General features: G+C 36.8%; 1 long non-coding RNA gene across 3 annotated transcripts; it reads left to right on the forward strand.

Annotated features, from left to right (window-relative positions):
* The first annotated feature begins 24780 nt into the window (after window positions 1-24780).
* On the forward strand, window positions 24781-47460 carry LOC143686458 (uncharacterized). 3 transcript variants are annotated; one of them, XR_013177169.1, is made up of 4 exons: window positions 24781-24860; window positions 25211-25388; window positions 45400-45498; window positions 46006-47460. It is a non-coding gene; the product is annotated as an uncharacterized LOC143686458 (long non-coding RNA). The 3 variants fall into 3 exon arrangements; XR_013177168.1 differs by having other exon boundaries at window positions 24793-25005; XR_013177167.1 differs by lacking the exon at window positions 24781-24860 and having other exon boundaries at window positions 25018-25388.
* Window positions 47461-72089: the final 24629 nt, after the last annotated feature.

Raw genomic sequence — 72089 nt, forward strand, 5'->3', positions numbered from 1 at the left:
CAAGGTCAACTGATTTATTTTGTACTTTGGCAGTTGAGCAGAAGTTGGCTTTTTTTCAACCAATAATTTCCATCTTACTTGAAACTTATTTCTTTTCTGAAACCAAAGAGGATCACCACGGTTTACAGCTAAGCATTTTTGAAAATTGCTTTTTTAAAAAAGGTAAATATAAGAGCCTATATATGAAAATATCTATTTACTATTTATATATACTACTTAATAGTATGGTAATTTATATATAAGTGGCAATGTCATTCATGAGAAAGTCATAATGAGCTTTCCCTGAGTTCCTGTGTTACTGAATTTACTGAATCTACTTTTCACGGATATCAAAATGCAGAAGGCCCCATTATTTCTTAGGGCTCTGTGTAACCTCATGGCATAGAGCGATTGGGTTTCAGATATATATTGTTTTTTCCTAGAAATGCCAAGCTGATAAACATCTGAAATTTCAACACAGCTCTTCTGAGAGAGTTCCTTGTTGCTATCATCACATTAAGAAATAAAAATTGAAGTAAAATATTTGAAACACATGTTCTCTCCTACTTAATAGCCTTTTATAAGTGTCCATGGTGAGGTGACGGGTTGAAGGAAAAGGAAGGAGGAGTGTTCACTTTATTCTTGTTACTGTGAGTTTGTGTAGTTTAATGGAGGGTTTTCCTGATATTTGTCTTTAATTTTACATGTAGTCTGATGATTGGCATCCTTTCATGTATATCTCAGAAAGGATTTTATTTAGAAACTCAAGCTAGCATTGCCTACTTAGGAAAGCAAACAGTTCAAGCAATTACACAGGTTAGGTAGGACCCAAATCACTTTCATCTCCATTTAAAAAATGATTCCATTTCAACTATATTTCTATTAATAAAATAATTTAAAGACTGAAAAAAGACAAGCATGTCCATAGCTACTTTGAGATCTTACACTAGGCTGTTATCACACACTGATTCTTTAATCTCCACTCCTCCAGTATATCGCTAGGTCCTACAATCACCTCTTACTTCTCCTACACAAGAATGAGAATTCTCCTACTGGGGAGCAGACAACAGCTTTGTCCTTACAATGTCAGCTACTATTTACAAGACAGAGGATTTAATAACTTTCTGGACTTTTCCCTTACTTTTCAACAGCAATAAAAGGTATGTCTGCTTCATAGGATATTAATAGACTCTAAGGCCAATGTCTAAAAATGACTGATATACATTCAATATGAAGTTGTTAATTGACGGCTACTGCTAGTAGCATTCAAAAAGGTACAATAAGTGATAAATTATTTTCCCACTCAGTGATTCATTCAAATGATACCATAAGAAAGACTAATAAGTGGAACTTGATTAGGGCGGAAGCTAGGATTTGAATGATGAGCAAGAGTTAACCTGCTGAAGAGATGGGAAAGAACAGGTATAAATATTCTGAGCCTTCACCAGAATATTCATTCTGATGAGAAATGTTCATTAGAAGACATGGCTGTTAATTTTTATTTTGACATAGTAATGCTTTCTAGCTTATCTTTACTTAAAAGTAGAATTTAAGTACTGAATGTCTGTGAACACTAACAAGTGGGACAACCTGAAAGTACTTTACTCGCCATTAGTCGTAATTTTTACTTTATTTTCTTAAACAAATTAAAGACACAAAGAAAAACACTCTATAGACATCAGACAGACTTAAAACTTAAGTTTTCACTATTGAAAATAATTACAAGAACACTTTGGATGTCAGTGGAATATACTAATTAAAATATATGCCATGCCATCTAACTTGACTCAATACAAAGTTGTATTCCAATGGTGGCAGAAATTTGACTTGCAAACATTTTGAAAAGGTCTGTATCCAGCACTAAATACTTAATTTTTATAACTCTGGGACTTTTCTTGACTTTTCTAATAAAAATTCACCAGATAGATATTTCTACACATTTAAATTCAATGGAAACAATTTGCTTCTTCATGACACTGTGACTTTGGGAGGGAAATTCATAATAAAATGAAAAGACCATCAAACTAAGAATCTAAAATTTCATGTTCTTTTCCTTTTTCTGCTACTGGTATGCTCAAGGATTCTGGACAAAAATTACTTTGCTTCTTTATAATCCTTTAAGTTTTTGCCTTCCTAAGAGCATTTTATTAGAAAGAAAAAAAGTAAAACTCATGAGGCTAGGTGATTTCCAGAATTTTTACTAGATCTCAAATGACGCCCAGCTGTAGTAACAAGCAAAGTCCTCAATAATGTAAGAAGTGCTGTTATCCAGAGCACTTATGAAAGTAGTATAAATATTGCTAGTTTAAAAATATAGATAGTGCTAATTTACAATGAATAGTGAAAACCTCCTATTACACTGAAGAATTATTTCCTCCGGTGTAACAGAAGATAAATAGAAGATGGGTGCAAACATGTATAGATTTATACATTTGGTAGTAGGAAAAAATGTTGGTAATCCCTGGATAATGACTTGTCTTTCCTCCTCTAGTTTCTAGATAAGTGACTTTGGGCAAGATACTCAACCTCCCTGCACTTCACTTTCCTCTTTTGTTGGCAAGATAAAATGAGAAAATAACATTTGAAAGGGGATAACACCCATTGCAGGTATTCAATAATGGAGTATTTTCCCTGGAAACATGGGGAAGAATTGCTTAGTTCAGACTCATGCTGAGACAAAAGCAGAATAAGAAAGGTTATCACAGGAGTGTTTATAGGAGAATCAAGTATTGGACTATAACAGGATTACAAAACTATGAGGCCAGATCCATGAAAAAATCATGGTATATATGGGGTGAGTGTTCGCTGTGGCTAGACGGCATGTTGGAGGGGTTGGAAGTAACGGACATAACACTAATCAATAGGCCTTTTCTGTAATGCATAGTACAGAGTTCACTTTCATCCTGTCATCCTGAGTTATCCCACAGAGTCACCACCAGCCACAGGTGGCCACTGAGCACATGAAATATGGATAATACAACAGAGGAACCAAATTTTTCATTTCAACTAATCTAGCACAACTTTATTTCTGGCAGAGCTATATTTCACTTTAAATGCTAAAAATTTAGCATCCTACTTGGGATGTGCTGTGAGTGTAAACACGTATCAGATTTTGAAGACTCGGTATAAAATAAGAATAAAAAATAGCTTAATCATTTTTAGTGATTACATGTTGAAATGATAATATCTTAGATATATTTGTTAAACAAAATATATTATTAAAATTAATTTTACCTGATTCTTTTTTATTTTTAATGTAGCTACAAGACACTTTAAAATCACATATGTAGCCCTCATCAAATTTCAATTAGGCAGCACAGGTATGGACAACGGCAAGACAACTTATTCGAGGGAGAAACATCTTCATATTTTTATTTTACCAGGAAAACCTCACTTTAACATGAAGGGTAAATTTAGTATTGGTGATATTGGAGGCCTTTATGATGCTGTAGTAATATTCAGATGAGAACAAATAAAGATTTGTATAAAACAGGAAGGGATGAATTTTCAAAAATATGTATTTAAAAAACTAACAGCGGAGCTGGGTGATTAAATGAGAAAAAATAGAGATTGTCATATATAATAACAGAATAGAGCCTCATTTAAGGTAGGAGTGATTGAATCTATGGAATGCTGCAGAAAGCTTTACCAAAAAGATCAACATTTTGTTCTACCTATCCTCTCTGGTAGCTTTATCATTACTTATTCCCTAAACTATTGCAGTAACTGCTGTATTGGTTTCTCTCTCCTCAGGAAGTCCACGGATGAATTTCAGTCAAGGAACCCCTAAAATTATAAGATTTTGTGCATAGGTGCCATAGCTTTTACATTTTTATAAATTTAAATATTATAAAAGAAGATAAGGAATCCAAAAAAAGACCAAAACTCACTCTTCTGAGATCCATGAAAGTTAAGAAATCCTGGTTAGAGAGAAAATGATTTAATACATAACTTTGGAGAACATCCACTTTTATATGAGAAGAGAGTAATAAAGTAGAAGCAGACTAACACCCCAAAATGTCATTGAAAAATAGACGGCAGTTTTTTAAGAGGTTTTTAAAAAGTATTTGAAAAACTTGAAAATGAATGTTTGCTGGCTGGAATACTTCACTGTTTAGGAGAATGGTTCCCATGAAAATGCTTTTTAGATCATGATCTTTTACAAATATCTAAGATACAGTATCTGCTAGGGTCTGTATCTGGAAATAAGATCTCAATTGTTACATACCATTTCCTGCCCTGAAGCTGGGAAGTGTCTGGCTGCAACATCTGTGAGATAATCAGCTACTACTCACCAGCTATCTCCCTGGCCTGGTGTCCTGAGACTTGAAGCTGGCCATTTCAAAACAATGTGGAGACTGAGCTGTACCCCCACGGGCAGCTGAGAATGTAAATGGATTTCAGGTGCAGAGGTAGTATCACTTACATTGAAGATTTATAACAGGAACAAGCTTCAGACCTGGGAAAATTCAAAGTAAACAAAACAGATCTATCTAATCATGACAAGCCAAGTCACAGTCCCAACTTATAACTAACCACAGTTCCAGCAAACTGTATGAATCAGTGTGGGCTGACATCATGTACTCAGTGAATAACGAGTCTAGACCCAAAAGTGGATGATGGGGTTTTATTCAGCATGACTTTTCCCAATAAGCTTGCTCAAGTTTAAGAATTCAGAGGGGACCCTTTGCCATTGTATAGGTGATGAGGGGTTTTTGCTGCGGCATAAATTCTCTGCAGTTAATAGAAGGAAGGCAGTTTTGTGAAAGGGAAGAAGAGATGGAAATCAGCAAACTTTGGGAACACGTTCTATGAGCATCAGACATATCCTCTCAGAGCAGTACATCCTCATCTTTCCATGTGGGAGATAAGACTAAAGGACAGTGAATTTCCTTCGCTGACTTTCAGTGATTTGATACTAAATCACCCTTAATGACGGCAAAATTGGCATTGTGCATTGTTTAGGTCTCTGCTTAGCTGTCTTAAAGGCAAACACTGCATTCTTAATATTTGTTTCATTTAAGAGAATACAGAAAGTTAAATGTTTCATATTTAGCCATAAGCCCAAACCAGTTATTTTATCCTCAATTGGTGCCCACAATGGAATTTCTCATCATTTATGCAAATAATAGCCAAGAAAAGAATAAATATGCTGTTTTTGTGAATGTTTCAATATCAGGTAACCATAAAAATTAGTAAAATTGTTTATTGTTTCCACATGTTCACATTTCATTTTCGACCAAGAAAGTATGTGGTGGGGTGGTGGGGTGGTGGGGGTGGGTGCATATGTGGGTATTTCACCTCCTACATATTTAGATATGCTGTTTTCCCAAAATGCTGATATTTTAAACATTATTTTCTTTTGTGTAATCTAAACCATAAAATGCAATTGCTCGTGGTAGTAACCACATAATTATTAGGTCCCATGTATATGAAAGGCACTATGCTAAGCATATCACATCTATTATATTTCATCCTCACAACTCCTGAATATCATTTTCCTCATTTAACATTTAAGAAAATTTAGAGTTAAATAAGTAGCCTGAGGTTAAATATCAGATAAACTGCATAACCAATACTGGAACAAAAATCTGTCCCATGCTTACCTCCCATGACCTTTGCATTTTTTCAGCCCCTCTTCCCCTACTTCCTGACTCTGACCTTTTTATGCATTAAAATATTTTATCTATTAAATACTGCATATGATTTGAGCCTTTTATCTAAATTTGGGTATGAGCTCCCTTCATGGTCTCAGGTAAAGCATTTCCAACTCTACTGAACTATGTAAGTTCTGATTTTTGTAGTAAAAAATTCATATCTAACAGCATTTGAAAAAAAAGTAATAAAAATCTTTATCTAAATGTAGATAAAAATTTTATATATATACTCTATCTACCTTTCTTTCTTTCTTCCTTCCTTCCTTCCTAGCTTCCTTCCTCCCTCCTTCCCTTTCTTTCTTTCTTTCTTTTTTTCTATCATCTCCCAATGAGCCTTTTGCTGTAATGGTGACCAAAAGTCATTCAATTTCTGCTTGAATCCAAAAGGTGAATTTTTCATTATTAGAAATTATCTTTATGGAGTGAATAAAATATATACATTTATGACTCCAAAGCCTTAATTTTAGTCCTCTCTCACCTGAACTTCAATAGTGTATAGCCAATTGCCAAATAGACACCACTCTATTAGACAATAGATGTTGTACGATAAATTTTTCACAAGCAATTAAAACTCAATATATTTAAAAGTAAATTTATCCTCTCCTTTCCCATACCTGCTCTTCTTTTAGTGCTTCTTATCTCAGGAAATATTTTCTATTGCAGTAAATGATAATAACATCCATGCAGTTAAGACAGAAATTTTGAAATCATCTTTAACTTCTTATCCAACACTCCCAAGAAAATGCCACATCTTGGTGAGTCTATTTTCTTCTCTCTGCTCCCACTCATAGCCTCCTTTATTGCTAGTTTTCTTCAACTTTCTCTTAACTGATTTCCTTTCAGCCTTTGGAAAAATTGTTGGGCATATGAATGTGAACCAATAAATGGAAAGTTGGAGCCAGAGGTCACCTTGGCTGGTCCAGGTTCTAGATCACTGTGAGGCTCATTACATAAGTAGGTAAGCATCTTTCACGTAATCACACAAAATCAGTCTCCAACTGGGAGACCATGTGACTACTTAGACCTATCAAACTGAGCAGAACTCCCAGAAGCAGTACTGATCCTTTCCCAGAGACCTAGCATAATTTAAGAAAGGAGAATAAAGCTTTAAGGAGAAAATATTGAATTTCCTTTTAAAAAAGGAAATGAAACCTTAATTATGTAATGCTAATAATGATTGTTGGATCACTTTTAGTGAATCAGGGCAAATCAAATCATTTAAATTATTATTTTCAATATGTCCAGATGGTTAAAGTTCCTAAATGTACCACAATAGCCTACCTTCAGGCTGCTAATATAATATCATAAAAAGAAACTGCTGTGTTTCTAAACATGATAATGTTTTCTGTTCTTTTCAGCCAAATCAATTACTAACCAATGTACCTGCAAAAGTCCCTTTACTGTTCTCCTATATGCATTTATTTATTATCTAAAATTTATTCATTGACTAAATATAAACTCACAAAGGTCAAATTTCCAATACTCTACTCTAAATTAGCCCACCATAATTTAAATGTGATATCACAGCAATTGTCTATTATTTCTCCTCTGGAGTTTTTTCAACAAAAATTTAAAATGTATTCTAAAACAAACTATGCTACATTGTGTACGGTTATTAAACAAAACAAATGAACAGTTCTCCAAGTCTATACATGGTTGAAATTTTCAATACTGTTTGACAAAATATCAGTTGAACCCAATCTAGCAAACGAGTATTTTGAAGTTACTGTTGGCTAAATATATGCCTAAGCCAATTATTATGGGAAAGACTTCTGTTTGATTTGCAAAGATCAAAACATAAACAATAATCTCAGACAAATTATACCAGATAAAATTCTATTTGCATTGCATTTTTTTAATAAAGGAGACACATGCTTCCATAATCTTCTTTTAAGGGACTCCTACAGCATTCTGCAGCTGTGTTTTTTAGAAGTGCATTCATTTTAACTAAAATCAATATAGCTAAAATCAATCCATTTTCATCTGTGCCATTATCCCTCATCCCCATTGTTGCCAGTGACTTTCCTATTAGAGTAAATCTTTAGAAATAAAGGAGGAAATGGTAGACAGAATTCTGCTTCAATATCTAGAAATGAGTCTCAAAGCAAGTGTTGAAAATCTACTACCTCCAAAGGCCACTGCATTGTACAACTCCAGAGGGCGCCATTCATAAAGAATAGCCCTACTGGGGTTCCAAATACACCACTTTTCCCTCTCATATCTTTTCTGCAAATCTGCTAAGGAGAATTACCATGATTGACTTTTCTGTCTCCCCCACAGATGAATGTCTTTCAATGGTAGAGGTAATTTCTTCATCTTTGTATCATCATTGTCTGGTACATTGGCAGGCACAGAGTCTATACACTATGATTGTTCTTGGACCTGAACCAAACTACTCTCTGTGTATCAAAGCATCAAAAAGGGATCTGGTTTGGAGATTCTAACTATCACCAGCACTTTTTAGCTAAAAAATTGTCTTTGACCCAATGTACAACCTCAGAAGGTAAATATATGAAGTTTGATGAAGAAAGTTTGCTGAAACTGGCCCTAGGAATTCTCCTGTTTATGGAGATACAAATGACCCCTCTTCCCTACAAAGCAGTTTCCTCATGGTCACAGGTACTGCCCTGTATGACCTACAGTCAAGCATCCATTGCTTCAGGCAGCAAGACTTGAGGCTTTTCCCACAACATTCTGTAAACTAATTCATTGAACCACCTTTCTACATGCAGGGCAATTTCTGGGACAGTGAGTTTCTGAGGCCACTCCCAGACAGATTGGGCCAGACACATAAGATTCAAAAAAGTGCACAAGAGCTACTCTGCTCCCAGTGCAGGGATCCCTGGCCCTTGTGTTGTTTCCATGCCCAACCAGTGAGGGGTGGGAGAGAAGCCAGTCAGAATGTCAGGAGAGCCTACCCCTTTAAAGTTCCAGTTTTGATTCAATATGCTTTCTATGACTGCAGCCTTTTAACTGTCTTCTGGAGCTATGAGAAAGATGTTTCTGACAGTGCCTGCTGTTTGTTCAAAGCTTTCATCCTGGAAAGAGCTCTGGAGCCTCTCATTCCACCATCTTGATTGGGGTGGGGCTTGGCTTTGAGTTTTATGTGGGTTTGGATACTTACTGAAATGATATTATGTGTTTATTTTTTTTCAGAATTTACTGGCATTTTAGTGTCAGGGAACTACCAAGAAAAGTCATTGGGTGTGCCTTAAACTTCACTCAAGAAAAAGAAAAATATTTACCCCTTCTGAGCAAGTTTGAATAGGTCCTGACAAGAAAGAATAAAGCTTCCTTTTTTTTAATGACTGCACTCTTCTGGCAACTTCTTTCCTGTCAACTTAATGATTACAATAATAGTACTTTTCAAACGGATAGAAGTATTCAAGAATGAGGCCTTCTTGAGGAATTACAAGTGGCTCAATATATTTAAGATATTTATGTGATTGTCATAGTCTGGAACTCACAGGTTTCTTGGTGGGCTCAGATATGTCTGGTAATATCTGGAAATCCAGACAGTCTCACAAAGTTATAGTATCTATGTATATCATGAACTGTTTGCTCATTTATCATACACATCGCCTTCCTCCAAACAGGACGCCATTTTTTTTCCAGGTATCCACTCTTCTGCACATAAATCTTTCTCATAGGAAATTGAAGATCTTGCAAATTTCAGGTATGTCAATCCAATCAGGAAAATCCAATTCCCCTTTCTGTGACTGGTTTAAAGTTACCTGATTTGCTTTCAGATTGTGAAGAGTACTTTTTAGGAGGAAGAGTTCTAGGAAAGATTTTTCTCTCTATGGACATAGTTGTCTCTGGATGCAAAAAACTGAATATTTTACGTTTCTGCTGGTGGTGACCCATGCAATTTATGATGTTTTGGTTGGGCTCATATGACCTTTTGACTAGCCTGTATGTCTTGACCTGTCTAATTGACCATTTCCTTTTGTATGATTGACAGACTTTTATATGTTTATTGACAGGTCAGTAAACCCAAACCTAAGAATGAAAAGACATGCAAGACTGTGAAATACTGTTTCTTCCATCACTACAAGGAAAGAGGTTCCTTGAACTGGTTCAGATGTTGGCCATGAGATCTGGAAAGGAGCTCTGGAAAGTCTGACTGTGCAAAAGATTTACACTGACTATGCAAAAATGTCCAGAGCCTAAGTCATGGATACTCAGTGGCATTCAAAACCAGGCAACCAAATGTCCTCTTTCCACATAAGAAGAACAGACTGAGAGAGACTTTCTAGTTAAGAAAATATTATTTTAGTTACAGGGAGCAGTGCTACTCTTTGCACAGGTGGTTATGTGTTCTTTGGAATTCTCCAAGGCTAATATCTGAGGTTGCAGCAATAGTCAAGAAAGCCAAACCAGGAGCTTCAGCATTGCTCCCAAGATTATCCCTATGATCAAATGCAGGAGTGTAGAAAAGTAATGTACAGGTTAGTTCAGAGTTGAGATTTGTTAGATACATGGGACTGAAAAATAGAGTGAGGTGAGAGGGCTTAGTAGACAACAGTGAGCCTAACCAATAGCCCATGGACCTGAGGATGGAAAGGAGTCAAAGAAGGGAAAGGGATTTGGGGTTAAGTAGGAAAGCAAAACCTAGAGGTCTTGTGAGAAAGGAAAGCTGGGAAAAATGGAACAAAATAAGTGAGTCAATGTGCTTTAGCCCTTACTGTTTTGTGTAAATTTAAATTTAATATCAGAGCATGAGAAATATTCTTTCACTATATACAGAGTCTTGTATGCTTACGTTGCTAACTATCATCTGAATACAGTGCAGTGGCTTCATTTTTACTTCTGACATTTTCCTTCTTCATTTCTGGAAAATTATGGATTAAGCTGCATGGCAACAAGGTAATATTTGAAAATATGTAATTAAATGCATATGCAGAACAGAAAGAAACACTGACACTTGCCACTTTCTCATGTAGAATGGCAACTGCCACAGTTGTCCACATTTTTGGAAGAAGGGTTACAATATTTCACACTTCTTCTAGGTCTAAACTCACACTGATAGGTGAGTAGTGGCAGAGATTTCATCCAAGTTCAAAGAAGACAGGTTAAAGAGCTGAAAGCCTAACAGTAGTTAATGCTACTATCAGAGAATTATCAAACTCATTCATTTGATTCCCATTTTATATTTATTGTTAAGGAAGTGTTTATTTTACATTAGATTTTTTCGTTAACATTCAATGATGCCTATAGAGACATTATGGAAGATACATTTATTCTATAAACAAGAAACAGACTTTTTTGACAGCAGGTAAAGAGGATAATTCAACCCATATATTCAGTATCAACAGTGTCCGCAACTTAGTGGATGCATAATAAATGCATAGTAAATGCTTGATAAATAAATGAATGTTTATTTAATGAACGGTTTGGGGATGTATAAATACCCTCAGCTGTAGTCAAGGCAAATAATTTTTCTAAATAAAATAATAAGATCTTTTTTTGGTGCTAAAGTTCATTATCTTCAGTTTATATAATAGGGATGTGGATTAAATGGGTTATTTTACAGAAAATTACCTGGTTAATAGGGATCAAATAAATTAGTTTGATAATTCTCTATTTGAAGATGATGCTACAATCAACATTGTTCTTACTTACAATTAAAGAATGTAAGTATTAAAATATTTAATCAGACAAAATTCAACCAAGAATGATTCAAAGGATCTGAACAGAAGTGCAGTAAACTCAGTAAAATATATTTCCCTTCATATTGAAGAGAAGCCAATACCTATCATTTCACTAACTTACAGAAATGTTATTTAGATGTGAAAATAGGTGTGAAGCATTTTGAAAAAGGTGCTATATAACTACAAAGTGTCATTATAATATCCAAGCTGGTATTTTGATTTTGTGTCTCTAGAAATTCGATTTCTCCTGTAATAAATTCTGAAATGATTTTCAGGAGATTACTGCACAAGTCATTCTGCATGTATCAGATCTAATGGCCCATATGCTGCTCAGGAAACATTAGCACCTTCCTACAGAAATACTCAGTAACACATGATGCAAACTTCTGTAGCATTAGTTTGCAGGTGGAAAATATGTTGCAATATAAAGACATATGAGCCCCAATTTTAAAACATTTTAAATTGACATTAAAAAAATTATCACTTTCTCTTTATACGGGGGGGAAAACACATGTGCACACTTTTGGGTTAACATTGCACCGAAATTTATTTTACCTTACCCTTAGAACTTCAAAGAACTTGAAAAACGCATTGCTCTCAAACACAGGATATATCCTCAGTCTTCCCGTAACACACCGTCTGTTTTTAATACAACAGATTGCATTTACAACTATGCTCCCATCCATGGGAGGGAAAGTGGAGAAAAATTAATATCCCTAGAGGAAAGACATTTAACAAGGACACTGAAATCAGCAAAATTAATGCTAACAAAAATAATAGAAAATAATTTTCCTAAGTGCTTTCTATGCACTGCTTCACCTAATCCTCAAGTCAAGCATATGGATGCCCATTATATAAACAAGGAAACTAAAGTAAAAAAATGTTAGAACTAACTCACATTCACACAGCTACCGCTGGCAAGAGTTGAGGTTTGAAGCCATTACACAGCCAGATGCTGGGCTCTTAGCAAATCTAAGCCACCAATTTTTTGGCCACCAATGCTGAATTCTTCAGCCTTTAGGATGAGATGTATAAATCTTGGAGAAGGTGTACCTCAGTGATTAGATTCTTTTTCTCATCACATTAAACAAATGGCAGCAATGGACATTTCACTCCTGGAAAGAAAGTACCATAAGTAAAGGAACTTATCATTCACATATGATGAGCAGACCCGGGCCTGTGACTAAGATCTGTGCAGTTATCATGACTTATAATTCAATTGTCAAGAGGTCAAGCCTGTCTGTTATTTCTAGTTCAGTACTAATATTGCTTTGAATTAGAACCTGCATTGACAGCACCCGCTAACCTTGTCCTTTCCAGTTGAAAACTGTCTACATGGAAATTAAGGCCAAATAGCTAAGAAGCTGATTTACAAAGGAAACACTTGTTGAAAGGTAGAGAGTTTTGCTTTGGCTGGTTATTATTCTAAGAGCGTACATGTTCAGTATAGGAAGCAAGAACACATACTAAACATTTATTCGAGTATCATTGAGAACCTACCATGTACCAAACACTATCGTTAGGCAGAAAGCAGATCCCTGCTTTTATGAACCTTCTATTCCAGTTGTCTAAATAGAAGCATAGAATTTTAATTTAATAGTGTTTAATTATCTGTTAGCAATAGGCAATAGACAAATGAATAAACAGCAAATATTGTGCAAAAGGATGAGTCAGAACAATAAAGTGTGTGTATGGTGATATGGATGTCATTTAGCATAGAGAGGTGATCTCAGATGACATTTTGGCAGACATCTGAAAGAAAGCAGAGTAAGCCAAGCTCACACAGAGAAAAGAGGATATCAGCAGAGGAAATAGCAAATGCCAAAGCCCTGGGGTGCGAGGACACTTGGTATATTCATAAAACATGTCGAGTTTGATGTGGCTAGAATGGAGAAAGATGGGAGTATAGGATGTGGTAAAAGTGGTGGGGACGGATAGGAGATTAGATCCTCATCTAGTGTGGAGGAGGGTGTGTTGCAAATCTTGGAGAGCCCTTAGGAGCACAGTAAGGACTTCGACTTTCAGTGGAGCGATAAGGAATACCATCGGTGAAATGTGAGGAGAGGACAAATATGATCTGGTTTACGATTTAAAAGAATCACCCTGTCAGATACGTTGCAAATAATCTGGAGGGCAGCCAAGGTAGGATGAGGAAGAAGAGTTAGGAAGTGATTGCAATGATCTTGCCAAGAAATGACGGTGACTTAGATGAGAGGAGCAATGGTGGAATGTGAAAAGTAGTTTAATGGTGGATATATCTGAGGGCAAAAATGGCAGGATATGATGATAGATTGGATGTGAGGTGTTGCAAAATTTAAAAATTCAGGGTAATGGAAGTTTTTGACATGAGTAGCTGAAGAAATAGTTTGTCATATTCTGAAACGGGATAGATTAAGAAAGGAACAGGTAGGCAGGCCACAGTGGCTCAGCAGGCAGAGGTTCTCGCCTGCCATGCCAGAGACCTGGGTTCGCTTCCCGGTGCCTGCCCATGCAAAATAAATAAATATAAATTAAAAAAAAGAAAGAAAGAAAGGAGCAGGTGAGAGATAAAGAGAAGTCTAGAGTTTGGTTATAGACCTGTTAATTTGTGGTGATTATTTGATAGTCAAGTGGTGATGATTAGTTGAGTTTTCATTGCAGGTGAGCCATCCATGCCAGGGATGTAGCTTAGAGGCCACAGGTGTGAGCAAGAGCACCTGCCAAGTGAATATAAATGGACTAGAGTAGAGGTCCAAGGACTGAGCTCTAGGACATCCAGTGTTTAAAGAACATAAAGATGAGATGGGCCAAGTAAAGCAAACTGAGAAGGAGTATCTTGTGAGGTACAGGACAACCAAAGCAAGTGGAATCCTGTATGCTGTATGAATAAGCGTTGAAGTGGGAGAAAGTCACAAACTGGGTCAAATGATTCTCATTAGGACCATGATGAAGACTGAGAAATGACCACTGGACATGATGCCATAGGACTAATGATCTGGACAAGCACATTGTTAATTCAGAGGTGGGGAAGAAAGTCTGATTGGAATGTATCAAGAGCAATTTGAAGGAGACAAGCTGGCAGCAGCAAATCTATACACAACATGGTGACTGTATTTTGTAATGAAACATCAGGATATATAGTTTCACATATTATCTGTTAGGAGTCAGAATATTTGAACTTAAAACTGTTTCAGCAAGTCAAGACCTATGGTGGTGGGTTAGAATGTAAATACATTTACATCCACTTTCCTGTTATAGAGTAAAGCCAGCATAACTTTATCTTCACAGATCCTCAGTTCTTAAAGACAGCTTGTCACAGCAGGTATCCTATGAGGAATTGATAAATGTCTATTAAAAGCTTTAGTCCGTATGATTCTGTAGGATGTTTCATGAAGCATAAGGCCAAATACTATTTCTAAATTTAAACTGTCCTACATATGATGTTGATGCAAGTGTGCATACTACCACATTTTCTCTTCATGAATAATGCATGACCTATGCAACTTGAGTCCTAAATAAGAAAAATGCTAACAATTTAAAAATCCACATTAAATATAAGAATAAAGTGGCTGTGCTTGATAGTATAAGTCTTAAAAGAAATTACTGGGTTAATTCTACATAGGGAAAAATAAGTCAAATAGTTCTCTCCATCCCTTCCTTACTATATTATTTTCCTGCCATTTATTCCCATAACTGCTCAAATAAGTGAATCCTACTTTTAAGATGCGAAATGTTTATTCTTTGAGCACCAGATAATAAACAGGTCATTCTAGACCAATGATAAGCAGCAGAATGCAAGGAATATCAAGAGACTCAAATACACTTACTGCACATATCACTGCTTTTTTATCTTGAACAAGTCAGGAATCCCATTACACACCAGACCATAAGAAAACTAGCTTATTACAAATTTAGATGCAAAAGGAAATCATCACTTTAACTAGATCATTTGAGCCTGGTTATTTTAATTATTTGACTAATTTGTCATCTGAAACTCAATGATATAAGCTAGCTATTAATTAAAAGATTATTTTCCCTGCTGTCTCTAGTGGAATGAATTCTGGATTCAGCTGTCAGGAGACCAAGGATTAAGTTTTCCTATAAAATACACCAGTTGAGTGACATTTGTCAGGTCACACAATCTTGAGTCTCAGTTAAATTATCTATACATTCACAACATTAATAGCATTAGAGTTGTTACTAGTGTGTGTGTATACATGTGTGTGTGAGAGAGAGTGAGAAAGAGAGAGGGGGAGAGAGAGAGAGAGAGACTGAAGTAAAATAGTATCCTGTCTAATCAATTTCCTCTTATGTCTTCAGGCAGTTCACTTTCCCAATTCTTTCCTCTCCTATGTCTTTACTTTCTTCCTCTCTTCTGCTCAAATTACTTTAATCTTAATATTTCCCTTGACCACACATCCTCCATCCCTGAAGGCACAAATGACAGGATATGACAGATCGGATGTGATATGTGATAAAAAAAAAACGAAGGGATCTAGGGTGACTGAGGTTTTTGATCTAAGTAACTGAAGAATTTACTCAAGTAAGAATTAACTGAAGTATTTGCTATATTCAGAGATGAGACAATTTCGTTTCTCTCCTACTCTCTCAGTGTGCCTGAGCTGCTGTAACAAACTAACACAGATTTAGTTGTGTTTTCTCTACATTCTGCAGTGTTCTGGGGGTGCCTTGCCAGGAATCGATAACACAGTCTCTGCCTCTGCCCCATGCTGTCTCTGTCTCTCTGCCTCCCTTCTGTTTCTGCGCTGTCCAGATTATGAGGACCTCAGAAACATCGGATTAAGTAAAGCCCACTCTGATTCAGTTCACCCGACTTAAACTAACAACATCCTCAAAGATCCTATTTAAAAATGTGCTCAATCCATAAAATCAGGTGTTAGGACATGGGCATGTCTTTGTTGGGGACTTGACTTAGTCCATAACACCTTCCCTTTACAGTCAATTTTTTTTTTTTGGTATGCTGTATGGCAGGGTCACATTCCATTCTTTTTCCATGTGAGTATCCCCTTTGGGTTGAATTTTTTCTTGGTTGGGTTTCTGTTTGTTTACTTATTTGTTTGTTTGGGAAGTACATGGGCAAGGAATCAAACCTGGGTCTTATGTTAGTTAGATTCAGTTGTCAACTTGGCCAGGTGAGCATACCTAATCTTGTTGCTGTGGACATAAGCCAACGGTACATGAACCTCATCTGTTGCTAATTACATCTGCATCAGCTAGGAGGTGTGTCTGCTGCAATGAGTGTTTGACTTAATTGGCTGGTGCTTAAATGAGAGAGCACAATGTAGCACAGCCTAAGCAGCTCAGCATTCCTCATCTCAGCACTTGCAGCTCAGCCCAGGCCTTTGGAGATACAGAAAGAAGTCACCCCGGGGAAAGTTGTTGGAACCCAGGGGCCTGGAAAGAAGACCAGCAGAAACCATCCCGTGCCTTCCATGTAAGAAAGAACCTCAGTGGAAAGTTAGCTGCCTTTCCTCTGAAGAACCAGCAAAATAAATCCCCTTTTATTAAAAGCCAATCTGTCTCTGGTGTGTTGCATTCTGGCAGATAGCAAACTAGAACAGGTCTCCTGCATGGCAGGCAAGAATTCTACCACTACGCCCTACAGTCAATTTTAAAATCTTTGTCTGCATTTTCTCCTCTTTCTACCTCTTTCTCGCTCTCCCTCTCTCCTCTTCCCTTCCATAAAACTCTTAACTGGAGATCTTACATGTATAGTCAAAAGGTACATACAGATCATTTTCCTGGAACAGAAATTCTTTAGTTATTCCAACATTCACTCTTTCTCTAGTTTTATCCATTCCCAGCCCCTTCTCCTGGTCATACTGTCACATCCTCAATCATTTATTAGCTGGATTCCCTCAATAGCCCCCGAACCAGAGCCCTGCAATCATCTTTGCCCATAGTCCAGTGCATTTTCTGTTATTAAGCCAGGTTAATATCCTAACTATGATCTAATCATGGCTTCCTCCTTCTTGAGACCTGTTAGTGGCTCTCTGATTTCCTTAAGGACAGAGTCAAAATTTTCTTTAAGTAAATTTGCTTTAAAAAGACAATTTTAATATGAATGGCACTAATCTCTCCACTCTTCCTCTGACATTTTCCCCTCTGAGCAGCACACCAATGATTTCTAGTCATTTTCTATTTATTTTTTTCTCCATGCATGTACTATGCACTCCAGTCTCTAGGCTATTGCCTTTGATTAATCTCCCCAGGTAGCCTTTCATGACACCAAAGGTTGGATCAAGGGCACTGATCATGAACTCCTCTTGGCCAGTACTTCCTCCACTGTAGCATTGTATGAGGTGAGACTCACGTGAATATAAATGCTGTGCTTAGATTGGATACCTCATAATTTTCACAATGGTTGACACTTGTGGCCATGCAGTAGAGGTAACTCTGTAAATTGTTAAGTGTTATATAACAGGAAGTAGCAATACCATCTTATTGAAGTTCCTGAAAAAGATAGACATTGAGAATTTAATGTCTTGAAAAAATAGACATTGAGACATTTATATTAGATTTGGGTGGCAGCAACAATTTACTTAATTTGTAAACATCTACAACTCAAAGAAGCTTCTCTTCTGGTTTTATATTCCCATTGAAATTATAATCATGCTACCACTATATATACCATCTATTTATTTACATTTTAAAAGATACATAGAAGTGTGCTTTTTTAAAGATGTCTTTAAAAGACAGATACATTTTGGTTTTTATAATAGATGATGTAATGTAGGGTTTCTGTGAAATTTAATGTAAATCTTTTTCTTTTATCATTTATCACAGTTCATTGAAACAAATTAGCTCACAGTCTTCCAAAATCTTGAGGAACTTTCCTTTTCAAATGGAAGACTCTGTCAACAAATAATGAACCTCAGTTTCACTTTGGTGAAAAAAAAAATTCCTAGATTGTTTTCTCAAGAAATTCCCCACCTATATTGAAAACAAACCATTAGCAAATTGGTTCATCATGGAGCAGAAGCACAGATAAAATAAACTGCTACAAAAGTTTAAAAGTTATGACTAAACAGAGCATTTCATAAATTGTTACAAACTACTCAGAGTTCTCCCAGAAGCCTTTAAATGTTATGGTTTATCATAAAATCCTTTCTTCTTAAGGATCTATTTAGAATGTGCTCCTACAACTTGCCTAAAAACTATCTGGATTTAGATGACACCACATCTCAACAGTGGTTATATAATTTAATCATTGCCTCATCAAATGAATTCTGTTTCTGAAACCAATAAAAAGAAATAACTGAACAAAACTCAAACTATAAATGCATAAACTAAATGGTAATGTCCCAGTTATTTATTATTAAATAACAAATCACCCCAAAGCTTAGTAGGTTCAAATAACAATGATTTATTATGTCTCATGATTTTGCAGGATGAGCTGGATGATTCTTTCGGTCCTCAGAGTATAACTGAAGCACTCAGGTGACTGTGTGCAACTGAGAGCTCAGCTGTGTCTAGGACATCCAGATTGGCCCCATCCTCCATGGTCTCTCTCTGTGCAGCCCTCTCATCATTCAACAGCCTAGCCCAAGCGTCTTTACATCATGACAGCTGGCTTCCAAGAAACAAGCTTCAAGTTCAAGTACTTTATCAAACTTCTGTTTGTATTACATTTGCTAATATCCCATTGGCCGAAGCAAGTCCTATAGCCAAGCTCAAAGCCAAAAGAGAACTAGTCAATGTCTTGGGAATTGGAACACATGTCCTTTGGGGGTCACCAATATAAGTCTATCATAGAGAGTTTCAGTTTATATACTTACATTGTTTGATCATTTGTTAAAGTCAAATCCCAACTCCCTATTGCTTCCATACAAACATAACTTTAATCAAACAATCTTACAATAAAATTCTTCCTATATTCTTATCCTGCAACTGGAAGTGTGAGAAACTTTAAAGTCTATATTTTATAAATTAGGGTTCTTTTTTATATGCTTTGTGTTTACTTTTCCTTGAAGTCATGAAGCTTCATACATAATGTCATCTGTGTCTTTGAACTCAATTCTAAAATTTGAATTTTTACCATAGTCTGAAATGTTTTCATTTTGACATGTCAGTTTACAGGTGATAATATTTCTTGATATTGGCTCAGAGAAAGGGAAGTTTAACATTTGCCTTTATATTTAGAAGTCATAGCTGCATATTCCCCCATTTGGAAGAAACTTGCTCTCTGTACAGCCGTGCTCTTATTATGCAAGCCTTGCCCATCTCATTAAAAAACTAGACAAAAGTTTTGTTAATTAGAACACTTTCCATTCACTCAGCAATGCTGTCTCCTTGAAACTCAGAATAGGAAGACCAGAGGAAATATTGGCTGAGTTGTTTCTCTTCTGTCATTTTAAGAATTTCTAAAATTTTTACAGAAAGTCTTCCCATCTAAAGAAAAAGAGATTAGAGCACTTTGCTTTAAAACAATTATACATCTGCTCTCTTAAGTTTTCTTGCTATTTTTGCCTTAGTCCTTTTTAAAATGAATCATTAAATAGTGATATTTAGAGTAGGAAGGAACTCTAAAGGGCATTGAGTTACCTTACATTTCCTTTGGCCCCTTAAGTACCATAACCTCATGCCATATATTTCATTTTCCAAAATGTATCTGAATATATAAAATAAAGAAACATCTCCTACTTAAAAAGCAGTCTATTCCATACTTGACCAGCTTTGTCCTTTAGAAAGTTCCTTCTTATGATGAGAGAAAAATGTATTTCTGCACAACGGCCACTTCTTAATTGTAATGTTAATCACACAAAACAAGTGCGATCCAACACCCATCGTCTCTCTGTTCAGTGCTATATCTCCGTTACTTAGACCAGTAGTCAAAACATAGTAGGTACTCAATAATTAATTGCCAGAGGAAGAGCTAACAATTATTGAATGTTTACAATGTATTAAACATTATATTATCTTCTTTAAATGTCATACATGTGTGAAGACATTTTTAAAATGTTTTCTTCCTTCTGCTCCAGCTTTTCCTTTTCAAGACACAGATATTTTAAGCATTTCAAATGTGATCTGGTCTCATGATCTTGGTCCACAGTCTTAGAATACAACTAATGGCAACGTAGCATCAACTGTTTTAGAGAGTACAGGCACCTTACAAATATTATTACCCTGTTTACTACTTAAAAGAGCACTCCCAGGCAGTGTAACGGTGGCTCAGTGGCAGAATTCTCACCTGCCATACCAGAGACCCGGGTTCAATTCCCCGAGCCTGCCTATGCCAAAAAAAAAAAAAAAAGAAAAAGACAGCCCTACCAAGAAAATATTATTTATCTCCATTTTACAGATTAAGAAATGTTAAAACTGAGGGACTGAGAGATTTGCTGAAGGTCTGGCAGAGCCAGGATCTATAACCAGGTTCTATCTGATTCCAAAGGCAATGCCCTGAATCTCTACTCTCTTTTGCTCCTGTGTGATTACAATCTTCTAAAATAATGATGGTTAGAAGTAAGCATGGAAGTTCATTTGTGAACATAGCTATTCTGTGAGGACCCCAAAAGGTCTATTCATTATCTTCTCCATGTATTTCCTAGGTAATATAGAGTAATGAATTGGTCCAGATAGTAAGAACAGGAGTAGCCTGCTAGAATTGAAAGTAGATGTCCCCATCTCTAGTAATGGGTTTTCCTGATATAATTCCTTAATAAAATGTGGATATGTTAAATTCTTGATCTTCCCTTTGCTTAGAAATCAAAAACAATATCAGATTTAATTTACCAATACAGAATTCCTTACCCTAACTTTACAATTTCAGGAGGTATCTTAAGCTCTTACCTTTGGTTTAACACAACCTGCTTCTGGTTTCTTGTGACCCAGATAGATTCTACTTTTCTTCAATTACTAATCTCAGTGTTTCTGAATCTCAGCTGGGAATAAGTCCATTTGCGATCTCTTACCCGAATATACTGATTCTCATAAACCCCTTCAGACTGACGTAGCAGGAATGCCCTGGACCTCTTCCTTGGGACAGAAAATCCCTTAAGAGTCACATGTTCACCTGCAATCTTTTGTCAAGTAATTCACTGGAGCATTCTGTTTGGATACTGATAGAGAAACGGAAGTAGAGTGGAGACCTTTTTTTTTGAATCTGTGAAGTGACCATGTAAAATCAGACTGCAGAAAATGTGGCCAACATGAGAGACACAAGGAGGTGTGTTAGAGGCTGGGTCTGCCGGGGCATGTCAGGTGGAATGAAGGTTCTCACTATAATATGTCTCTTCTCCACCACTAGGGGACAATTTGCCCTGGCGCTGCTGCAGAGAAGCAGCCAAAGGAGGCATTTAAAGTTGATATATTAAAATGGGAATTAAAAGGTTTGTATGTTGATATTTTCAGAGAAATTCCAAACTTCAGCAAGTGATAATGTTCCATCAATACACTTCAGTAAAAGTGATGTAGATACTAATGAATAAATAGACAATAGAACGAAGAGTTTCAATGTGTACAAACCATATAAGTAATTTAGGAAAAGCATAGCATCTGAAATAAATTAAAAATTAGATGCTATTTTTTTCAGGCATAAATATAAGCACAGAATCACTTTTTTAAAATTAACTTCCTTGATTCTCAGAGAAATCTGTCTCTTCAGGAAAACTGTTCAGACAGGCTCAGGTAATATGCTGTTTGAAGAAAAAGGAACCAAATAGTAGGCAACTACTGACAGCATTAACACATTCAGGTGAGAGAAGCAGCTTTTACCTTTTTTTGGCAAAAACAAAAATAATTTAAAGATATTTAAATGTGACTATAACACAACTGTTACTTCTAATTTTCTCACACACATTTAAAGTAAGTATAGTTGGAAAGAAAGCTCTCCCACCTTCCATACTCAGCCATTTTCTTTCACTCCCTGACTCATGTCTAAAGAATCATTCCATGTGATCATTTAAAAGCAGAAATATGTGTAGCTAGTAACTATGTATAAAGTTTCCATTTTTTTAACTCCACCATGTTCCACAAGCCTCCCACTTGACTATCTTTTTGTCTTTGAAAAGAAAAAAGACCAGACATTTTTAAATCCATTTTCTACTTAAACTGTCATAAAAACCCAACTCATATTGTATAAATCTCATTTCATGGGAAGATAGCTGTCAAATGAGACAGTGTCTACAAAGTGCTCATTTGCTGAAAACCTTTAAAGAAATTTTCACTGGATCCAATTCATGTCATTAAGCTTTTAACTTATCAAAAGTCTTTGACTTTGTTTTTGACCTTTATGACGAATGTGATGAGTCACTGTTGTCAGCACATTGAAATGGTAGCTCCAACAGTCATGGAGAAAGTGGGTAGGTCTACCTACTTGGAAACAATTGGGGCAATTTCTTCAATAACAAGCTCTTGATTATATGAAGCATTCCTCCTAACAAAAATTGAAATAATGTAACAACCATTAAATTGCCAAGGACAAAATTTCTAACTTGAAATATTTTTTTCCTTTCTTTAATACATCTCTAATCCCTAATCCTTAGACATAAATATAGCGCTCGATTTACAATTCCTTGACTGCTTTACCTTTTGCTTAGAAATGTAAATGATTGAAACGTTTAACCCTACAATGATACTATTAAGAAATTAAGTCACAGAATCAATTGGCAGGACTAGCAGAGTCCCCAGAATGTGGTAGTGTGTTTACAAATCATTCTGAGACACAAAAAATGCTACCGACTGTTAGAATGAAATGGAGGTCAGGCACGAGAAGAATCAAGACTTCATATTACAAGAAATGCAATTTTTAAATGCTTCAAAAAGCACCAAAAAACACAAATTATTAGCATTTCTGTACAGTAAGATCAATGGTTTTAAATATGCTACTTTGGAGGCAGAAAAATGGAGATTTTAAGAAATTTGAATTAAACTCATGCTGATCAGAATTAGGATATTTATTTAATTGTGCAAAATTGTGAGGATGTGTAACTGTTTACATACAAGAAAGCTAATAATTATCAGAAGTATATGTCTTTCTGATAACTGCATAGTTGTTCATATGTGACCTTGAAAAATTACCTTGCCTCTCTGTGCCTCAGTTCCTCATCTGTAAATTAAATGATAATACTATCTATAACATAGGATAGCTGTGAATATCAGTGGAGATAACATATGGAGAACAACTTCTGTCACATTGTAAGTCTTTTATAGGTGTTTATTGATATTAACAATGTTATTATTCATTATATTACTATGCACCATGTATTCAGCACGTTATTGAACAGTTCATTTGTGAGTCTCTGTTTAAATTCTGATAATGCAATGGCAAACAAAATAGCCAAAATTCTCACTCTCGTGGAGCTATTATTCTGTGATGAGGCTAAATTTCCATTTAAAATCTACACCGAAACCATTCCACATATAGGTAGACAGCCACCCTTCTAACGAAGCAACTCCTTAGAAACAAATTTATGTGTTCAGTGATGAATGAGCACAAGCTACCCCTGTAGACCACAAATAAATGTTACAGAACTTCTCAGTAGGGGTACGCCAGTAAAGAGTTAGCATCTGGCTCTTTAAGGAAAAAAAGTGAGAAAAGAAAAACCTCTGGTTTATAGCATTAACCAATTCCCAGGGTATAAATACTCCCACTTTAGCTGATTTCAGTCTGCCAAGGTGAAACCACTGAATGTGGAGATAGGAAACGATGGCCAGTAGCCCACCATTGCATATCATTTACAAAACAGAGATCCAATATATGAAAATATTCCCAAGAAATTATAGTAAACCACAGTAAAATAATTAAAATCTGATGAATTTTCAGTAATTACAACCTTGCTTCTTATTATTAAGATTATTATATAGAACGTGTGGTTATAGCATTGAATTTTTAGTAGTAGCTGTTTTTAACAACCAGTTCACAAAATCTCTGATATTTTAACAATTAGCTCTTATAAAGGTCAGCTCCAGCATCACACAATTCCTCAGCCACAATTCTACTTAAATATAGTTATCTGGCTTCTATTATTTTATTCTATAACATGATTGAGTGAAGTAGATAGCTGAAATTTCAGAGACTTCATCTGAAGTTGAATAATACCATTTAACATTTGAACACTGACCTGAGGAATTAGATAAGGAATATGGTTTTATTGCCTTTAACTACTTAGGTTTGTATATTCCTATACATATTACAAAGCATATTAATAATCACTCTGTCAAGTGAGTCTCAGAACAATTCTACAAGGTGTTATCCACACTTTATAGGTAGGAAAATTATCTCAGACCTTCTTAAGTGACTTCCTTAAGATTTAATAATTAGGAAGACAAGAAAGTGCTCGTAGGGATTTTCTTGAAGAAGCCTAGAGCAGGGGTCAACAAACCTTTGCTGCAAAAGGCCTGCCAGATGTCACTGTATTAGGCATTGCTGACCATAGGCCTCTGGGGCCGAACTCAACTTCGCTATTGTAGCACAGAAGCATTCATTGCCACGGAAGTGTTCCAATAAAACTTTGTTTACAAATGCGGTCGTCTTCCTTACGGGCTTCGTCGTCTTCCTGACGGGCTACCGCTTGGGGGCAACTCTCTAACCACTAAGGGTTTATTCAGAGCTCTGTACTGGGGTTCTAAGGTAACGCCGAGACTCAGCAGCAAGCTGCTGAGGGACCCAAAAGACTTGAGCCGAAGACCAAATGTTGGCACAAAGCTTCTTTATTGTTACATAGTAAGAGCTTAAGTGCTCGGGGGCTCAAGAGCTAAAAGGACCCCGAAGCTTAGTGAGCTTCGGGTTTTATACAGTTAGGGGAGGGGTGGAGTTAGGACATGGGCTCCAGGGGAGGGTAGCCAATCACATACGCATGGGGTGTGGTTTTGTGGTGGGCTACGGAAATGGGCGGTCTACAACAAGAGAGGGGGAGGACAGTAAGTTAGATTGCAGGTGTGGAGAGAATGTTAAGAGAAATATTGTTTAAATTTCTAAAGATGGCTAGGCTCCAGTTCCCATAAATACGCCACAACAAAAACAGGCAGCAGGTCATATTTGACCCCAGGGCTGGGTCACGGTTTGTTGACACTTGTTCTAGAAGGAAGTGCTTGGACTTTTAAGTCCGACAGAGCTGGAATATTTCAGATCCACCATTCAACCTCTGGGTGATTTTAGGTAAGTTCTTTAACCTCCCTCAGCCTCCCCTTTCTCATAAAGACAATTAAACCTACTTCACCAAGATACTGTGAGAATTAAATTAGGTAATACCTGTTAAGCACCTAACACCTTACCTGGCCCATTGTAAGTAACCGCTGAATGTTGATAGCTTCCTCTTCTTTCCAATCCCTGATATCATTGCATTTTTCTTGAAAAAGATCTGATAATAATCCCCCATACTCTACATTTATACATATTTATATATTCACTAAAATTTTGACTCAGTTTCCCTCCTCATCACTTCTTTTCTCTTTTTTTTTCCCTCTCTCCCTCCATAGTTGTTTCAAAAACAAAGTTCATATCATTTACTTTGCCTTTCTGTTATAGAATCTCTTTCTGGGAGCACACAAAATCCAAGATGAATACATGTAATTCACATTGATCATTATAGTAAAACATAAGGGCTTTATGTGATTTTCTAATTAACTAATTTCTCACACACAATATTCAAAATTATAAACAAATGATTATGTTTTGGTACTTAACGCTAAATTGAATGCATGCCAAATAAAACAGCAGTCTGCCACTGTCTGACATGTTATAGACGCTCTCAGATATTACTTCAAGACGATGCCAAAATCAGAAATCCATTTCTTTTTGATCATTCATAAAATGAATTGTTTTCGAGTTGTATGGGCTGGGATATGTTTTACTGTAAGTGACAAAAACCTAACTCAAACTATGTTAGACAATTAACAAAATCTATTGGCTCATTTAACTGAAAAATGCTGAGAGGGTATCAGAATTGGTTAGAAACTACAGCTTTAAAAAATAAAATTTTCTGTTGCTCTCCTCTGTTTTCTGTGCATTCACCCCTTCTTTATGCTGCCTTCCTCTTGACACCCAATGCCTACCTTTTCTTATGGCTCCATTCTCCCATGTTCACATCCAACCTTAGAGAACTTAGAGAGAAAGCTGATTTTTAAAAATTATCTGAGAGTTTTTGGGAATGTTCTTACTGAGTAACATGGAGCAAGTCTTTTATATCGAGGTGGCTGAAATTAGGTCCTGTGGTTGTCCTGGAATCAATAAATATCCTACAGCTGATATACTACATGCCTCAATCTCTAAAGCTGGGAGTATGGTCAGCTTTTCCCAGAGCTCATAGGCAGCTCCAGATAGGGAAGCTAGTTGGAAGAAAATTGAGAGAGTTACTGAAGCACTCAGAAAGAATATTGCAAAACATTACTATCTCTGTCAGAGTTCAAACATAGAAGTAGAAATAGCGATTATATGTGCAGATAGATGATTAATTGATAGAGAGATACAGGAATTATATCTATACATGTAGATAAATGGGGGGGGGAGGCTTACTACAAGGGATTTGCTTGTGTGGTTGTGAGTACTAGCTTAGAAGAATGAATATCCATAGGACAAGTAAGAAAGAAAAAATCATCATGAGTCTAGAACCTTATGAGTACAGGAAGGTTGGAGTCTCTAAACGCAGGGAAGGTCTGAGTCTTCTTTTTCAAAGGACCAGCTGATTAGGTCAAGTTGATCTCTCTTCATAAATTAAAATCAACTCTTTAGGGACTGTAATTATATCTACAAAACTACTTTGTAATCTCACCTAAATCCATGCTTAATCAATCTGTAGTGTAGATTGGACTGTAGTTCTACCTAGCCAGTTGAAATATCAAAAAGCCAGCCATTAGTGTTTCTGAGACTTGTTAGTTTTCTACATCAATAAATATTATTTTAGCTGGACAAATTACCACCTAGGTAAAAGACTGTATTTCCCAACCTCTCTTGCATCAATGTGTGGCTATATAAATAGTTTCTAGCTAATGCAAAATAAGTGGGAGTACTGTATAAGATTTCTGGAATGTCACCTTAAAGAGGAGTAAATTTTTTCATATGACTTTAGACTTTCCTGCTGCTTGGAATTTTGATGTGATGGCCAGAGTTCAAGCAGCCTCTTGGGCAATGAGGGCATATGGTAAAGATGGTGAGAAAAAATGATAGAAAGTACAAAGATTCATGACACCAGTGTACTGCCAGACCAGCTCTTGACAGACACCTTTGATATGAGATAGAACTCAATTTCTATGTGGTGAACTCTCTATTATTTGGAATTTATGCTGTATTCAGTCAACATAAACTCCAAATAATGCCAGGAGAAAATCAAACATTTACTAAACTCTTTTAAAATTGAAACAACCTTTCTAGTATTTTGTTGAAACAATATTCTTTCTCCAATGGAGAGGAATAATTAATGAGCACTTTTGACTTTTACATTTAAAAATAAGACATTTTTCAGTTTTGCAGGTTGGAATAAAGTCTAAAATACAAGGGACAAAATGACATGATATTTATAAGGCTGATATGTTAGGTTGCATCTAAAAGCAGGAAGGGCACTGATATGATTGCTCTAATTGAAAGGGTAGATTTATGTATGATTAGGTTAATCCAATCAAAGTAAGAAGTTCAAATGATTCTGCACAGCAAAGAGCTCTGCTGTACCAGAGTCCATAATATTGTAATCTTACTGAGACAAAATCCAGGCTCTTTAACAAAAATTATTTGGCTAACTATACTTAAAAAAGAAAAAATACAGCTTTTAATACAATATTACCACAGGAAAAGGGATCAAGTCCTTTCTGGTTTTATCTTCAAAGTCTTCTTTAAACTTCCACTGCATATCCAGAAAATGAGAGCACTGAAATCAAATAAAATGCAGCCAAACAAGAGAATATATCGAAGAAATGAAGAAAAAAAAAGAAGAAGAAAGTCTTTTCTTTAGCCCGCTACCCCTCAAGTGTCACCAAATTTCTCAGGTCTCTGAGTTGTGCTTTCATTTCAACAATACAATAAAACATTGTAATTTTCCTTCTTTATTCCCATTTAAATTTATGGAAATCATGAAGATCTGGTTTCATTAAAATTAGTTAATTGCAGTCCAGTACTGGTTAATTTTGTTTAGTTTTTTTTGAAGTTTTGATTTTCTGTGGCTTACATAAAATAAAGGGCTTTATTTACTCATGTTTTGGCAAATTTCTGTGAATCACTCCAACTTCTGGATCATGGTTCAATTGGTCAATGTCATTCTCTATGACAAAGGGAAACAAAATGACTCAATGTGAAACTAATGAAACTTGTAGAAGATTTATCGTATTTTTATGTTAAAATAAAGTATGACTTCAAACCAAAAAGAATCACTGGAAACCAGTAGCCATTCAAAAAAGTCTTTAGAAAGTTTTATGCTTCAATAAGGAACATCTCACAGGAGGTTCCACCAGAATGGAGACTAGGCCAAACTAGTTAATCAATGTCCTCACCCTGGCAATTAAAATCACTAACCAGTTGACAATGTATCCTACTGACGTGCTCAGAATCTCCTGCTGTCTATTAAGTTGTCTTAGTTGTTTTATTTTTTTATTTCTTAGCAAACTCTCTTACTTGAACCTGAAGAAAAAAAAAAACTTTTGTATAAAAATCACTGTACAAACGCTTTCTGAGGTATGCTGTCATAGAAAAATGTGTGCACATCTTGTAATAGGGCTTTTCTTGTCTTCTATTCAGAGAAGAAATTAAGAATACACTCTTCTTTTAAACCACAAGTCACCACAGGCAAGATCTAGAAAATATCATTCCAACTCAAGATGAATCAATCCACAGCCTTCTACTACGACTTGCATTCATCCTATAAAAAATGGTTAATAAACTGTTAGTTCTATATCCCAGATGGTGCTACGATTTTTGGCTCCTAACAAGATAGTGGTTTTTAATTGGCCTTTGAGTGAAGCTGAATTTTTTATTGAATGAGTTGACCTTCTCACTAGCATCTGTGGCTTTGTGTGGCTCGAAGTCTGAAGATAACTTTTTTTGGCTAGACCAGGCTAATTGTTCCTTAATGTGGAAAAGAAAAATTGCAATTTATTTTATTGGAATATACTTAAACTGGCAATAACTCTATTCTTGAAGGATACAGAATGCATATCGCTGTGCATTTCTGGCAATGAAAAAATGGCTAAGTATAAAACAAACAAATATCACACACACACAAGCAAACTAACGAGATAAAAATGTCACAAACATCTAGATTCATCCCCAACATGTAAAGAGCTTAGAAATCATTATCCTGAAGGTACAATAAAAAAGACCTGGACAAACTAAAAAATCAATCACTTTTCTTACCTTCATTGGAGAACTGAGGTTGCAGGAGAAATAGGCGCATCCAGAGAGATGCAGCAAACAAATCTGCTCGTACAATTGTGACAAATTGTGGAAGATTGAATACAGAATAGATTGAGGGTGAGCAGCTCCTGGGAACCACAGTCTCGGGGGGAGGGCGGTGCTATTCATTGGTTTTCCCTCCAGGATCCCCACAAGATTCTCATGGTAAAGATCTGAGGAATCTGCCCTGGTGGCTTTGGGAAGGGCAAGGGTTGAGCATCCTTATGAAATAACACCCAGTGTCTTCTCCATTCTCTAGGCGTAGGCCCCAGGAGAAAAGGCTTAGTCATGAATTTATTGCAGCAGGGGGAAGGGTATTTCTTTCAATCCTCCCCCTAAAGCCTTCAAGTCTCACCTAGGAATTTAATCACATCTGCAAAACCAAAAAAGGGTGGGGGACACAGTCAACAACTTTTAGGACTTCGAGGAAACAGCCTGGGACTCCTGCTGCCAGGGCAGGGAGGAGGGGACAGGAGGGGAAAATCTATCCCACTGGACCAGCTGTTACAAAGGTCATAACTCTTAAAATAAGGCCCACTTAAAAGTTAGAATGTCCCTCCCACACACACACTTGATCACCACATCAACAGCACTGCAGAGCTCTAAGGTACAGTCAAATATAAGGGACCAGCTCCTGGGTCCACGTGAGTTGAAAACTTTATAATTGAGAGTTGGAGATACATACAACTGATTGACATACATTCACACCCACACAAGCGGGCACAACACACAGGGCCAGACTCTAGAGAATGAAAAACTCTATTCACTGCCAAAGTGGATCTAAAAGAAGTTTTGCTTTGCCTGAACTCTCAGTAGGGAAAAAAAAAAAAAATATATATATATATATATACACTCACACATATATATATATGTATATATATATATATATATATATATATATATATACGCACACACTCACATACATACAGAAATTTAAAAGCACATTCATGTGAGTCATATGGTTGGGGGTTTAATTAAGCTCTTTCCATCATGCGGGAACCATGTACTCAAAATTTAAGAAAGAGCTCTATAAAAGGGCAGTGATAGTGATAGGCAGAGGATACTGGCAGAGCTACTGAAAAAAAAAAGTCTCTGGAAGAAAGTTCCCACAACCTAGATCATAGTATATGCTTATTCTCTTTCTCTCTGTCTCTCTCCATTTCTCTCTCTCTCTCTCTTTTCTTTCTCTCCACTCCATATCTCTCTTATACACAATTCCACTTTGGATGAGTTTATAGTCAAATATTGCAAACTACATAAGGATATATCCATTAATAGTGAAAGTCACAAGATAAAACAGCAGAATTGTAATTGCAATAATAGAACAATTTGATCAGCAAAGCAGGTTTATTTACATCAATAAAGAAAAAAAAGCGTGAGAAACAATATGCAAATTAGAAAAAAAGATAGAAACCAGAACTTGAAATATAGAAAAAAAAAAGACATAAATGCAAAGCATATGGCTAAATTAAACAGATTTGACACAGTCTAAAAGGAGTGAGTAAATTGGAAGATAAAACTGAAAAAAACAACACAATTGCTATAAAGAGGGAGAAAAAAGAAGTTAAAATATGCACTGGATAGAATGAAAAGAGCCAACATACATCCAAAAGCAAGGATATAGAGGAAGAAAATAAAGCACCATAAGAAAAAAGAATGACTAAAGACTTTCTAGAACTTATAAATGTTCCAAATATCAACTTCCAAAACACCATGTCTCAAAAAACATGTTAAATAAGAATGATGGTACAATTAGACACATCAGAATAAATCTACAGAAATTTAAATAAAATAAAACATTTTTTTTGCAAATTCTGAGTTTCTTCCTGGTAAGATTTTCTTCAACTAGAAGAACTTCCTGTATTTTTTCACAAATTTTCTCACCTTTTACTTGTCAGAAATATTTTCCACGGTGCTTTAACTTTAGAAAGACGTTTTCACTGGATATACAACTTTATCTTGACTTTTGTTTTCTTTGAACAGCTAAAAGATGCCATTTCATTGTGTTCTGGCATGGATTTTTCAGAAGAGAACCAAGTGGTTAATTTTCATTTGATCTCTTTTACACTAATGCATCCTTTTCCTCGGACTGATTCACAATTTTCTCTATTTACTGAAATTTTGACACTTTGATTATGTTTTGCCTTTGTGATGTTCTTTGGTTCATTGTGCTTCTATTTCATTGAACTTCAATCTCTGGCTTTGCAGGTTTTATCAATTTTAGAAAAAATCTTGGCCGTTATCTTTCAAGATATCTTTTTCTTGGACTCTGTTTCAGTTTTCTGGCTGCCGAAGAAATATCAAGCAATGGGTTGGCTCAAACAACAGGGATATATTGGCTTAAGGTTTTGAGGCTTAGAACTACAAAATGAAGGCACCATCAAGGTGATAGTCTCCCAGAAAGCTTGACATTTTAGGGCTGGCTGTCAGCAAGCTTCAGTCCTTAGCTCTTTTGTCACATGAAAATGCACACGGTGGCCTCTCCTGGCTTCTTGGTTCTATTGACTTCCAGTTTTTGGTTGCCCTGTGGCTTGCAGTCCCTGGGTTTGTATTTCATTTGGCTTATAGAGGATTGAGTAATAGGATTAAAACCCATCCTCATTTAGTTGGGTCACAGCTTAACTGAAGTAATGCTATCAAAAAGCCCTATTTACAAGGGTTCACACCCCCTGAACAGATTAAGTTTAAGAAAATGTTTTTCTGGAGTATATGGCTCCCTACCTCCACAATTATGTGGTCAACTGCTTGATATTTTCCCAAAGGTCAATGAGTCTCTGACATTTTCAATTTTATCTGTTTGCCTTTGCTTTGTTTACTTTGCTTCCTTTTCTGTTATTTGAGCTTCTGCTTGGGTATTTTCTATTGCTATGTCTTTATATTCTTTGTTGTTTTGTTCTTTAGTGTCTAATCTGCTGTTAAACCCATCAAGTGGAGTTATTTCAGATATTACATTTTTCCTTTCTGTTAGTTCCATTTGTTTCTCTTAACATATTCTGCTTTCTCATTATTATCATATTTCCTTTTAAATCTTTGAACATAGCTGTAGGAGCTGTTTTAAACTATATCTGTCATTTTTTTGCCTCTTTTTATTAATGAAATAGAATTTTCTCCCAGTTAGGGGTCACATTTTCCCAACTCTTCAAATATCTAGTAATTTTGAATTGTATAGTAGATGCTTTGAATTGTATGTTGTTAAAGATGGATTTTATTGTTTTCCTTTAAAGAGTGTTGGGATTTATTCTGGCAGTCAATAAAATTACCTGTGGATTAACTTAATCCTTTTTAGGTTTAATATGTTTGTTAAATTGGGTCTAGGATAGTCTTTATTTCTAGAACTCCTGCTAAGATGTGAAGTCTCTCGAATGCCTGGAGGTTCAAACAGGCCTCTTCATCCTCGCTGGTTAAAAACGAAATGCTTTAAAATAATTTGTGATCTCTGGGGATTTTAAATTACATTCTATATATCCACAGTTTAGTTTTCAGGCCATATTCAAGGGACAGCAGATTTTTGGAGCTAATTCTCTATCTATTTCCTTCATGTTTGATTTCCTGCCACACAAATTCTAGTCTCCTCAGATATCTCCAATTTGTGTGTCCTCACCTCAGTGAGCCTGCATCTTCTAGTCAGGATTTCTCTTATTGTGCCATGGTCAGAAAGTTCCTCTGGGTCTCAGCCACAGCACAGAGCTCATCAGGTAGCCTCCCCTCTTCTCAGGGCCCCAGGCCTGTGCTGCATTCTGCTCCATATTTGAAAACAGTTGTTCAAAGGATCTTTTATTGTGAATCCACATGTGATTGATTTTAAAATATGTTTTCTTTTGCTGTAAGGTGGGGCTGCTAACAACCCGAGATCGATTTCTTTTTCTTCTAGGATCCCTATTCTAATACAGACGGTTCCTTTACATTGTCAGGATTTGTTTTCTGCTTATGGCATTTTTTTGGTCCTTTGGCCTCAGAGAATCTTTTCTTTTTAGTATGTTTACTGCTAACTATTTTGGCATTTTGAGCTCAGCTTTTTTTCTCTCCTGTCCACCCCTCCCCGCCCACCCCACTTTAGGGAGTATATGTGGGTGGTCTTAGGCGATTTCCCTTACTCCCAAAAAGTACAAAGGTACAATAAAAAAGTATTTTATGCTTTATTTTTATGCTGAATTTTAGGATTCAGTTGTTTGTAACAGAATGATCTTTCAGATTATTTTATTTACTCTGTTGCTGGATGTGAAAGTCTTCTGAATTTTCATTTTTTACTATTATTGTAAGTCAATATATAGATATTATGTTTACCATTATATTTATATTTGTGTTTTTTAAGCCATGCTGCTCCATTGTTTCCATTTTTCTCCTCACTTTCTGTCTCCTATTGCATTAAACATAATGCTTCTTTTATTCTCTTTTGTTTCCTCTGAAAGTGTGGACATATACATGTGATTTCTACTATCTGAAAGAATACGCTCACATTTTTATCCTGCCTTCATGACTCAAAAAAGTCTAAAATTAATCACTATCTCTACTCTTCTCAATCTCTGATTATAATTGGCCATCAGCCTCTAAAATTTCCCTCCTGTTTTATATGCTATTTTTTTCTTATTTTACCTTTTAAATAAACCAAATTATGTATACTGTTTTTATACTGTGATTCTTTTATTTCCCAAAATCCTATGAATTTTTATGCATGCTACTACTTCTTGAATTCCCTTTATTTCTTATAGTTTTATTACCTTTTCTCTGAATTAAATGCTTTAGGATTTTTCACAAAGAGTTTGTGAATGAAAAACTCTCTTTGTTGGGTTATATCTTTAATTTACTCATAATTTGTCATTATAATTTGGGTAGATGTAGAATTCTTAGTTCACAGTTATTTTACCTTAGCACTTTGAAAAGTACTTAGCACTTTTGGGGGAGTATTTGTTGCTGCCTTGAAAAATGTTTCAGTCTATAGAGATATTCTTTGGTGCACTGGGAATGGTAGGTATACTTACACATATGAAAGATTTCTATCCTTTATGATGTTTAAAATATCTTTAAAAAAACAACAAACAAGCATACAATGCTGTGAAGCTTACAACACATGTAGAAGGAAAATGCACCACAAAAACAGGACCAAACAGTAGTTAGGAAAGAGAAAGGAAAGGACAATGTGCTGTGGTTATGACATTAGACGTGAAGGGCTATGTTATTCAAAGGCAGACTGTGCTAAGAAAATAATGCACACAGGAAACCCTAGAGCCCACTATTAAAATGAGATAGATATATTTTAAAAGGTAGAGTGAACAAGCCAATAAAGGATGCTGGATAGAATATATGAAAAAAAAAAAAAAAGAAAATCTAACCCAAAAACTGTCCAGAAAGATCAGGGGTAGTGGTGGCAAAAAGAGATAGGTCAAATAAAAAATTGACATGATGATCAATGAATCAAACAATAACAATAATAACGTTAAATATTTATCATCTAAACACTCCAATTACAGATAGAGATTATAAGATTGAATAAAAAAGCAAAAAAAAAACACTGCTATGTAATATTTAAGAAATATACTTTAAATATCAAAGCATAGGTAAGTTAAAAGTATAAATATGGAAATAAGATATATCATACAATAATCACAGGAAAGATGGAATGCTGATAATAACATTAGACTTCAGGACAGAATTATTATGAGAGGTAAGAAAAGGATACCTGCTCCTTAACAATATAATAATCAATTCATAAAAATATAAATTTATTTTAACACTCACCTCTCCAGTAATTAGTATTAAGAAGACAGAAAATGAGGAAGGCTACAGAAGAAAATGAGGAAGGCTATAGAAGATATAAATAATGCTACCGCCCAAATTGATTTAGATGATAGTTAACAACAACTGCTCCAGAAGAGAAGGAAACATATTCATTTCAAATGTTCTTGGGACATTCAATTAGAGAGACTATATGCTACATTAAAAAAAAGAAATTAAACTTAAAAGATTGAAATTACACAGAGTGTGTCCTTTGACCACGGTGGCATTAAATTATAAATCATAATTTATAAGTTATCTAAAAAGTCTTCTAAATATTTGGAAGTTAGACAAAACTCATTTAATAAACCCTTGGGTTAATAAAACAACCGTACGAGAAATTAGGAAAATTTTCAACTAAATATAAAGCACAACATATTAATATTTGTGGGATGCAACTAAAGCAGTGATTAAAGAGAAATAAATGGCATTCAGTATTAATATTAGAAAAGAAAAATAGTGTAAAGCCATGTTTAAATCTCCGACTCAGAAGCTTAGAAATAAATTATACTAAAACTTAAGAAAATGGAAGATAAAAATATATAAAAAAAATTAAATAGAAAGCAAACAAAAGAAAGAATCAATGAAATCTATATAGAAATCTTCATAAAGATCAATAAAATCTACAAAACAGAAAGGAGACTCAATTTACCATTTCAGAAATGAATAAAGGACATCATTTCAGATCCTGCAAATATTCAAAGGCAAATTAGGACTTTCATTAATTGCTTTTTACCACTAAATCTGAAAACATAACTCAAAAGGATATATTCCACAAAAGACACAAATTGGCAATATCATCTTAAGAAGAAATCGACTGTTCAAATATAATTACATTTTTTAAAATAACTGAACTTAAATAAAAAACCTACCTGGGGTGGTAAACCAGTGGCTCAGTGGCAGACTTCTCGCCTGCTACGCCGGATACCTATGTTTGAATCCTGGAGCCTGCCCATGCCAAAAAAGAAAAAGAAAACCTACCTGCATAGAAAAATCCAGGCTTTCTGCTGAAATGTTTCAAACACTTAGGGAAGGAGAAACACCCAAGCGAAATAAAATCATCAAAATATAGAGGAGAAGGGACACTTGACAAGTTATTCTCTGAGATCAGCAGTATAATGACACCAAAAAAAGGAAAAGTCACATTAGTGAAAAGGACTAATTCCTCCAAGGAGTTTAAAAAATGATGAAATAGCAAACGTTTAATAGGATAAATATTTAATATCAACTAGAAGTCATTGCTTTAAAAACCCTCTGACAGAATTGATTAAAGAACAATTCAAATTATGACAAATAATATTAATAAATAGAAGGAGAACAGAACTGCAGAAACATAGCAAAGATTAAAGAAAAGATATTTGGAAATATGTAATATGGATAAGTTTGAAAACTTATAATAAGTGGATAGGTACTAACATAGCTTAACTTTAAAACAGTCAATGAAAAATAGAAAGTTAAATTATAATTTAATAATGAATCAAATCACTAGCCAGAAATTCCTCTAATAGTAAATTCCAAACTTATGTGGGTTTTATCAAATATTCATGTTATAGGTCATTTAAATCTTATAAAATAGTCTAGGTAGTATAATAAATGGGCTTCCAACCACTTTATAAAGTCAGTATAACCTTAATATCAAAACAAGTTATAGATAATATGAGAAAGGAATATTTCTGAACAATCTCCATCTTGAACATCTTGCAAAAATATTAAAGTGTGAGTAAATGAATTCTGTGAACCATTTAAAAATTGGTACTACAGTTATTTTCTGAATTAGACTTAAATTAGAAAGGAATAAAAGAGATTTGTCATATTTGTATATATGTAGAATAAGTATTATTAAAAATAATAGTTCTCAGACTGAAGCAGAGTTACAGACTAATTCCAATCAAAGGCCAATAGATATTTTTAAGAAATTTGGTAATCCGATTTTAATTGTTTGGAAACTTATATGGAAAAGTAAATTGCCCCACTTCTGCTAATGATAAGAAATGGGTTGACATTTGCCTACCAGAAGCCAAACTATGAAACCATGGTTTAAAACTATAGGAATTAAGAAAATTTGACATTAATTCAAGGATGAAAACTTAAACAAAGCACAGAATAAAGAGTTAGAAACAGAACCAAGCATAAATGAAAATTATATTTGCTGAAGTGACATTGTAGATCACTAGAGAATGGAAAAGAGATAAACAGATGATAGGATTTGTTATCCAAAAGAACAAAAAAGAAATGAAATTCTTATTCTTAACTCACACCATATATAAAAATCCATTTGTAGTGGATTAGATATTTACGCATGCAAGATAATCTTTAAAACCCTTATTAAAAAAAAAGAAAAAATATTTTTGGGCATTGTTTTCAGACAAAAGTTTATAAATAACATACATAAAAAAATTAGCTATTAAAGAAAAGATTGATAGGCCTCCTTGTTTGCTGAAGACAACGCCTACTGCCCAGGTCCCAGTGTCACAATATTTCCTCCAAAAATATACTGAACAGCAGATTAAAAAAAAAAATACCTAAAACACACTTCCTGAAATATTTCTGTCTTTCACTAAGGCACATAGAGAGATGGAAGAAACATCACTCCCACTCTTACAAAGAAAAAAAGAAAAAAATGGAATTAAACTCAAATTTAAAACTTTGTTTTGAACCCATTGGAAAACTAAGGTCACAAATCAACCAATTGTCCCAAAATCTAAGGAAAAGCAAGTGCCTGCAAAAGGAGAGAAGATGTAACCTCACCTTCACCCATAGTGGATGCCATAAGACACTAGAAGAAGGGTTTGGCCAGAAGAATTCATGGACTGGTGAAATATGGTGAAGTGTCTAGGGCCTCTTAAATTGGGGAGTCTGCACGTATTTGCAGATTCTTTCCCAATGCACTCCACTGAAAATACCAGAAAAACAGGAGAACTAAGAAAACCCATTGTAATGCATACCTGGGGGGTGATGTTGAGGAGGTGGAATAGCTAGCTACCTTACCAAAAAAAGCATGAAATTCTATCTGTCTCCTTGCCCTTCATCTCCCCTACAGAACAAAAGCTTTTGTCTGTGGAAGAAGGGTATCAAGTACAACTACTCTTATGGTACAGGTGAAACCCAACAGAGCTAGGGAAAATGAACAGGAAAAAAATCCTACTCCTGGAGGAGGAAAAAGAATATACTCTAGTCTACACCAGGACTACAGCAAAGAGAGGGCAGAAGAACTGAGAAGACCTCACACCCAAGACCCAAGGTCATAGTGTATACTAGAAATGGGAAAATGAGTAAATATATTGTGGATAATAAGAGTCAGTTTTCTCAATGGAAAAAAAAGTTACATAACATTAAAGCAATCAGAGGTTTCAGTACAAACTCATTGTTTTATAGGTAGATAGATAGATAGATAGATAGATAGATAGATAGATAGATAGATAGAAGTAGGTACAGGGTTGTGTCTACATGTGATGTGCATGCATATGTGTACATATATTTATCTTTTAGTTTTTGAGAAGACCTAAAAGTAATGACACCCCAGAAACAATGATCCCATTTAGCACCCAGATTTTGTTTACTAAGTACCATTTTCCAATAAAAGAAACCAAGGCTCCATTTTAAATTGGCTGGTTACACATCTGGGGCAGAGAAAATACAAGTTGAGCTTGTAGTACCAGGAAGTAAGAAATAGCTCAAAATATGGTAGAGCTTGTTGAAAAGCTACTAGAGCCAATTTGAAGACGTTCCTAAAAGACAACTATCAGACAATTTGAACATCAAATAATGATAGTAATGAATTGTAATCCATAAAATAAAGAAAATATGCTTGAGTTACTACTGAGATAAATGTGTAAAAAATATGTAAATGAAGAAAAAAAGACAAATATTCTTTCAGTAGGATTCCAATTTATAAATGTGAAAGTAATAATGGAAATAGAAAACCAGCATTTGACAAACACTACAGTAATATTTCTTGCAGGCAAGAGTCATTGGTAGGGGTTAAAATTAGTGAGTAGAATGTGGTGAGAAACAAATTAACTGAATTGGATGAGAAAAATAGTAATGAGATAATTGGCAGAATTTGAATAAATTGTGTAATTATTTAATATTATATTCATATTAATTTTCTGGTTCCAATAACTATACTAGGATATTAAGATGGTAATATTTGGGAAAGCTAGTGAAAATATATGGAAACTATTTTTTTTGCCAGTCTAAAGTTATGTCAAAATAAAAAGCCTTTTTAAAACTTTGATAAATTCAGCTATGATGAAATTAAGGGTTCTTCCTCCTCAGCTGGACACAAAAATAAAGTTGAAATGCAATCTACACACCAGGAAATTATATCTATATACTATCAACAAAAGACTGGCATGAAAATTGCTAAGAAAAATTTTAAATACCATGGAAAAATGAAACCTACACAGATAGATACAGTTGAACTGGTAATATTCTAATTCTAATTTGGGTGCTGTTCATAGCCATTCATTTTATTATCATGTTTGGAACATTATATAAATATATACATATAGATAGATACAATATTTTATGAAACAAATGTAATATGAATATATGAAACATTGTATATGGTTTTATGCATTTATCAAATATTTCACAATACATGTTCAGAAGATATTTTCAGACTGAGATTATAACGTCCAATTTTGTGCTATTTATAAAGAGAGGAATCTAAAACATATTGTGATAGGAGGTGTGCTGGTTTGAAAGGAAGTATGCCCCCCTAAGAAAAGCCATGTTTTAATATAAATCCCATTTCATAAAGGTAGAATAATCCCTATTCAATGCTGTATGTTTGAAACTGTAATGAGATGTGACTTAGTCAAGAATGGTTGTTAAACTGGATTAAGGGACAACATGTCTCCACCCATTTGGGTGGGTATTGATTGATTTATTGGAGTCCTATAAAGGAGGAAACACTTTGGAGAGAGAGATTCAGAGAGAGCAGAGAATGTTGCAGCACCACGAAGCAGAGAGTCCATGAGCCAGCAACCTTAGTAGGTGAAGAAGGAAAATACCTCCCGGGGAGCTTCATGAAACCAGAAGCGAGGAGAGAAAGCTAGTAGATGACTCTGTGTTCGCCATGTGCCCTTCCAGCCGAGAGAGAAGCCCTGACTGTGTTCGCCAGGTGCCTTCTCACTTGAGAGAGAAACCCTGAACTTCATCGGCCTTCTTGAACCAAGGTATCTTTCCCTGGATGCCTTTGATTGGACATTTCTATAGACTTGTTTTAATTGGGGCATTTTCTCAGCCTTAAACTGTAAACTAGCAACTCATTAAATTCCCCTTGTTAAAAGCCGTTCCGTTTCTGGTATATTGCATTCCCGCAGCTAGCAAACTAGAACAGGAGGGTTGAAAGTAAAGGAATTAAACCAATACACTTGTCAATTACTAACCCAAAGTAACATCACATATTTTTACAGACACATGTCAAAAATATAGGTGTAAATGCAACAAAAATTATTAGGGTTGAAGAGGGTCATTCTTAACAGAGAAGAAATCCATCTGAAAGATATAAAATTTATGAGTGTCTAAGAACCTATAAAATAAGTCTATATTTTGAAAGCTCTAACCACTAGAATAGTATGCAACTATTAGAATGACTTATAATGAGTATAAAATTCTTTAAATGCTCACAATATTAGGCTAAGAGAAAAACTTTATATTCAAGAATATACTGGGATTACATTCATGCAAATGTAAAGCTAATGTAAGGAAAATATTAGAAGGAAAGGGGAATTCACCAATAAGTGACTTTTTCCTTCTTTTTAATTTTTTTTTGCATTTTTCAAGTTTTAGTTGTACTTATGAAAAAGTCATTGCATTGCACTCATACAATCAATACTTATTGAATGTCTAGTAGGCATTGGAGAAGAAAAAAACATATGACCAAATTTCTCCTTAGTTGGAGGTTACAGACTAGTCCATGAAACAAACAACATCAAAATAACAATGAAAAAATACTAGGTAATATACATGTCAAAATACATGTCAAATACTTAGTATGAATAAGTATACGCCATTCAAAAGGAATTAATAAAACAGGCTGAAGAAAGAGGCAGGGGAAGTTTAATTGAAGGGCTGAAAATACAGCAGTATAATACTTGGATAAAATGAAGGGAAAATAATTTCCTAGTAAAGTCTTTTAATACATACTATTGGATCAACATTCCATCAAATTATGAGCACTTTGAAGAAAGCCTCACTAAGTACTGTATCTAGGATTCTCCTTTCCTGACCTATAAGGGGCTCATGATCTGTCCCCACATGATCTGTCCTCTCTCCAATTCAGTTGAGTTTGGGTGGGCTTTTTTTTAAGTATTTGTTTAGGATATTGTGGCTCTTTCAAGTTGTTGGACTAAGGTGGAATAAGTCACTGAGTATATTCAAAATCATCATCATCTTCATCATCATCTTCATCATCATCATCATCATCTTCATCATCATCATCTTCATCATATCATCATCTTCATCATCACCATCATCATCATCTTCATCATGATCATCATCATCTTCCTGCTAGAACAAAATCTCCAGGAGGCCAAGACTTGGTCTGTCCCTGGAATCTTACACATAGTATGTATTTAGTAAGTATTCATTGAGTAAGTGAATAAATGAAGGCAGAAAAGAGAACAAAATTTTAAGTTTTGTGTCCAGTGCCATGTTAATAAAATTACTTTAAAATCCCCAAGGAAAAATAAACAAAAGGAAATATGTTGATTAAAGAACAAAACGTACAGCAAATGGTCATTTTTGGTAAAAAGATATCATTTCAATATTGATTTAATTAAAATACAACTCTTCCTTTAAATTTAACAGAAGCCATTATGTCAACCCACGGATGGTACAAAAAAGTTAAAATGAATGTTTTTAAAAATTGTATACATTCCTACAATTTGAGAAATTAATTATTGTTCCAAAAATACATTATAATTTTTGCAATTATTATTGGGGAGAAAATGATATAATTTATCTTATTTTAATAGATTTATAATTATCATTTAATATATTTTTAAGTCATCTAATTCCACATTCTGTCATAAGCTATGGCAACCTAATTCCTGATATACGAAAATATAACCTAGTTTTAAATATGCTCAGGAATTAAAATGTCACATATACCTTTAAGAAGTCACCTTGATATACAGGCTAGAGCTCAAAATTTCTTTAGAACTTTTTTGTAATTCCATAATAGCATTAACTTAATTTTAAAAAGTGAATTTTAAAGCAAGTTCCATAGAGATTTTTAAACAGTTTTATTTCTCAAGGACTATTGTAGTTACCCTTTTTCATATTTACCTATTGTGCAAGCCATTTTCCAATTTTAACTGGTATTTTGCACCTGCAAAAGATAAGCATGCATGGAAAGTAGGAGGAGAATTCAGCTGACAGGATTCAAAATAGAGTTCTCAGTTGTGGAGAATTTTGTTGATGGAGAGAGCTGGAATCTTCCCCTTCTGGTCAGCAAAGCAAATTAGGATGGTGTTGAAATAAATCTGTCTTGTCATCTCCCTGGCAGGACACCTCTTGATAGGGCCTTCTGTTCCTCGCATTTCTTGGCAGCCTTTTCCTTTGGGATGTCTGGAAATAATGGGACTTTCAAGACTAAATAATGGAGCCTGGCAGAGCTTCTGTAGTTTTTACTTAAGGATCTAAATCATATGTTCACATCAGGTCCTTTAGAATAAACTTGAAGCACATGAATCGAAGCTTGAAATGCAAGTGATTTGCAATAGAATTCGGGGTTGTCGTTTTTTTTTTTTTTTTAGCTCCTCCTGAGATTGCAATTTCATCCAGAAAACAAAGGATTGCAGTATTTTGCTAAATTTATCCTGTTAACTTTTAAGTATATGATGATCCACAGCTCAGGTAAGAAAAGGTAAAATATACAGAGAGACCCATCATTGGAACTAGATGCATGGTTTTTAAATGTGGTGAGGTTGTGGATCTGCCTGTATTTATTTGGTTTTTCTCCAAATCCTCACAGTATTGATCTTAGGAGGACTCTCTCTGACTTGAGAGAACACTATACCTTTTCCTACAGAAAGACTCCTGCGTGCAATTCTGCAGGTCAAAGAACAAAACAGGAACAAGTTTTGTATTTTTCAGTGTCATTATGATTCATGTAATAGCCCCAAATTTATGTTCCCTGAGAGCTCAACCCTTTGAAGAAAAAGTTTATAGAACCCTACATGAGGCCTAGGTTTTATGCTGGTGTTTTTTTGTTTTAGCTATTTTTTTCAACATTTTTAAATTGTGAAACATAACATATATACAAAAAAGCACTAAATTTCCAAGTATATTTTAACAAGTAGTTATAGAACACATTTTTAAATTTGGTATGGATTAGAGTTCCAAGGTTTTTCGCTTTTTTCTTCTAGCCACTCCAAGATGCTAGAAACCAACAGAAATATCAATATAATGATTCAGCAGTCATTCTCATTTGTTGAATCCTATCTTTTCGTTATACTCTTCCTTCTCTTTAAATAAAATATATACATAAAAGTAATAAATTTCAAAGTACATCACAACAATTAGTTGTAGAGCAGATTTCAGAGTCTGGTATGGGTTACAATTCCATAATAATATGTTTTACTTCTAGCTGTTCTAAGATACTGGAGGCTAAAAGAAATACCAGTATAATGATTCAGCACTCATGTTCATTAGTTAAACCCAATCTTCTAACTCCACCATCAACTTTGATCTTTCTCCCTCTCTTCAGGCATATTTGGGCTATGCCTGTTTTAACTTTTTCATGTAGGAAGGGATTGTTGATAATATGACATAGGGGGATGGAAGCACCTGATGCTCTGGAAGGGCTGGCTCTTCTGTATTTCAGGACTTATCTGGTCCAGGGACACATTTGGAGGTTGTAGGTTTTGGAGAGTTACCCTAATGCACGGAACCTTTGTAAAATCTTATTATAAAGCTCTAGGTATTCTTTAGGATTGGAAGGAATGGTTTTGGTTGGGGTTTGGCAAGTTATGATAGATATATGCTGGGGTTTTTTTGCAACTGATTTAAGTAATTCCATTTTGGCAAGCACTGGGAAGACCTCATTCAAGGATTGTTGTTGTTGGTTTCAGCTTTGCATGCAGTTCAGGTGATGTAGATGTCCAAACCATCAGAAAATAGAACTTTTTACAGATCTTCCATGGATAACTGCATTTCCAATCCTAACTTCCACTGAGAAGGCTGACAGGATCCATGACAGCCACGCCCTTCATAGGAAACGGTTATTCAGTTAATATCTCACACTGAGCCCTGTTCTCTGGAGACTTACTTCCTGTAAGCTCCAGGCGGTTCCTCATGGAGCCACTTCTAGCTCTAGTCTCAGAGCAAGCTATCTGGATAGGCTCAGAATTTTGTCCGATGGTTTCCTTGTGCATAACATTTCAAACCTCAGTTTATCAGTTTCCTCTCTCATTTCACTTTAAGTTGCAAGGAGAAAACAGACTGTGTTCTTAGCTTGGAAATCTCCAAGTTCATTACTTTGAAATTCTTCTACCTTCCATCCAACAACAGAACACAAATTTTGTCACTTAATAATAAGGATCCCCTTGCTTCCAATTTCCAATAACACATTCATCATTTCCTTTTAAAGCCTCGCCAGAAGTACCTTCAACATCCATATTTCTACCAACATTCTGCTCATGATGAATTATGTATTATCTAATATGAAACAAACTTTCCCTACAGTTCTCAATCATTTTTAAGCCATCACAATTCCTCCAGCCTCTACCCATTACCCAATTCCAAAGCCATTTCAACTTTTTTTTAGGTATTTCCAATAGCAGCATGGCACTTTCTGATACCAAAAGCTGTTTTAATCTCTGAGTTACTAAAACAAATTCCATACGATGGATTAGGTTTAACAACAGGAATTTATTGCTGTGATTTCAGAGGATAGAGGCTTGCTTCCTCCTGGGTAAGTATCTTCTGACTGGTTAACAATCTTTTGGGTTCCTTGGCTCTTCTGTGCCATGGAAATGCACCTGGTGGCATCTCCTCTCTTTCTCAGGTTCCACGGGCTTCCAGTTTCTGGCTACTCCCCTTGGCTCCTCTCCTAGCCTTCTCTATGAAGCCTCCAGCCGTGGGATTAGAACCCATCTTGAGTCAGGTGGGCCACATCTTTACTGACATAACCTCATCAAGACGCCCTATTTACAATGAGTTGACACCCACAAGAATGGATTAAGATTAGGAACATGTTTTTCTGGGGTATATAATCCAACCCTCTCAGCAAGTAAAAGGGAGAGAAATGAGAGAAACATAGAGGTAAGGTGTTGGTACTTGTAAAGAATAGCATGAGCAGCATTAAATGACAATATCTGTTTTCTGTGAACACATTTTAAAATAATCTTCCTTTTTAGAAGCAAATTTTAGAAGCATAGATTTTCCTGCAAGGCTTTCAGTTTACTTTGAAAGAAAGACTTTATAGTACTTTTGATTCTATTCCTGTATACTGGCGATTTCCTGTGTGGGTTTAGAAAAATTACTTGCTGCTTGGTATGTTGCTTATTGGGGTGTTTTTATTTCTCAGAATGACTATAACAGTTAATTCTATATTCGAAGAGACATATCGCGTATATGTTGGTAATTTTTTTTTTTTTTTTTTGCAACAAAGGTAAAAACCTACTTTCTGGATGGCTAAGAGCTCAGACTTGCTCAGCACAACCTTTTCTGGCATGGCCTCATCAACCTCGCTGCAAACTCTGTTCAAAAGGGCCACCTTTGACAAATGCTGAGCTTGGTCACAGTCCCTACAGGATTCTACACATAATTTCAATGAGGAAGAGAGGAAGCGATAAATGTTCACATTGTCAGGAACATTCATGTACATGTGTAAGCCATCTAAAAACTTCATGCACACACGTATGCACACACTTTTTCCTCAGGGTCAATGGTTCTGTCTCAGCTCCTAACATCAAGTGCCCTGGACAGACGAAGCATCAGATGTGTTTCTTCTGCGAGGCTACACATTCTCATGCCCTCCACCCAGATCTCATACATGTGCTCTAGTTTGCTGCTGCCTCTTTACAGGGCAATTTGACAAAATGCACATACGTCTATGTTTTTAAATTACAATGGTTTATATGTTGACCCTGACTTACCTGCTTTTGGTATTTATCCTAAGGATATGATATGGTGCACCATGGTAAAACAGATTTAAAAAACTTATTGCACGATATCTTAACAGAAAAACAAAAATAGAAATAACTAAATAACATAGTGACTTGTATGAATCTATAATACATCAGTTGAAAATCAGCTTATATATACTGATACAGAAATACTGCCACACTATACTGGTACAGAGTTCATTTAGTAAAACATCAAATATTTATTGAGCACCTACTATGTTCGAGGTACTTTTCTAAGTCCTGGGGACAGAGTAGTAAATAAAACAAAGCTCCAGTCTTCTAGGAGGAAGATAGGGACATATAATAATAAAAAAAAGAAAGAAATACATCATGTGATACTAAGGGCTCTTGAGAATCATAAGCAGCTTGAGAAAAATGGGCAAAAAATCAGGGCAAGCCATAGTCCAATAATTTTCCTTTGGAGAGGCTTAGTTCTATGTAATTATCACTCAGGGATTCATATCAATGGAATGTTGAGCCACTTTTTAAAGCAGCAAAGAAGGAGAATGCAGAATCACAGACAGGCTCTTATAGGTTTCCCCATGTTACTTCCATTCACATTCCACTGACCAAAGCATATCTCATGGCCGTACCTAATTCCAAGGTAGAAAGGAAATTCAATCCTCCCCTCAAACTGTGCAAGAACAGAAGGGAGAATCCAAAATACAGGAGAGCAGAACTAATGTCCATAGGTTTATGGAACAGAGAGGCCATCAAGTCCTTTCTGATAAGGTGGCATTGGAGCAGAGGTGAAGAAAATGAGAGCATTAGATCTATGGACATCTGAGAGATCTTTCTGATCAGATGAGAGAGCAAAGCATAGATCTGAGGGAAACATGCCTGGCACATTTTGGGATAGCAAGGAGGCTGGGCTGATTTAGTGAACAAAGGAGATAATGAAAAAGATATAAAAACAATGCATAGAAGTAACAGAGGGCCTGGCCTTAGAGAGTTTTGTGGGCTATTTGCCATAAGGACTTGCTTTAACTCTGAGAGAGATAAGATAAAAGCAAGAGAATGACAGGATCTGTCCTCTGTTCCTAAAAGATCATTCTTTCTGTCATGAGGAGAGCAGGCTGGGGCAGGGGCAAAGGTGGAAAAAAGAAGACAAATTAGGATGCTGTGGCAATATCAAGCAAGAGATGAAGGTAGCTTGAGATCAAATGACAGTAGGAGAGGACAAAAAGTGGTCATCTTTTGCCTATATTTTAAGATACTACACAGTGTGGGGTAAAAAGCGCAAAAACAAGCTGATAAATAGCATATGAAGTATGATAACATGGCAATGACTGTCACTAGGAATCCAGGGGTGGACTGGGGTTGGGGATGGAATCACGTCTCCCATGCTCAAGTATACATGCTCAAGTCCTAATCTGGGTTCCAGTGGGTCTGAACCCATTTGTAACTCAGCCCTTTGAAGATATTATTAGACAAGGTGTGGACTCATTTGTTAATAGGAGGGTTGAAGGTCCTATTTAGATGTTGCTTAAGTGGATCAGAATAAGCTTTGATCTATATGACAGAGTCTTTATAAGGTAGAGGAAATTCAGACTCAGTCAGAAGAAGCCAAACGACAGCAGAAATCAGAGGAGCGAAGGATCACCATGTAACAAAGGATTGCTGGAAAGCTACAAACTTCAGGAGAAAGTAAGCCCTCCCAACACATTGATGTTAGATTCTAGCCTCCAAAACCATGAGACAAACTCCTGTTGACAAACTCTTATTCTTTAAGTTATCCCATTATGTGGTATTTGTCATAGTATGGCAGCCCTTGCAAACTACCACAAGAGAGAAAGGAGACTTTTATTTTTACTTTACATTTTTCTATAAAAGTGAACTTTTCTTTTTTGTCATAGGCAGTCATTATTTTTAATAACCAATAGTAAATAAACTAGAAAATGTGACCATTGAATAGAATGCAGTGCAAAACAAATCATTTCAAAGATACTATATATAAGTATAGGCTAGAATATAAACAAATATATTCAAATTACATGCATATAAGTATTCTCAGTGAAAAAGAAGAGTGCATTCAGATTGCAAAGATCTTTGTCATAAAATATCTAATTGAATCCTCACTACAATCCACACAAAGCTATGTGAAATGTATTCCTTAGAACATTGATTCATTCATTTAACATACTATAATTGGGTATTTTACTATCAACCAGCCATTCCAACAGAAACTGGGGAGAAGGGAATGGAGGAAAGCACAAAACAAATGTAACGAGTTCAATGTAAGCAAGCACTTTGCAAGCTATCATTGTTTTGTTTTGTTTTTTAATAATAAAAAAAAACTGCATCGAAACACACGAACAGGAATAAAATTGTTTAAGAACTCAGAGGTTACTGGTCCATTAGATACAGCACTCAAAACTCTTACTACATTATTATGTCCAGTTTGGGGCCCCGAAATACAGACAGATATAAAATCTTGGAGACTTTCAGAGGGGAACTACAAACACAATTAAAGGATCAAGAGGTAATGTTTACAAGAAAAGGCAAAAGAAGGGATTGTTTTACCCTGCAAAAGAGGATGTGAGTGATAATTTAATATTGACCTTGAGATTACCCAATAGTTTTAAAGATCCTGATTAACTATTCTGTACCTCAACTAGGAAGAGAAAATGAGGAAATGATTTGAAGCTAAAGCATCAGATTAAACATGAGTAAAGAGTGAGGGCTGTTAGATGTTGATAGGAAGTCATGGCATTTCTTCCTCAGGGGCCTTGGTCTTTAAAAAGGAGATCAATTTTCATCTGCCTAAATGACTTCCCAAATCCCCTTCATCCTTCTGATTCTCTCTCTGGAGAAAGAGATTCCTTGACCTGGCTTAGCAATCCATTCGTATGCCAAAGAGCCTTCAAGGTCAGGAAGCTCTCTGGTATAATTCACCTAAATAGATCCGGCTTGGACCTGAATCCATTTCCTCTGCCTTGGTCCTCAGTGGAGAAAAAGAAACATTTGTCATGGAGCACCATTTCAGAACGTTTTATATAATTCAAAACAGCAATGTATGCTCTAGCCTTCCTTTCTCCATGCTAAAGGACTCCAGCTCCTTCACTATTTTACAAATTTTGCCCACCTTTTTATCAAAAATCACAGCACCTTAGTTTATAGGGGCAAAGAGAAGTGACATTTTCTGGAACCTCCCTGTTCACATCTCCTCTATGCAATGGAGCACGCTTTGATTAAGGATCCATGCCTCTAGTCCCATGTGGTATCAGGAGACCCACTTTCAAAGTCTTTCAAAATCTTTGAAAGTTGAATGATCTGTTCTGCTGAATATCTAACTTCAACAATCCAGTTTCTGAAGGTCAGATCTTGAATTGGATTGTCTCTTCTTCCTGAAATGTAAATGCTTGTGGTTCCTGGGAATATTAGCTAAAAATCTTTTTTGTGCAAATGCCAAAAAACCCAACCTGAGCTAGTTTAGTACAAAAAGGGAATTTACGCAACCAAACCACAGATGCAGGGATGTAGTTGAGTTTTCAGCAATCAAAACGCAAAATAATACATGAAGAGGACTTGTCCATCTTAGTCCCTTGATTTTGCTTGTCTTTTCATTTCAGCTTTAGTCTTCCCTCCCACTGACCAAGTTCAGGAGATTTTAACTTAAATATCAGTTAAATTTCCCCTTCCTCTCTATTCTTAGTTCTTAATTATTGTCAGTCTGTTACTAATTATCTCTTACCTAGATTAACACAAGGGATTCTTTAGAGGTCTCCCTGACCTCAGCCTCTTCCCTTCTCATCTACATTAAATGCAAATTGCATCATGTCCCTGCTTATTCTTTGCCTAGAGAAATAAAACCTAAACCCCTGTGACATTCAAGACCCTTAATGATTGGAATCATTCAGATTTCTTTTGCTTTAGCCTCTCCTTGCAATTCAACTATTCTGAACTACTTGCACTTCCTCTAGATGCCACAGCCTCTTATACACCCATGACTATCCATGCTAGTCTAGAATGCTCTTCTCTGCTTCACTTACCATGTAATTTTGTTATCACCCTTCAGGATTCAGCTCAAATTGACCACCTTGTTCTTAGGCCCATAGTCAGGGTTACTGGTACTTATGGGGAGGGATGGTGTAGTGTGAGAACATGTGCTCTTATACAGTTCATTCTCCAATTAATTATTTGTCAGCTTATCTTCCCTGCTAGAGTAATGAGCTCTTTATGGGGGCAAGGTTGATGTCTTTTTCATCCTCAAATCTGAAATTTGTCACTTGCAAACTATGTGTCCTCCATTTCCTTATCTCTAAAATAGATGATAATAGCAGTATTCACAAGCTTGTTGAGAGGACTAAATGACTAAATACAAAGTGCATAGAATGTAAAATTCTGTCATAGGGAGCACTCAGGGATATATCAGCTGCCATCGTGTAGCTGTTGTTGTTATTGTGGTTGTGTTGGTATACTTCTATCACTATGCCTGAACCATACTAACAATAAATGCTGGATGAATAAGGAATGAATGGACAAGTGAAAGAAGGAACAAAGGAAGGAACATGTGGTCTTCTTGGAATCTCTAATGGCACTACTTATTAAACCTCAAAATGTCCCTGAAGCTTTGTAATGCAGGTGGAGACTCTTTGGTGACCTAACTGCATTATTGATAAAGATATTTTGAGTGGCATGCAAAACAGTGCCGGCGATGCCAATCTGGTTTACTCACACATGACAAAGAGCCTCGATTCACAGCTGCACGAGCTAACAGGGGACTCCAGACAGAACTCAGGAAGCTCTTCCCCATTAGGCCTGCTGGAAAAGAAAACTGAAATTCCAACCATATATATTAGGCAATCACGTGTCCTTTGACCTCCAGTGTTCCCAATTCTACATTTCATAAGCACTGAGGGACAGAGAAATTTATATATTTTTAATGAAATATACAATAGTTTTTTTTTTTTCCCTAAATGCCTCAACAGGGCTACAAAACTACATCTTCATAATAACCTTAGGAGATGTCTTACTGTTCTAAAATTACAAACCAAGAAACCCAAACCTGTGTCCTTTCTGCTTCATAATGCCACTTCTCACTTCAGCCTGTTCCTTTCTACTTCTAAGAGAACAAAAAGAAAAGATAGGAAATACAGATGAGTCATCTTGTGTGTTTGTCCTTCTTTTGAATTCAGAGAGATGGACTAAGAAACCTCTAAAATGCTTTTAGAAAAAAAAGCAAATAAAAGACAAAGAGAGAGAGAGAAGCTAGCTAGTTCTTGCATGATAGAGTAATAAAATGCAGACTTGAGAATGGAGGTGAGTGACTTAGGCTTTTATTTTAATTGTTCCCACCTAATTTCCACACCTATCTGTTGATGCGCCAATATTATATGAGGTCATAGTTTTGGGAGTCAGATATTTTAATCTCACCTCTGCCAATGACTATATGAACTTGGGCAAATTATTTAGCCTCTCTGTGCCACAACTTCATTTATATAAAAAGGAGTTATTCAAGTGCACGTTTCCTAGTATTGCTGTGAAGATTAAATAAGTTAATTCATACAATGCAAAAAGTCCATGACCCAGCAAAAAGTTCAAGACCCAGCAAGAAGTTAGTGTGCTCTCTCTATATATTTCTCTTTCTTTTTTCTATATGTAGCAGTGGAGATGAAGGTGGTAGAATTATACATATGTCCATATGTGTATATCCTCCATTTTATCATAATATTTCAAGATCTATTCATTTTGTTACCATGAGGAAAGTAAAAAGTGACATCCATATGTTTTAAATCTTGTGGCCTTTGTGCTGGAAAATGGAAAATATCTTCAAGATAAAATATCTACAAGATAGCTCTGCATTCTCATTATACAGAGTAATACTGTAGAGAGCCGCTTTCCGGGTTTGGCCTAGTGGACACGCTGCAGCCTGCTCTAGAGTTCCCCCCGCCCATCGAGTGAGCCAAGATGGCGCTCACATCCTGCTTCCGCAAATGACGCACACGCCCACCAACCCTATCTTCCAATCACCTCTGTATACGTGGCACTAACCTATTGGGTTTGGGCACAGTATATAAGAGGTTACCCGGACAGGGTGGGTGGAGACGACCCACAGGGAGCCGTGCCTGACGGCCGCATAGAGGTCGCTCCCCCGCGGGATATTCAGTCCCGCGCGGAACCTGTAACAGAGAATGCAAGCTTAACTCCAGTAAAGGTCTGTGCTTACAACTGCTACGTGTCTTGGATCTGTGTTTCTCACCAGCGCGGATTTGTCTGCGTCTGTCTCTCTCTCCCTCCTGTTCCCTCCACCGGCCGGGGACCAGAAGCTGAGCGAGAAGTCGCGGACAAGTGGTGGCCCGTACGGGGAATCCTTTCTGCTGCCTTTCCCCGAGCTGGTGAGGACGTGCTTCTTGAGTTCGCAGCGGACTTCCCGCGCTTGATCACCGCGAGAAGGTGAGTACTTCCTATTACGTGAGAGTTAAGGGCTGTGGGCGTTCAGGTAGCCCCAGTGACTCGGAAGAGCTCTCCGAGTGATAAAAGACAGTGCCGACTGCAAGCATGGGGCAGTCAGGAAGTTCACCTTTGTTAGCTCCTTTAAAAACCCTTTTGAAGCAGCGGGGCATCTCAGTTAAGAAGAGTTCCCTCCTGCGGTTCCTTGACGATGTTGTTACCTTTGCCCTTTGGTTCGCCCATTCCGGTAGCCTCAGTCTGCCCTCTTGGTTAAAACTTGGTAATGACATAGAACGGGCGCGCCGGACGGGCCTTTGTATGGACCCGATCCTGGTCCCTATCTGGGAGACCGCCCGTGCTTGCCCTGAGGCAGAGTCTACTTCAGGCCTCAGTCCGTCTCCCGCCCTGCTACAGGCACGGCACGCGCTCCAAGAAACTCAGTCAGCTTCGTCTGCGGACGGCTCCTGTAAGGGCAAGCCGCCGGAGTCAAACGCCAGTTCAGACACCTCTGATTCTGAGTCAGATAGCGGTGAGACTGAAGGTGCAGACGCGCCTCCGCTGATCGATTGGGGGAGGCCCCCTGTCTCACCCACGCAGCCTTCCGCTCCGCCAGCGCCTGCTGCAGGGGCGTGGTGGCTTCCGGTGAATGGTTTTGGTGATCTCGCCAAAAACCCTCACCACGGGCTCCCTCTGGTGGCCGAATCAGGTAATTACAGTGGCTGCTCTCCAACTTCTAAGCGCTTGTTAAAAGGAATGGGATATGTCCCCGGCAAAGGCTTAGGAGCCTCATTGCACGGGCGCGCAAGGCCTATACAAGCTGTCTCCAATTCTGACAGACGAGGCCTGGGTTTTTCCTAGGGGCCACTGAGGGGAGATTCCCACCCACACCTATAAAACTAAAATGGAAGACCAGTACCCCGGTGTGGGTGCCTCAGTGGCCATTATCACAGGAAAAACTCTCAGCATTACACACTCTAGTGTCAGATCAGCTAAAAGAGAGCCATATCATTCCCTCCACATCGCCTTGGAACACACCCGTATTTGTCATAAAGAAAAAATCAGGCAGATGGAGATTGTTACATGATTTAAGAGCCTTTAATAATTGCATGGAGTCCTTAGGACCTGTTCAGATGGGGTTGCCCCTTCTCTCAGCTCTGCCAGAGCATTGGTCTATTTTCATCTTAGACATCAAAGACTTACTAAAGAAACAGAAAGGGGGAATAGGTCACGGCCTGTCCCCAAAGGCTCAACTGTCCATAGCCTTGTTTACGTATAATTTTTTAAATGAAAATGCACAAGGAATGACACCTGCCCTACAGCACACCACTCCGAGTCCTCCACATAGAGGTCTAGTCCGTTGGAAGGATGTCCTGTCAGGACAATGGCAAGGCCCTGACCCAGTGCTCAGCTGGGCCAGAGGCTCTGTTTGTGTTTTTCCCCAGGAGCCAGGACGTCAACCAGTGTGGGTTCCGGAAAGACTGGTGAGAACCGTGACGTCGCCCGAGGACGCCAAGGAACTGTTGCCCAGAAAATTGATAAGCCTCCAACCAGAGCCACCAGATCCGGTCTCCAATTCTGCTGATGACGGCGGCGACTGACGAGATAGCAACGAAAGCGCCGGTCACCCTTCGATTGTTTAGAAGGGGGACCAGTTTTAATAACCCCCGTTGCCTTCGACCTTTCCAAACTGGGCGAGACTGTACAAAGTCTGTGGAACCGAGTCACCTCATGGTTCTCTTGGCCCAATTTGACTACTTGGATTCTCGTGGCAGTGGGACTATTAGTGGGCTTAGTCACTGTTAAATGTTTGTTAGAACGCTTGTTCCAGACACAGCAGCAACTACGTGTTTCTACCATGTTAGCTATGTCTTCCCAGTCAAATGTGGGTGTGCGTCCCTCCTCGATAGATAGCCCGTCTGAATCACCTGGGGCAAAGCTCTTGTCAGCAAGGTTTGTTGCAGGCTCCCTGGCCACTACCCGTGTTTAGCTAGGCACCAGAGGCTGTTAATTTTGCGCGCCTAGCCGCCTCGACGGTGGAGCTGCGGCCGCAGTCCTGGCCAGACTGGGCTTGGCTCTAGCCATTGCACCGAGGCCTCCGCAGCGTTTCCTATGCCCTGGCTGTCGCTCTCATAATCCCCGCTTGACCCAGTTGCGAGGCGAAGCACTGCAGGGAGAGTCACGTGGTTTCCAGCTCACGGGCTCTCCGGTCTCTATATGAGGTGAGCATTCTGGTCGGTGCCAGAGGCTCCGTCGTGTGATGACGCGAGCCTAGTCCAGACTCCCCAAAGCACCAAACTATGTTGTGAGCCACTCAGGCCCACGGGAGCACCATCATCAATAGAGACACTGGGTACAAGAATACGGTCTACGGACCATGCCTCTTATAAAAACAAAAAGGGGGAGATGTAGAGAGCCGCTTTCCGGGTTTGGCCTAGTGGACACGCTGCAGCCTGCTCTAGAGTTCCCCCCGCCCATCGAGTGAGCCAAGATGGCGCTCACATCCTGCTTCCGCAAATGACGCACACGCCCACCAACCCTATCTTCCAATCACCTCTGTATACGTGGCACTAACCTATTGGGTTTGGGCACAGTATATAAGAGGTTACCCGGACAGGGTGGGTGGAGACGACCCACAGGGAGCCGTGCCTGACGGCCGCATAGAGGTCGCTCCCCCGCGGGATATTCAGTCCCGCGCGGAACCTGTAACAGAGAATGCAAGCTTAACTCCAGTAAAGGTCTGTGCTTACAACTGCTACGTGTCTTGGATCTGTGTTTCTCACCAGCGCGGATTTGTCTGCGTCTGTCTCTCTCTCCCTCCTGTTCCCTCCACCGGCCGGGGACCAGAAGCTGAGCGAGAAGTCGCGGACATAATACATAAAAAATTAATCCTTCCAGTCTAAATATGTCTATGCCTCGTCTTCTCCCAATAATTCCAGAAGAGTTTGCTTCTTTCTGCAGCATGAGTAGGCATAAAAGAATTTGACCATAGATAGCATAGTTCTTTAATTTATATACACCCCAGATCTATATATGAACCAGCTACAAGCTAAATTGCAAGTGAGAACACAATCCCATCACATCACTTCCCTCTCTAATAAAGAGAACTACCACTGCTTGTACCAAAATTGCAATGGCAGATATATTTCTGAAAGGGTTGAATGCCTGGGGCACAAAATGAGAAACAAGATGAGTCTCTGTTCTATTTCTCCCTCGTTATGGTCTCGCAGTTAACACATTATTGGTGGCGGTCGACTACCCACTGTGCCAACATTTGTCTCCCATGACTACATGGCTGCTTAAATAGGAAATGGAGACAGACATTTCTGCCCTGACACCTCTTTATCCTATGAAATTATAGCTTCTCTACTTTATGGAGTTTAATTGCCGTAGGCGTTGAAGGGCAACAACCATGAAATAATAGATTTCTCTGTACAATGCCTGACTGTGTCACAAAAATATGACTTACTTATAGAAATTATTCCCTCATCTTAGATTTGCAAATCACTCTACTAGCCACATCTCTCTAAAACTGCCAAGGAGAATGGTCACAACATTGTATACATGATTAATCCCACTGAATGGAATGCTTGGGTGTGGGTGAAATGGCGAAGTTTTTGTTGCATATACGCTTCCACAATTAAAGGAAAAAAACAAAAGAGCAACTAAAGAGACAATGACAATTAGATACAATATGACCCTCGACTGGATCTAATAACGGTAGAGAAAAGGCTTACGAAAAAACTGGACTATAGACTGAAAGCTTTATATCAATGTTAAAGTTTGAATTTGTTAACAGTACTTAAGATGGTTACATAAATGAATTTCCTTGTTCTTAGGAAAGGTACATGGAATTATTATTTGTTCAAGGATCATGACATATACATCCTACTCATAAATGTTTAGAAAATAGATAGATAGAGACAAAACAGATAAATGGAGTGATAGATACATAGAATGACAAAGCAAATGTGAAAAAATGTTAAAATTGGTGGATCTGAGTATCTGAGAGTGTGGGGTATGTTGGATTTTTCTCTATTGGTTTTGTATTATTTTTCAATACTCCTTCTTAAAATTATTTTAAAATAAGAAATAAGAGTAGAAGATGGTGCTTGTCTCTAAGAACTATTTCAGAGATTTAATAAAGTATTTGCTTTGGTTCCAGCCAAATTAAATTTTTATAAAACAAATTTCATTGTAGATATATTTCACCATTTTTTTTCTGTTCTCTTTTCATGGCATGGTAGAAAGAACATTGGCTTAGAAACGGGCAATCTGGGTTCAAGTCACAACTGGGCCTATGGCCAACTCTGTGCCTTAGAGAAAGCACTGAACATTTCTGCCTATAAAATGAAGGACAATCCAACTAGACGGCATGCAGTTATTCCACAAAAAGGCATTACACTCTCAATTTGGGTCATAAGCCTTTCCTGAAGACCAAATTCTTATTTGATCTTGAGGAATTCTTCAAAATCTTGGAACTCTCCCCCTTACCTCAAAACCAGAGGGTAATTCACATTGGTCATTATCGTAATTATTCCCTAAATTTCTTTCTAAACATCCATTGAGTGTGTGGGAAAGTCACAGTGGTAAGTAGAAATGAAGAGGGAGACAATTTAGATTATCTTGAGAAAAATGAATTGAAAAAACAGTGACACTCTCGCCTTCATCAGAGGCAAGTGTGATGCTGTGCAACAGATGAGCCTCCCTGCATCTGACAGAAGATGCTGGAAATATGCCCCAGGGAGTCTGATGGGACATCAAATGATAACACAACTCAGTAAGGTTATATGCTGCATTAATGCAATTTTCTTACCCAATACAAAAATAAAATCTTTGGTCCAGGCAGCAGGTAATAAAGTAACCGCTTGATATCCCCTTTCTCTGGCTGACTGCCCACCTCCACCCATAACTGGCACAGGGTGCCATCATGTCTGAGCTACAGGTAGACACAGTGCCTATAATAATGAGGAAAAGGGAACCAGGTCTCAGCAAGGGAAGTGGGGTCCACACTGGCCCTTCGTCCCCTTCCCAGGTCTGTTCTGTTTTTTGGCTTTGGTTTTGTGTCATTGTGTTCTGTTTTGGGGTTTTGATTTTTGTCTTTGATTTGGGGTTGGTTTTCAATACTTACAACTACCAGAAAACCTTTAGATTTATTGACTTTACTTCTGATCAATTTATTTTGTCCTTTAAAAAAACTCCACTCACTTCTCTAGACTTTTATTTTATAGCCGTCTCCTTGGATCCCCACCATGCTTCAATAACTTCTCACCCTCGACCACGTAAACAAAACTGAATTTCATTTTTCATGCTCCCTTGAATGAGGCAATGCAGGCATGGGATGATGCATATGGGATTTTCAGAGAGGATGGTGTTAAATCTCAGCTTTGCCTCTCAAGTTGTGAGATATGGGAAGTTCAGCTGAACTCTCTGAGCCTCAGTTTATTCACCTTTACAAGTAAAAGATAAATCCCCACTTTGGAGAATTTTAATGAATTTTTAATTTTTATAGCATAAATGTATGTAATACAGGGTCTGGCACAAGGTAAGTGTCAAAATGATATTTTAATGTTTGTTTACTCTCTTACAACTGTTATTAACATACTATGTGAAATTAAATAAGTCAATAATATGAATGATGTGCTGCAAAAAGGCATAAAGCATAGCCGTGAACCTCAAGAAATTTACAATCAAGTAATGATACGATTCTTTTAAAGTTGGAACATCTTTGCTTATTTCACAATGCTGGAAGAATTAAATTGAGAAAAAATAAAACTGCTTTTGTAGATTACACTTAATGTCTAACACCAAGAATAATTGTCTGACGTTCAAGTGTTCAAAAACATTTGTTGAATAAATAGATTTTTATCTCAAAAAAATTTTCTCTCAAGTGAGTAGAGACTGGGAGATTCCACATTTACTCTTTTTTTCCTGTGTGCATCTACCTGGATCAGATCCCAAAAGCCAGACAAGACTTCCCGGCCAGCAGCTCCTTTCTCTTCCCTCAATTTATTCTCCTGTGTTCCTAACTGCTGACAGCAGAACTTTTAAGTAAGGAATCTTATTATCTCCTCTGCCTGTTCGCTTTGGTCTCTGGTAGGAGACTGAGGTGATTAGAAGTCTTTGAAGTACAGCATCCTGATCATGAAAGAGGTAATAGGGTCTCTGTACTCTGAACAAAATAGCCCATAGGAGCGCTCTTGTGTCCAATCATCGATGCTCATTTCAAAGAGACCATTAGATAAAATAGAGTACTAAATGTAGTGTAGTAACTTGGACTGGAATCTGGAAAAGATAAAGGGACATTAGTGGAAAATCTGGTAAAATCCCCAATAAAGTCTAATTTAGTCAATTGTATTTTTAAGTATGTGAATTTCTTCATATTTGACAAATGGACCTTGGTATATAAGATATGAATGTTAGGGGAAGCCGAATGAAGGGTATATAATAACTCTTCCTGCTATTTTTGCAACTTTTTTGTAAGTATAAAATTATTCCAAAATAGAAGGTTAGTTTTTAAAAAATCAAGGCAAGAATCCGAGATACTGGTCAATTGGTGGGGAAATGGTGACAGCAGTTTAGAGTCCTACTGGCTAGTGATAGGTTCAGAACACAGAGTAGTGGGTGATTATCATAATAATAGCAAGCTTTTGTATCATTTGCATGACGATAGTGCCTTATCTACACGAAATTTCTTAATTCTCACAATAATTTATAAGACGAAAGCACTATTATGTAACTCCTCTTGTAGATAAACTGAGTAATTCAGAATGCCTGAATTAACTCCCAAGGTCAGGCAACTGGGAAGATGCTGGGCAGAATTATGACCTTCAGTAGGTTCGCTGCCAAGACTGCTGTTCACTCCAAGCAACCTACAGCTAAGGGAAAACAGAGAAAAGTAAGAAGAGGCCGAGGGCACGTTTATGAAAGATCCATTTGAAATAATAGCAGAAAGTGGATTAAGTATATTTTTGAAGAAAAAGGAGAAGAAGGAGAAGCAGCAGCAGCAAGAAGAGAGATGACCTGGGTTTTGATGCCCATTCTACCATCATGTAGCTGTGAAAACTTCATTAAATTCTTAAAATTTTTGAACATCAGTTTTCTTATCTTCAGAAAGATGGAGATGATGAGTATTTTCAAGGTGTGCTCCAAAGCTTTAATTCTATAGCTCTAAAGTACATTGCAAGTGGCAGATGATTAGAATTAAAAAAAATAGGAAAATACAATTAGCTATTTCAGCTAGATTGTGCTGGTATGGGAGCAACATTAACATACCTATTTTCTTAATTAATAATTAATTATTTTAGTAAAAAAATGGAGAATTCAATTGAAGAAGATAAGATTCACATGTCATCTAACATTTTATAGAGTAAACAAAGAAGTTTTTGCATTGGAAACATTAATGCAACTTGATATCACAATGATTCATTAATTGGATGAAGACTATGGACTATATGCATGCACTGAAAAAATATTAAAGCTGGTGATACAGTGGTGAATGAGATGTGGCATCTATCATCAATATTTGAAATACTTACAGTTGGAATGGCATATTTAAAAGCTCATTAGAATAAAAAGTGATGTGTTATGATTGACAAGGAACTGAAATGAAAGGACATCTAACTTGGGCAAAAGAAAACTAGACAGAGAATGAGGAAAAAATGTTCAGGTGGAAAGGGAGGAGGAACATTCCAGAAAAAGGGAATTGTGCACACACAAAAAAGCCTGGGAAATGATGAAGCATTCTGGGAGGTTTGTGCATCAGTTGCAGGGAGGGCTGGGGTGTTATTGAGGCCATTGATATAAATTGAGCATAATAGGCAAAGACCAAGAAAGGAAATCAGATGAGACTTCTAAGCAGGAAACCATGTTTATGAGATTTAATTTTAAAGAATGACATTAACTATATTATTGTACACTGACTTAATCAGGCCACATCTAGCGTACGAGGTTCAATTATAAGTGTCCCATTTTAAGAAGAGCATAACAAGCAGAAGCACATGCAGAGAGGCTACTGAGATGGCAAATGAGCTGAACATCTTCTTTAATGATTATAAGAGAGTGTTTTTAACTAACTGATCTTAGCCTAGCTGACAGCCACCCCTGACTCTTAACTGCTAGACCCACCCCTTACACAATTTAACCCATTCGGGTTTAGTTTCATGAGTGGGGTTGTGGTTGGGGGATTTTGGCAAGGAAAGGAAGAGATGAGGAGGGGAAACCAGCACCTTTATCCAACCAGTATCTTGGATTAGGTACAAATCCTTTATGTAGAAAAGGAAAGAAGCAATGGAACTATTGGGGAGACTTTATGAGACAACTGAGAACAAGTCACTTAACTGCTCTGAGACTTGATCCATTCATCTATTGGTAAGGATTGTAGCTCCCTTTCAGTTGTTTTGAGAAGTAAAGCTCTTATTCATAAAGCATATGACACAGTGCCTGATATACAGCATGCACTCAATAAATGGGAGCTGCTGGTCTCTTTATTATCAGCATCCTGATCATTGTTTTAGTAGATGACCACTGAGGACTGTACCAAAAATTTCACATTCCAAAAACACTCTGTAGTTGACAGACTATTTCTCTTAACTCTCTGACTCCCACACCCTCCCTCACTGCTTTTCTCTCTACCTCCTGAACTCCAAATCTCCCCTGGCTTACACGTATCACTTTCTCAAGGCTGTCTTTCCTGAAACTCTAGGCTGAGCAGGATGTTCATTTTAAGCCCCAACTTAAATCCTGTATGTCTCTTTTGCAGCATTTAACTTTTTAGTATATTTTAAATATCCTTCTGCTATAGTAGGGCTCTACGACCTGTTGAATTATGTACCCCAACAAACACACTTTATTAACCTTTACCCGCATCGTGAGCATTTTATAACTGGTTCTGATAGCAGCTATACTGAATTAGTGCAAACTAAAGCTCTGTGTCACCCTAAGTATTTGGGGAGGGTAAAGGGGTCCCTAAGACCACAATGTTTAAGAGCGATTGCTCTAATAAAAACCCCTCCCTCCACAGGTCAGGGAGGGAGATTGATAGGTGGGAAGTGGCTGGCCCCACATTACCAAAAGAGCCAAAGGCAGAGCCCAGACTAGAACCCAGCTTTCTTCACTCCTTTTACTATTAGCCAAGCTAGAAATGAGAGGAATACTTTCCAACAACTTAAGTACCTAAACCTGATTTGATATGAAAGACAAGTAAGATGTGTGTGTGTGTGTGTGTGTGTGTGTGTGTGTGTGTGTGTGTGTGTGTGTGTGTGTGTGTTGCGGACAAAGGGTGGGTAGTGAAGGTGAGAGAAGGGTAGTGAAAAAATATTTTGATTATATGTCTTGAAGTGGATGAATGCCATATAAAAATATGTAAGGAATATTTTTTTGAAATAAAAGGATCCCAGAGGTAAGTAACATTAGCAGAACAATTTAGCCTCCTCAGCAAAGCATCTTTGATCCTTAAAGTTCCATTCCCAGTGTAAAGAATGTTTTAACAAAGGACCTGATCTTTTCCAAAGAAATAAATCATAAGTCTCATAAACATAGGGTGTTATGTAGTCCCCCTTTATTTGAAGGATGAAGGCAAGACTGTCCACTAGGAAGGAGAACAATTACAGCTTGGTGTCCTTAGGACGCACTCTGTGTACTTCACCTTAAATTAAAGTCAACCTCCAAAGGGGAGACACTGAATTCTAACTGTAGAAGGAAGCATTCATGCTTGTTCTTCACTTCCTAATAGGGGCAGAGGGAACTTGGGTTAAATCTCTTATACTTGATTCAATCCAGAAGGTTCTCCAGGTACATATTCACTATGCCACCTTCCTGTGGTGTCCTATAAAGGAGTAATCCAGCCTGGGAACTTCCTAATCAGCTGCTAATAACTTATGAAAGCAATCTGTGGAATGCAATTTAGTTCCCATTGGTGAGTCATGGTGGTTCCCTTGATGTTTCTCCTGATCCAGCAGGTTTCAGGGAAACAGACCATGTTAACTGACGGAGGGGGCCAGATCAATGGCTTCTCAAAGCACAGGCTGGGACCTCACTCTGATCACAGCCACCAGTGTCCAGCAACCGCACCAGGTGTAGAGACAAAGGACCGTCAGCCTGCGAAGACTACATTAAACCTCAATACCCAATGAATGTGAAACTTGAACAACTGAGAAAAAAAAAATCCAGAAAGGTTTAGAAATAAATCTTAATAAATTAACTTTCAGAACACTCCTGGTCAAAAAGTCTTCTATTCCTACTACCCTCTTCTATTCCTACTACTGAAACAGCCTACCTAATCTATTTTCATTTTTTTACAACACTGCTCATGATCTGGAATATTCTTATGTTTTAATTTTACTTGTTTGTTTTTCTTGGCCTCCCCACCTCTCTGAGCTAGATCCCCAGAATACGGAACCATACCTGCCATATGTAGGGTCTCAGTAAATCTTTGTTGAATACACAAGCTGGATCAGTCTCTCCTCTGTTCATTTTTCCTTCTCGTCTGCCTAGTAAATCTCACGTGAATGCCTCATTGGCAGACACTAAACTGGAGCCATATGGGGGAATGCAGTTCCCTATTTCTCCTCTCCTTAGACTGGGTTGATGGTGAACCTAAGTTGAAAATAGATTATCTATCGCAGGGGAATTTTATCCTGAGCCTCACCACAGGCTTCTTTGTGCTGCTTCATCAAGATGACTGGAGAAAGTTTGCTGACCTCTCCAAAGCTCTGTCAAATACAAATGTGCAAGCATGATTCTTCTACAGAGAAAGAGTCTGAAAATCTGCAAGCAGCAAAATTATACGATAAAAGAGAGCCTGCTCCCCCCACGCCCCGATTCCATCCTCGATGGGGATTATATGATTGAAGTGCTACCCAACTCCATATGAGCAGAAACCACATATAAAATACAGTTGGGCAGAACAAAGAAGGTTATTGTTGTTACTGCAGCTATTGTTGTTGCTTTAATTGTTGTTTTTCTATTGCTTAATGAGCACCATTCCTGATGTCAGAACAGACAGAAAAGGAGCCCTGTGTGAGCTATATGCAGGTGTGTAAGCAGCTAATGGAAGTGACAGCTAAGATGACATATAACCAGGGTGCTGAAAAATGAATTATCCATGTGGTTTAAATGGGTCAAATGATATATTGGAACACTTTGTGGTCTAACACAAAGCCTGGCATTCAAGATGGAAGATCTAAATCCTAACTCTGGCTCTAACACAGACCACTTTTACAAGACTGAATGAGTCATTTAAACCACACCATGCTGTGGTTTCTCCCTCAGTCAAATCAGTGTAGCAAAATGTATTGCCCAGTCACAACACAGGATACTGTAAGGACACAAGGAAGGTGGCACCAAAAGCAGCATATTCTAAATGGCTCAAGGTGCACACATTGTTCAGAATAATGGCCCGTATGTATGATTGTCAAGGCAGGGTTTCTTGCAAAGTTAATTTTTTTCCACACTGAAACCCTCACTTTTTTACCCCGGCATAATGAATTAGAAACGTTAAACTTCATCACCATAATCTTGTAGTCCTTCTCTTTAAGTGAATTTATATATATACCACAAACATTTAGAACTGGAGAATCCATTTCAATTATGCCAACCATTCCCAATAATTTGCAGCATTTTTACCATACCCTCTGGCCAGGAATATACGTCCTTGTCTCTGTACTCACAATCTTATATTTAGCTTTTGCCAACAGGCCGTTTGGGTTGCTCCAAATCAAATAAACTCTGAAGCCCACACAGTAAGTATTAGATCATTACTAGCAGGAGGTACACAGGCTGGAGGTGCAAACAAATCTCAGTGCAAAAGGGAATCACCCGACATGCAATTAGACACAGAGGCAGTTATGGCACAGTGGAAAAAGCATAACACAAGGAGTCAAAATAGTTGAAGTTAAACACCAGCCCTGTCAGCTATGGTATGGCATTGGTCAATCTCAGCTGCAAAACTGGAGTAATAGATTACTCCAAGTGATCAAAGTCAGGAGGGTACGTAATAGTCAATTCAGAACACAATAAGTATCAGTAAAATGGGACACGCTGCCTGGGGTTAAATTCTATTTCTAACTGCAGCTGGGTGACCTTGGGCAAGTAACTTAGCCTCTCTGGGCCTCTGTTTTCTTATATCTGAAACAAAGATGAAAATAGTGCTTACCTCACAGGAAGTGTTGGGAGGATTAAATGAGTTAACCTGTGTAACCCACTTAGAAGAGTCATGGCACATATTAGCACTCGATAAACGTTGGCTATTATTATCAATCTGTGGCAGGGATAGAGGATACAAAAATGAAATAAGACATCACCCATGCACAAGAGAAGTCATAATGTACACAAGATGATTTCTCAGCATCCCTTCCAGATCTGTGGCTCCTTTCATTGTAGTTTTGTCCTCTCATTTCTTTCCTTTCAGCCCAGGAAGTTTGCAGGAAAATTGGGTGCCTATTGCAGATAGGCTAGGTGTCTGTTGTCACAATGTCTCTCTCTCCTGAGGGGGGCCACGTGGATGACATGGTGGCAATCCCCTCTAGAGCAATTGCTGCAGCCCAAGAAAGCAGGCCACCATGGGAACCAGGGACAAAGCAGTGATAGGGACACAGAAATCAAAGTCGTTTTTATAACTCTTTTGTTAAAAATAAGACAAAAGGAGGTCAATATAGATTTTTATTTATTGTTATTTCACTCTTTATTAAAGGGTCTCATGGCTGAGGAACAAAAACCCAGTGAAATTTGAGTCCATTATAAGCAATTACTTAATGTGCATCTACTCAACGTCTAGTCAGTTCAAATAAATTGGTTTATTTTGTTTAAGTTATGAATATGTGTGTGTGTGTGTGTATCATTTAAATACATATTTAAATGATTTATCTTTATTTTCCTTGACAGAGGAACACAAGAGTTCCTTCTTTGACTTTAAGATCACAGATCCCAAATAATGTTGCACATTTATATACCTCCTAGAAAGTCCTGATAATATGATTCATTCTCCCTACTTCTAAATGGGGAACGAGAGAAAATGGTGGTGGTCAGATGTAAAGTTAATCTAACTGCCTCATGGCCCAGCTGTTGAAAATTAATGCTAATTTTTTTTTTTACAGAATGAAGGGGAAAAGCGCTTTTAGTCTATGGAGACGAAAAGAAAGAAAGAAAAATAAAAACCTGTAATGTTAATCTCTGATGCACAAGGCAGAGCCAAGTGTAACTAAAGTAGAAGTAACATTTTCGAAAGTCAAAGCCATTAACAGAGCCTAAAGATGGCACTGGAAGACATGAAATGATTTGTTGGAAACTGACCATTTTTTAAAAAAGGTCCATAAGCTATTAAAAATACATACCTTTCGGAACTATTTGAATGTGACAGAGAGATCAACAAAATTATCATAAAATTATGAAAAGGTAAGTAAAAATCCACTTAATGTCCATGTAAAGCAATACAATGCACCAGAAACGTCATTCATTATATGTTGAGGGAGGAACCTTGGTGTTTAAACCTGACTATGCCACTTAGTATATGACTTAATATCTCTCAGATATTTTCCCTCATCTTTAAAATGACAATAGTAATACATACATGGAAGAGTTGTTGAGAATAGCATATAGGATAATGTTAGGCACGTTTTAAAGATCCATTCAGTTCCATATGTTTATATTCTAAACCATCATTTCTTCATGCCACAATCATTCTCTGTATTGGGTACTTCAATGTTCTCATAGTCCAGTAGAGCTTTATGTAACGTTCAAGAACTTAGACTCTGTCTTACTGGTGATGTGTGACCATTGAAGTGTTTCAAGCAGTAAAAAAGCATGATTGATTATCACTTTAAAGTTCCTTTCTGGAACCAGTGTTAATAATGGGTTGGCATGAAGAAGAAACAAGGAGACCATGGCAAATGTCTTAGGTAAAGAATCATAACAACTTGACCATGAAAGTAGCTGTGGATGATAGACTTGAAAACATACAGGAATTGCCAGGAGGGGGAAAAAAACAACCTCACATGTGTCTAAATATCTGCCCTCTCCATGCCTACTCCTGGGCTGCTAACATCAGTGAGACCTAATGACGCTTTGAAAATGCTATTATGGTAGGTTTCCTAATCCCACACTTCACGGTAATAATTGCAATTTGTTGGTCCTCTTCTTAAACTTCTCACTTTCCTACTACATCTTTCACTCCCAGCAGGAGTCCTCACTGAAGCCCCATGTTTTCTGTAAAGTACACATTCAATTGGCTTTCCATCACCAAATCTACAAATTTAACATTGTCACTTTTCCTTCTTTCCTTTAGTTTTCTAAAATAGCCTTATTTACCCAGAAGTAAGACTTTATATACAGGTAAATGATTAGATATAAAAGTTTGGAACTCAGAATAGAGATATGAGTGAAACAGATGCAGGAATGGATGACTAGATAGATCCAAAGGAAGAAGAGAGGTAGGAAGGAATTAAGCAAAGGAGGGTAGGAAGCAAGCAAGGAAGGAAGAAAAAGGAAAGGAAAAAGAGCTGAATATACAGATTTGGGAACCTTCCGAATAAAGATAGTAACTTAGGCTAATGGAGGGGATATAATTCTGCACAAGAAGTAAAAAAAGGAAGAAAGAAAAGGGACAATAAATAATTTGGTACAGAATTCATAGGCAAAAACTTTCTTCTGCACTTTTTGAAAAAAAAAAAAACAAACTCTTTAATCCACAGCAAAACTAATAAATAAATTCAGCAAAGTGATGAGGTACAAGATCAACATGCAAAATTCAGCAATGTTTCTAGATACTAGTCATGAACAATTTGAAGAGGAAATCAAGAAAAAAATTAATTTACAATAGCATCAAAAAGAATCAAATATTGATGCATAAATTTAACCAAGGATATAAAGGAGTTATACACAGAAAACTACAAAATATCCCTGAAGGAAATCAAAGAAGGCCTAAATAAATGGAAGGCCATTCAATGTTCATGGATTGGAAAACTAAATACTGTTAAGATGTAAATTCTATCAAAGCAATTTGCAGATTCATTGCAATCCCCATCAAAATTCCAACAGACTTCTTGGCAGAATTGGAAACGCCAGTCAGTACATTTATATGGAAGGGCAAGGGGTCCTGAAAGTCAAAACCCTCATGAAAAAGAACAAAAGGAAACACACTACCCAATTTTAGAACATACTAAAAAGCTATAGTAATCAAAACAGCATGTTGCTGGCACAAGGACAGACATACAGAACAATGGAATTGAATTGAGAGTTCAGAAATATACCCCCATAGCTATGGCTAATTGATTTTTGGCAAGGATACCAAGTCCACTTAACAAGGAAAGAATTGTCTTTTCAACAGATGATGCTGAGAGAACTGGACATCCATATACAAAGAGATGAAGGTGGACCCCAACTTCACACCACATACAAAAATTAAGTTAAAATGAACCGAAGACCTGAATATAAGAAACTCCTGGAAGAAAACCTAGGGAAACACCCTTAGAACCTTGTGTGAGGAAGTGTTTTCTTAGACTTTACACCAAAAGCATGAGCAACCAAATAAAAAATAGCTAAATGGAACTTCAAAATTAAAAACTTTTGTGCATCAAAGGACTTTATCATGAAAGTAAACAAACAACCTATAAAATGGAAGAAAACCACATCCACAAGAACAATTTAATATCCAGAATGTATAAAGTCCTACAACTCAACAACAAAACCACAAAAACCCATTTGAAAATGGGCAAAAAACTTGACATACCCTTCCAATGACCCTTAAACATGGTATTGAGATTTGTTCAAAAGTATTATTTATTTATTATCAAAGTAACACATTGCAAGTTATTAAAACTTTAGAAAGTACAGAATAAAATAACACCCATAATCTAATACCACCACCAAAAATTGAACAGTATAAAATTTTAGACTCATTTCCATTACTTTTCTATGCACTTTTTCTGTATGTCTTTGAGAATATTAATTGCATTCTGTGATTTGACAGTATATTTTATATTATGTAAATATTTTAGTGAATTTTAAATGTTTTTAGTAAACTTCAAATCTTTTTTACACATATGATTTTATGGAAGCATCATAATAAATTATATACCATAATAACCTAGATCACATTTGAATGGTGGGATTTTTTCCCCCAGTTGTTTGGTATTATGCATGCAGTTATTATAAATATAATTCTAATAAATAGCTGTCTTCATAAATCTTTCTCCTTATATGAAATAAGAATTTAGTATACAAATAGAAGAAAGAACATAATTTTTTTTTTTTTAATGAACAGATTGTTTCTTGAATAAAGGCATTCAACACATACCTGATGACCACTTAGACATGTTAGGACCCTGGAAGAAAAAGTCATACAATGTTGATACATAGCAATGGGCTTAAGATTAACAAGCACATAAAGATAAATCACGTGAGGAAGCATAGGAGATGAAGGTAAAGAAGTAGGTGGCAGATCATGAATTTGCTTTCATGCCATGATTAGTAACTGATGTTTTATCCTGAAGGCAATGGAAATTCAATAAATGTTTGCTCAGTGTAATTAATTCATCCACTTAGGAAGAGTTTGCTTCCTTAAGTAAACAATACCAGTAATGGGATATTGAGCAAGCATCCAGCCAAAAATAATCTTCCTTAAGGAGGATAACTTATCTTTCTAGCTGAAATTAGAGGAAGTCCTTTTTCAATACATTGAGAACTTCTAACTCATTAATTACTCCCAAAAATTATAGTCACAAATAATTTTAGTCATATACATTTGTTTTAAAGCTTAAATGAAAGCTTCAAGTACTAACCTTTTCATTAAGACCAAAGCTTTTCTTAAATAGGGATCCATTGGTCGGAGTTCCATCTCCTGTTCATTTGCATAAACCACACCCATAATTCATAATATATGTTTCCCACTGTTAATTTCTTCAGGATGGAATAATACATTCAAAATGTGCAAAGCACTCTAAATATAGACTCCATCCTTGAAAACATATATACATTTAATATGCATTTATATTTTTATGAATTTGTCCCCCATTCAAAATTTTTAACTACATCTAATTCAACAAGTTTTCTGAGCAACTCATTTATCAGTTCTTTTCTTAAGAAATACATTCGACTCAGATTTCATTGTAAAACAGATCACATGTCACATTCACATTCATTAGTTTTCTTGATTGCTTTAAGAAATCATAATAGTGAAACCACCCTCATCAGGTTTAGAAGCAACTAGAATTGAGTCTTGACAGAAATTCAATACAAATGGAGAGAGCAGAAGTGTAAGGGTGTCCTAGGGAGCAGAAAGACCAATTTGCTGTGAATCTCAGTCAGTTTTACAGAGAGAATGGAGAGCATTGGTAAACTATGCAAATTTCTTAAGTGGAGCTATATCAAGGGAGTTACTAATATAATTTCTCCTTTCTCCAAACATCCAAGTGCTTTATCTGAAATTTTTCCATCACTTTCTACACAAATATATAATTACTTAGGTACATGAATTTTCCTCCTTGCAAAACCCACTTTCTTATATGTCTTCATGCTATTGTTGGTATAACCAAAAGGCTTAAATAATTCCACATGAACCTTAAAAATATAAATGTTGTTCAAAATTGATAAATTCTTTATATGTATCCTATTACTATTTGGTGGGAATTTCTTCACATTTAAATTAGTATACACCATAAATGTTTGTAAACTACAGATTTTTGTGGTTGGGCGACTCAATATTATTTTCAGAAAATAAATGATCACAGAAGATGTAATGAAGAAAATATTCAAAGACAAGTGAGATGAGACAGCCCTGTACTAGTTGTTCTCCCTCTGAACAGCCCTAGCCTATGAGTTCTCCACATTTCCTCTGTCTCCCTGGCCCTCTGGCTTCCAAAGGGGTTTGACCAACAAGGATAGCATAAGGAGGATGAAAGTTGACAATGGTCCACGAATTTCACTTCCTACTCCAACCCTGACTAAGCAGCAAAGTTTTAGCAGTGGTTGTGTCCCTTGTCAACTCTATTTCCTGTGATACAGCCTAGCTGTAAGAGCATTAGCCCTCGCTGGGCTCCAGCCAAACCTTGTCTTTTCCATGGCCCTTCAGATTTAGAAGCTATTGAATTCCTTAGGCAGCTCAACGTTCCTTATTGGTTCTCTTAACTCCATGCACACATCTGTAAATAGTCTGTCATTCAATTTTTTTTGTGATCCCAGCTGTGTATGTACTCTATTTCTTCCTTCCAGGACCCAGGTTGATTCACCCTCCAGATATTATTCTATAAATCCTTCCATTCCTTTTCTGTTATTCAGATAAACTTTAAAATTTCTCACCCTTCTGTCCCTACTTGATTGACAGACACTAGGTCTAGTTGAAAGGCTATGGGAAAAAGCATGCAAATATACTAGTCCTGGGAACTGAGTACAACTTTAATAATAATTTAACAGTACTTATCAAAAATTTAGCACAATCCTACCTTTGACTCGTAATTCCACTTTTTTGACTCTTCTCATTTGGTAATACCGGTCTTAGTGTTTAATGATACATCTCCAGGATCACAAACGTAAGGGCCCAGGAGAGCCAGGCAGGTGGTGTGTATGTGGACTGCCAGCCAAGCGCAATTCGATAGGAGACAGGGACTATGGCAGGTAGAATAAGTATGTATTTAGAGAATAGAATTGCAGCCTCTACTCTACTAAAGTTAATTACTGCAATTTAAAGAGTAGACCCCGTTATCGATCTTTAGAGTTTTCAAGAAGAGCCAGCAATCTGGATTTTCACCTAAATTCACTTGATTATTTTTTCAATAACATGGAGCCCAAACCAGATAAATGTGATTGGCCCTCAGGACATCAGTTCTTGTATTTTTTATCTTTGATGGATTTATAAAAAAGCTTTTTGTGGTATTTTGTAATAGCAAACATTCAGAGACAAGCTAAATGCCAGCAACTGGGGTAGGTTTTATGATACCTGCTTTCTATGGACTAGTGTGTCACAATTAAAAGAACAAGGCGAATCTGTATGTATGAACAAAAAAGGTATGCTATGTATACTTGATTAAAAAATAAAAAGCTATTTGAAGAATAACAGAAGAACACCAATCTAATTTGTAAAAGGATTTTGTGCAGTGTAATTGTGCGCACGTGCATATGCATAATAAATACTCTGGAAAGTCACACATCAGACTGCTCACAGTGGCTAAATCATGGTCAATGGGGA

This window comes from Tamandua tetradactyla, chromosome 6 (assembly GCF_023851605.1).
Source record: "Tamandua tetradactyla isolate mTamTet1 chromosome 6, mTamTet1.pri, whole genome shotgun sequence".
In the NCBI taxonomy this organism is placed as follows: Eukaryota; Metazoa; Chordata; class Mammalia; order Pilosa; family Myrmecophagidae; genus Tamandua; species Tamandua tetradactyla.